General features: G+C 29.4%; 3 protein-coding genes and 1 long non-coding RNA gene across 6 annotated transcripts; 1 reads left to right on the top strand and 3 right to left on the bottom strand.

Moving 5' to 3' along the window:
• Positions 1 to 7,245: 7,245 nt before the first annotated feature.
• On the bottom strand, positions 7,246 to 9,521 carry LOC126661732 (uncharacterized). Of its 3 annotated transcripts, none has more exons than XM_050355598.2 (3): positions 9,298 to 9,521; positions 8,767 to 9,044; positions 7,246 to 7,498 (listed from the first exon to the last, which is right to left on the bottom strand). In XM_050355598.2, the coding sequence occupies exons 2-3, from the start codon at positions 8,944 to 8,946 to the stop codon at positions 7,325 to 7,327; spliced, it is 354 nt and encodes a 117-aa protein (XP_050211555.1). In that variant the 5' UTR covers positions 8,947 to 9,044; positions 9,298 to 9,521; the 3' UTR covers positions 7,246 to 7,324. The 3 variants fall into 3 exon arrangements, with proteins under 3 accessions (XP_050211555.1, XP_050211554.1, XP_050211553.1); XM_050355597.2 differs by having other exon boundaries at positions 8,767 to 9,065; XM_050355596.2 differs by having other exon boundaries at positions 8,767 to 9,037; positions 9,298 to 9,520.
• A 2,301-nt stretch (positions 9,522 to 11,822) lies between these two features.
• Positions 11,823 to 17,049, bottom strand: LOC126661731 (YTH domain-containing protein ECT3). The gene is made up of 10 exons (XM_050355595.2): positions 16,919 to 17,049; positions 16,458 to 16,507; positions 15,974 to 16,017; positions 15,472 to 15,646; positions 14,736 to 14,776; positions 14,262 to 14,606; positions 13,312 to 13,824; positions 12,973 to 13,185; positions 12,301 to 12,471; positions 11,823 to 12,106 (listed from the first exon to the last, which is right to left on the bottom strand). Exons 2-10 carry the CDS (start codon positions 16,483 to 16,485, stop codon positions 11,921 to 11,923), a joined length of 1,716 nt encoding a protein of 571 aa, XP_050211552.1. The 5' UTR covers positions 16,486 to 16,507; positions 16,919 to 17,049; the 3' UTR covers positions 11,823 to 11,920.
• A 7,467-nt stretch (positions 17,050 to 24,516) lies between these two features.
• LOC126661730 (leucine-rich repeat receptor-like serine/threonine-protein kinase BAM3) lies at positions 24,517 to 28,981 on the bottom strand. Its single transcript, XM_050355594.2, has 2 exons — positions 26,099 to 28,981; positions 24,517 to 25,231 (listed from the first exon to the last, which is right to left on the bottom strand). The coding sequence occupies exons 1-2, from the start codon at positions 28,662 to 28,664 to the stop codon at positions 24,807 to 24,809; spliced, it is 2,991 nt and encodes a 996-aa protein (XP_050211551.1). The 5' UTR covers positions 28,665 to 28,981; the 3' UTR covers positions 24,517 to 24,806.
• A 34,696-nt stretch (positions 28,982 to 63,677) lies between these two features.
• On the top strand, positions 63,678 to 64,423 carry LOC126661733 (uncharacterized). Its single transcript, XR_007635683.1, has 2 exons — positions 63,678 to 64,046; positions 64,251 to 64,423. It is a non-coding gene; the product is annotated as an uncharacterized LOC126661733 (long non-coding RNA).
• Positions 64,424 to 72,089: the final 7,666 nt, after the last annotated feature.

A 72,089-nucleotide genomic window follows, 5' to 3' on the forward strand; every position in this document is an offset into this window, starting at 1 on the left:
GCTATACAAGGGCGGTTTTTCTTTTCAAACTTTGTAAAAGGAATTTCTCGTATTCAGACATAGATTTCCATAGAAATCCATATTATATTCTTTTTTCTGGCATGTGACTTTGTTTTCTTCTCCCCTAGCATAAGCCTTTAGTATGCTTTTTTGTGAGCTACTTTTTATGCGATAGCTTGGGTTGAAGCATTTTAGCCGCTTTTGCGGTGTTTAATATACATATTATTTATAAAAAAACAATCATTGAAAATTTGAGGGCAACAACGTCTAAAAACCATTCTTTAAAACTTTTTCTTTTGTTATTTTTTAATTGTTTTAATTTTTTTTTACTATTGTTCTTCACTCTATATTCTCATGACAGTTAAAAATTGACTTAAAACACATGTAAATGATGTAGTTTTCAACCTTTTTATAATCTTCTACTCCCTCCATCCCATTTTAAAAGTCTCATTTACTTCTACATAAAAATTAAGATAACATTTATTATCTTTGTCCTTTTATGTTTTTACATGTTTTACATCTATTAATAATAGTAAAATTTTCCACAAACTTTCTTTAAATGACTAAAAGAAGGGTAAAAAGAGAAGTTAAAGGCAAAAATATTCTAAGAATAGAAATAGGACTTTGAAATGGGACATTTCAAAATGGCAAATGAAACTTTTAAAATGGGACGGAAAGAGAATTAATTACCGGACATATACTAACTTGGATTTACGTTTTTCTTATGTGTTTTAGTGTTTTTCGTATTTTTAGAAGTTTTGAACTACTGTCACCACGTTTCAGCCGTCATCAGATGACAGGTAGCATACATCGGAACTGTAACCGTTAACAGCATCATCATTAGGGTTGACAACAACACTGTTGTCCCTGCCGTAGACGACAGCAACTCCACTAATTAAGCCGTCGACGATGGCAGGCAGTCTTTCCTCAATCATGTCCTTGTTTTCGCCTCCTATTAGTCTGATTTCCTCTGCATGAACTCGTTTCGGGAGTTATCGACAATATTCATTATTATTTTTCTTGCATTGTATTTAATTTTTTTTCTTTATTATTATTATTTTTGTAAAGTGCAAGTATGTAACCGTGATATATAAAAAAATCGACGCGTGATTGTCATTTAAGATGATAAAATGTAAAATCAATTCTCACATACACGTACTTAGATTTAAATTAACAAAATGATATTAACACTTGTAAAATTAATCATAGGCATATGCCTAAATGTATAATTAGGGGAATTGTACTGCTTTACAATTGTATGTATAACATGATTCGCTACTTTTAAATCACAAACAATTAACTGGATTAATCTAGTAGATTAGGACAGTAGTAAAATACCAAAATTTATACACAAATTAAGGAATTTGAATGTCCGGTTGGTGCGTTTGCTAGAGTTCCATGATAAAATCTTGTTAATACCCGAATTTAGAAAAGATATCTCGATCCGCCAGGTGGAGACTCCTAATTTTCGTGCTAATTCTTGTGATTAGTAGTGTTGTCTCAAGTTTTAATTAACAATAATGTCCTAGTCGCTAAAATTTTAAGTGTGTGCTTCACCGCGTCACTCGCAATGAAGACTAAACTGGAGATGAAAGGTATTAATTATGGTGTATTAATAAAAACTCTTTAATTCATTAATCATAAAAATATACGACAAATTTCTCCACATTACATAATTTATAAACATTTTAAGAAAAACTTTTCAAATTTATTAATCTTCAAAATTTTAAAATCTATACCTATCATATTATATAAATTATAAATTTATATTATATAAATTATAAATTTATATTATATAAATTATAAATTTATATTATAATCCTGAATTTGAAAAGAACTTTCAACATAATGTTACCCAATGTCCTTATATATTACAACCACCAGTACAAATATTTCAAATCCACTTGAATTTTTATTTATTTAATGTAATTAATCTCTTTTAAACAAACACGCAAAATTTAAAGAGTTTAATATAGATTGTAAACTATGAAGTGTTTTGTTAAATTATTTATTTTTAAATATTATAACATAAAAATATATTTTTAAAAAAATTTAATTAATTAAAAATTGAAGAGTTCAATTAACAAAAGAATTAACACAATGTAGCCAAGTATTATTGTGAAAGATCTATATTTATATCTATACTTATATTATAGTGAGCTCCAAAAGAGCTATAAACACAATGTAGCCAAGTGTTATTTTATATTCTAACCACATGTACAAATATCCCAAACCACTTAAAATTTCTTTACTTGACGTAATTTATCTATGTCAAACACACAAAATTATCCCTCTTTCTCAAATAGAAAACCCTAGCCGTCAAAGGTTTCTTCTTTGTTTTTCACTTCGGCTGCCATCAATGGTTTATTTTTGCCGTTGGCGGTAGCCATTTCTTTTTTATTGCTTTAGAATAAAATAAATGACCGACTCCTTTTCATCTTGTTCATTTTGGTTGGTAAATCTATCGACGAGGCGCATCAATTTCAATAGATATACAAATAAAAAATCAGATATGGATCAAGTCCTTTCAAGATTGAAGATGAAATCGTTATAGGTTATATTAGTTTTTTTTTATAACTATTTTACAGCGATTGTCTTTCTTTTTTGAAAGTTTTGCTGATCTTTCTATATGAAAGATTTGTTGTTTTTTATGAAGAGTTTGTGAGTCTTCTGTTAGACAGAAAAGAATTGGATCTTATTATGTTAGAGCGGTTATGTAATTTTGATTTTGTTTTGTAAGGCGATCTGCGAATCAAGGTTTATATCTTGTTCCATGTCAGGTCATTAGAAACGGTTATACCTTTTCTGAAAACTTACACTTGTAACTGCTCTTTATTATTAATGAAAGATTATTCGATTGTCAAAAAAAAAACACACAAAATTATGGTTATAAAATATAAAGAATTTAATAGGCTTAATTACTTAAAAACCACCCACCTTGAACATTTTTTTCGTTTATACCCTGACCTAGGAAAAAGTTCATTTATACCCTGACGTATGTGTTTATGTTTCACCTCTACCCCAAGTCACTAAATTAACCTCTTTTTATTTAAAAAAAAAGCTTAAAATAGTCTTTCATTTAAAGAAAAATTTATTTTTAATTAAACTCTAATTAGCTTAGGTTAAAAATGAAGAACTATTTTAAATTTTTTTCTTAATGAAAAGAGGTTAATTTAGTGCCTCGGGGTAGAGGTGAAACGTAAATGTATACGTCAGGGTATAAATGAATTTTTTCCTAGGTCAGGGTATAAACGAAAAAAAAGTTCAAGGTGAGTGGTTTTTAAGTAATTATGCCAATTTAATATAGGTTATATAATTTTGAGAGTTCTTTTAAATTATTTATTTGTATAAACTATGATATAAAATTTACTTTGAAAAAGTTTTGATTAATTAAAAGTTGAACATTTTTTACTAATTTAAATTTCAAACAATCGAATTTAAAATATTATAATTATAAAATTTGAACCAATGAGTTATAGCTCAAACGGTACAAGCGCTGGACAGAAATCTGATAGGTCATGGGATCGATTCCTCCCACAAGCGCTCCTGTAATATCCCGTATTTTTTTAAAAATTTTCAGAGGGTTTTTCGGTATTTTTCCGGGCCTTTTTGATTTTCGTGGTTCGATTCGTTTTGGTTCGATTTGTTTTGGTTCGATTTTAAAAAAAAAATAGATTTCTTCTTGGTTTGTGGTTCAACCGTAGTGGTTGAACCACTTCTGGTTAACTCAGGTCTCAATCGAGACCTGAGAATTTAATTTTGGTTCTCGTTCGAGAATCCAAGGATTCTCGAACGAGAATCCATTAACAGGCCTGGTCTCGTTCGAGACCAGGCCCTTTCTCGAACGGGATCAGGCCAAAAAGGGCCATTCCCGTTCGAGAACAGCTTGTTCTTTTGGACCCCTTCGCCCAGCCCACTTCCAACCCGTTTTCGACCTAGTTCCTTTCGCTATTTAAACTCGATTTCTTCACGAAAAACCTAGATCACGCTGCAAACAAACCCTAGCCGTTTTCCTTTTATTCTTTCGCTGAGAGACGAAGCTGATATCGTCATCCGAAGTTGCTGTTCCGGTAAGCTTCCTTATTCTTCAAGTTTTCAGTTTTCGGTTATGAACGATATTCTGTAATTCTTATTGTTCTCCCTCGCTTGTTGATGAAAATCAGAACCGTTTGATCTCAGACGTTCTAGACTCAATTCCCTACGATTCCCTATCTCGTTTTCGTTGAACGGTACGTAATTTAAGCTCGTTTTAATCGCCGTACGGTTAACCGCTTTGAACGTTTATATAACCTGTTCTTGCTAAGATTGGTTACTGCCGATCCTTTGTTTCTTTTTCTTGGTTATGATTTTACCTTGTTTATGATTATAAATCTCTTGGGTTGTTGTTGTGTAAGATTTGAATGATTTTGGGATCCATCGTTGCTTGACGTTCTTGATTCCGTTTTGAAATTGCCGAATGGTTCATTAGTTACTGTTCTTCTTAATTTTGATTTCTATGAGATTGATTAATAACTAGATGATTGTTGTGTGGGTTGTGATTATGATTAGTTTGATGATTTTTAAAGTCGTTAAAGAGTTGTGAGATTGGTTTCGATTTTGGACGTAAATCACAGTAGCATGAGGAAGCCTTCAATGGCTTAGGCGGGCTGCTGTTTGATTAAACAAGGAAGATGATGGCTAAATAGCCACTTTAGCCACCAAGTTATTTTGCTTAAATAAAATCAATCCTTTAAGTTTAACTTTACCTAATAACTTGGATTTTATTTTGATTTTCAAATTAAATATTTAAAACGAAAGTTGTTTATAAATTTAAGTTGATATAATTACTCGGGTAATTTTATTTAACTTTGAATTTCGATTTGGTATAAATTGGCTAAATTACAATTTAGCCCCTGAACTTATTTCTATAACTTAATTAAGTGGATTTTTGATTTATAACTTTGTATTTTGTATTAATTGTAAATAAAAGTAATTAATTTGATTTCGGATATCAAATTGACTAAAGTACAATTTAGTCCCTAATTGGCAAAAGTACAATTTAGTCCCTAAACTTTTATTAACTTAAAATGATTAAGTTTTTGATTTGTAACTTGGGTTACTTAGAATTGAAGTTATTGAGTTCCGCTTTTAAAATGGATTATTATTTTGCTAATTTATTTTATAAATATAAACTTGGGTTTATATTTGATAATTGTTTTGAGTCGGGTTAGACTTGGGTCACCCGACCAGTGAGGTTAGCTTGGTAGTTATTGGTAACTCGGCTAACCCACTATTTGGAAAATTATTTATTATTTAAAGTTATTAAATAATATTTATAAATTGAATTTTAAGCGAGAACTCAATAGACTTATTTAAATTGGGCTTTATTTACCTAATGGGTATTATTTGTGTGTGCTTTGGATTGTTTATTCCGACGTGTTATTCGTGCTAGTTCTATGTGGTGTCTAGTACTATTTAGAGTTAGGGTCTGATTTTAATAATTATTTTATTTGTCTAGACTCGTCTACTGTTCGTTCTTCAGAGGCGAACCAGAGTTAGTTGCTTGCCGGTATTTCACGTGGATTAGCAAGCAGTGAGTTTATATTTACTATTTACCGCTTTATTAAGTAAATTGTTATTTTAATATTAAATATATATACTGTACGTATATTTCGAACTGTTTTTATATTATGGCTCTTAGTTGGAACATGCTACCTAATGGGCATCATTAGGACTGCGTGCGCACCGGTATTGATCTGGGTAAGGTATATATGGAAATGTGGTAACTCGGTGTGAGCATATATAGCTCTCGGGACCAGGTAGAGTAACTCGGTGTAGCTCAGCTCTCGGGACCAGACCTATTGGATTATGATTATTATTTAGAATTGTGGATTAGGGTTCCAACTATTATCTATAATATCGTTATTAAATGTTTTAAATGTTTTAAAGGTTTTCCACTTAATAAATGTAAATAGTGGTATGAACTCATCTCAGTATATCTGACCCCGTTGTTTTCCTAATTTTTCCCAGGGTTATGATCTGAGAGAGTCTGGTGATCTCCGCATTTACTTTTCCTCGGAGGTTCCATTTATTTTGATAAACTGTCAAACTATTTTATTCTTAGACCGCAGTAGTTGACTAGACGTCTTTATTATTATTACAGTTGTTTGTCGGATTGGTCTGACTAGTTATATTGCTCTGGCATGTTATGTAGTTATTTCGGATTATTTATGTTATGCTTATTTTTAGACTCAGAATTGGATAAGCATGTTATATTATCTGTTAAATATTATATCTGCTAGATTTAGGCTGAAGTCTCAGTTGCCCCCGAGCATTGGTTTTCTGCAGGTTTATGTGTTTATGTGTTAAATGATAGGCTAGCTACGGGTTTCGGTACTACATTACCCATACCCTAGCGCCGGTCGCGATTCATGAAAATGGGTCGTGACAGCTCCCCATCCCCTAATTATATAAAAAGAAATTATAAAATTTGAAGAGATTTAATATATTAAAAATGTTTTGTACATTATTGAATACAAGATGAGAAATTCTTATGTAGACTGAGTCTACCACGTCATCTGTGAACTAAGCCAATCATATCATAACATTTCATTAGAATGAGGGTATTTTTGTAATATCATTATTCAAAAGTGTATGCAAATAACAAACAAAATTACAAAAATACCCTCATTTTAATGAGGTGTTATAATATGATTGGCTTAGTCCACGGATGACGTCCACGGATGACGTGGTGGACTGAGTCTACCTAAAGAAATTTCTGAATATGATTGTTTTTGGAAATTAATACAAACAACTGCTTTTCTTTTTGGATGCTTTCGGTGAAGCATGAAGTTTTTGAGAGAGATTGGAAAGCCAAGAGCCTTGTATCAACAGCAACCGCCACAACAACAGCAGCCATTGCCGAACTAACAGCAGGGACCTTGAATCTCTTAATTGAAGCGTAATAAGGATGCCAATTCTGTCCGTGATCCTGTGACAGCCTTACTGCCTACTTAGATATATGATTTAACTGTAGTCCCTTCTCGAAAAATTATGTTCTCGAAAAATTTTGTTTAATGTTCAATTCAAGCGATTCTAATTCAGGAAATCAAGCTTCGTTCACTTGGCTACTGGGAAATCAAGCTTCGTTCTACTTTCTCTTGTGTTTTCGCATGCAATTGTAACCCAAATTGCAGGAAGCAATAAGTTGTTCAATTGCAGCAATTTATATGAGCGCTAAAGTTCATAATGCCTTTGCAATTCCTATTCATTCAATTGAAAGTTTATATAAAAGCTTGAATAGTCAGATTACATTGCAATTAAACTATGGAAATAAAGTATGAGTTTATTTCTTTGCCTTGGCAAACCTGAGGCATCGATACTTTTCACCACTTACAGTGATTTCGAGAGCTCCGTCTTGATTATCCTGATTTGATGCAGTTCCCATTAGAACACTTTTCTCTTTCTCAAGATTTTCTTTTTCCATCTTCAACCGTGCTTCCTGACGAGCAATCTCTGCCTGAAAGAAAGAGGAAAAAGAGAGAATAAATAAACTAGGACAAATGAAGCTAATTGAGCGTTTTCCTTACAGACAAGCCACTATAAGGAGCAACATCACACGAGAAGAAGCACACTGCGAGCCATACTCATTAATTGTGGAACCAACAAATATATTCATAATTTCAGATTATGCAGTTTTCTTTTCTGAGTCAATCAGAGAACGAATACATGAGAAGAATCAATATTCTTTCTCAGTTCATAAAAACAAAAGTATTCTTTCTCTAAGATATTGTCAAATAAGAAATCATGAGTCTACTTTCAAATGACTTGATGTGACACGTCCATTACTGCAGCAAAAACAAAATCAGCAGGCAGCATGCATCATGAAAAATATAACAGCTGGAGATGCTACACAGTGTTGAAGCTATTTCAATTAAAAAAACAAGTTAAAAAGCTTTCCCTTGTATTTAAAACATGAGTTTGAAGCAACATCAATATAAAATTTGTCCTAATAACCATACTTACTGAATTAGAGTATCAATGACATTAATACCAAATAAACTAACTAAAAGGAAGCTTTTTATAATAAATTAAGATTCGGAAATTCTTCAACAGCTCGAAAATATTACTACTATAAGAGATTGAGACTAGACATTTTCTAGAAAAACAAGAGTTGACTATAAGTATCAGTTTAAGCAAAAAGCCAAGGAAAGTACCATAAGACCTTTCACAATACAAAAGAATCGAGTAACATGATGAAGAAAGGAAGTAGAGAAAAACTTCGAATCTTAAATGCAAACAAAGTAATAAGCCCACAAGACCATATATATCAAGTAACTGTATCAATCATTTCGTGTTAATCTGCCAGAATTTCTAAAAAAAAGAACATATATAAGAGAACAAGTTGTCTTCTTAAGAGTAAACTACTTGCACCTACAATTACGACTTACGAATGCTTGCAAAGTGTAAATGCTTTATATACTGAAGTAGCAGATGCTAGTATGAGCACCGCAATAATTTATAGTGTATGTACCACAATTATAGAGACATAACTTACTGAAAAGGAAGACGGAACCGCAGTTTCCACTTTCCAGTCGTTTTGTATGTTTTAGTATCAGTCTTTCCTAAGAAATAATGGTGTCTTCTGTGGTATTTTAGCTTAATAATACTCCATAGGATCTCCTATAATCCAATCCTCAAATGCATAGCATTTTGCAGAGGCTAGAAAATTCTCTCTCTCGGAAAAGCATATGAATGAAAAAGTGATAGCGGTAATGAAGAGTATACCTCGCGACGAGAGAGCTCAGCCTTCCAAGCAGCTTCACGCTCAGCGACTTCGCGTTCACGCTCCTCAATAAAACTCTGCATCTCTCTCTCCTTCATCAGCCGGTCTTGAATGTCCGCATCTAACGCTTCTTTTAGCTCTTCCACGAACTTATCTACGACTGCTTTTATCCGAAGCGACATCAATTCGAACTACAATTCGATTGATTATCAGTTCAAATTCTCTTCTTTTTCCCCCAAAACCAAAGCTTATGCCCAATTCTCCAATAATTGACTGCCACCTCAACCAAACACAATCAAACCTAACAAACCATTTATTAGTAATGAACTTCAAGCTTAACAAAATGCGCAGCAGAGTGTTGTTAATTAGCTATCAAATTCCATCATCATCAAATAACTAAACCTAGTTTACAAACTGAGACATACAAAATTAAGTTTTATTATCAATTTCATCATCAATTCTTCCAACTTACAAAAAATTAAAAAAATTATTCATAAATTTTAGTTTCCAAATTAATCCAGAAATGCTCATACCTCTTGTCTCAGTGAATCACTGATCCGTCTTACTTGAGCTACTGCCGCCGGAAAATCGAAGGTGTACCGCCGGAGGCACGGTGAAGTTGGAGCAACAGCAGCTTTTTGTTCAGGAATTTAGCCCTGGCTGTGCTCTATTTATTTATTTTTTGGAAAGAAGGCTGTGCTGTGTATTTGAACGAACAAGAAGGCAATTCTTCTACATTTTATTTAGTTTTTTTTTTATTTATCGACAAAATTCAATATCAGAGTCTAAAATTCTTTTATTTAAATTTGAGTAAAGGATCAATTTACCCCCTGTACTTACCACGAAGTATCAAATAAGTCCAACCTCGCAATACCGGATCAAAGTGCCCCATAACTAAGCAAAACCACATCGGTTTCACCCTTTTGACCAAAAAAAGAGAGTGGAATAGCCTAATTTTAAAATTTAACACTTAATTAAATCTAATTAGTCTTAATTAAAACACTAATAAATCCTTTTTAATTTAAAATCTAATTAACACAAATTGAAGGCTTTTTCTATATTTTTTCCTAATTAAATTTAATTACTTTCATAATTAATTAAATTTTTCTAATTAACAACTAACCCTAATTAATTAATCATAATCCATCTTTTTCTTTTACAATAACTTGACGGCTACCCCACCACCGCCGACCCAACCACCGCCGCCCGAAAACTCCGCCTACCCACCACCGCCGGACCCGGACCCAGACCCAGTGGGTCTCATCCATCCCCCCACGTAGACCCATCTGGGTCTGCCGTTCTCTTCCACGGCAGGCCCAGATGGGTCTGCCGAGGTGGCCGGCGGAGTAGTGGCGGCGGCGGGAGACAGGCGAGTAGCGGCCTGTTGGAGAAGAACGTAATTTTGTGAATTTAAAAAAGCAGAAAAAGATCCTTCGGTTTTTATTTTTAAGTTAATTTAATTTTTAAAGTATTAAAATATAGTGGTTATAAAAATATATCAAATGTCAATTTTGTGAATGAAATAAATACTAGAGACTATTTTAAGCTTTTAACCATCTAAAACCACTTAAAGTCATCTAAAACTGGAGAGTGCGTTCACTCTCTAAGGTGAGACTATTTGATACGTTTTTGCATAGTTGTGGGGTGATTTGGTCCACTTTTGCGAGGTTGGGCGTATTTGATCTTTCGTGTCAAATTCAGGGGAATTTTTGAACCTTCACTCATTTAAATTTATCTTCAATTTTCTAATTTAATTGAAAAAGGTGGCTAGGTCGAATGAGTATGGCGGTAGAATTTTTTTTCTAATATTATAATATTTAGATAAATATCAAATGAAAATTATTTTAAATTTATAGAAAAGAAATTTTTTATCAAATTATAACTTCAAAGTCTATTTAAAATATATGTTAAAATATGAAAAAATAATTTAAATTTTCGATGGATAAAAATCAATTTAATAATTAAGGATGCAATTGAAATCTAAAGATGTGAATATGGACAAAATTGGCAATTTTACAATGTCGAAGTTAAATTGAAAATGGGCTTAAAAAGGAGGATAGTTTTTTGATCATTAAGCTTTTAATTTATTACATTCATATAATTTTTTATCACTTAACTTAATAATTTATTATTAATAAAAAAAGGGTATTCGTATCGCTGTTTAAAATTGAACCTGACCAGCCAGTTGAACTGATTAAACCGGAAACCAGCATTAGTTCGGTCTAAAACTGTTAAATTCGGATTTTTAATTAGACCGAGTCGAACCGGAACAACCGGATTAAACCGACAATCAAAATCGGTGGTTAAACGAACGAACACGAGTTGAATACGAAACGAACATGAACACCATAAAATCTAAATGAAACGAACATGGATACTCCATTTAAAAACTCGAATGAACATGAAACGAACATGAATATCCCATTTAAAAGCTCGAATGAATATGAACCCAACATGTTCACTAAATGATACAGACATGAACACTTTAAAATTCGGATCGGTTCATTTATACCCCTATATATATTAGATGTCTTCTTAGGCTTTTTTTTTTCCTCGGTAGAGCATTATTATAATTTAGCTTAATCACTTAAAATTTCCATTTTTTCAAATTTTTTATTTATAGCATATCTTTCAAAACCTTCAATTTTAATCTATTTTTTATTTTTTACTTTCAATTATAACCATTTGTTTAAATTGGAGCAGAAAAAAATGTAAATATATCTTTTATGTTATTTCATTTTTAAAATTTTATTACTAAAATAATATAAGTAACATATATGAACTATTTTCCACTGTAATTTTGTCAAATGACTACAGTTAAAAAGTGAAAATTGAAAAATTTATTAAAATTGAAAATCTTAAAAGATATAGCCGTAAACAAAAAAAATTGAAAAATGAAGTATTTTTAAGTGATTCAGTCTATAATTTAACACATAATTTGAAGCTGAAAAAAAACACCACCCAACTCGAGTTAACCTATAAGAACCATTGCAAATATTATAATAACTCCCTAATCTAATGACCTTTTCAACAAAATGGAAAAGAAAAAACAAAAGGATAAAATAAAACATAAAAGATGAGATAAATAAGAGGAAAACCTCTATGAAAATCTAACAATGGAAAGAGGCAAACAAAAGGAAAAAGCTATAAAATGGCCTACGGTGCAGCAACAGCTGGAGCTGGAATTGAATTTTCGATTGGCTTCTTAATAGAATTAGTCTTAGGACTGTAGCCATTGAGTGAGAGATTTTTTGTTAGATTGACAAGAGATGAAGGATCAGCAGTAGCTTTCTTGGTCCACACTTCATCTTCCGGTTTCCTTTCGCCTGCTTTTTCATGTTTCTGCACAAAGAAAATAGAAAATTTACTACCTAAACATTCAATCATTTTCCGTCAAGTATTGTCAACGAACTCGAATAATGTGAACAGGAAATCGAGAAAACAAAGTTAAATGAGGTAATGCAATCTAAGATTGCGTCTTAGCAATCTCAAAAAGCTAGTAAACTAACAGAAGTAAAAAAGAAGACCCATCTTACCGGAAGTTCACCCATTTTGCGTAGTTCCGTTCGTAGAGATGCAGGTTTATCGCCCTTTTTAACAAGAGACTTCTCCCGATTTTCATAGAAATCAAAGTCATCTAACAATGACGCTTTTGCTGAGTACTTCTTGAAAATTTTCAACATTTCCAAACCTTGCTTGAGTCCAATCTGCATATTATTATAGCAAAATATTTTCAAATCTACCATGAAAAAAACTAACGGACGTTGGAAGGCATTTCCTTTGTGCCACCAAATAAAAAACCAAAAAGATAGATATATGCACACACTCAGCTGAGGACAGATTTCCACATATAGATGCAGTTGCACAATAAAAATAAGTTTTTTTCATTGAAATAAACAACTATCAATTAAAAGCTAAGCCACATGAGCTCTCGTGTGGGGTGGGCATTGGATCGTATATTTAAGACTCAGCTGCTCTCACTTTTCACTAATGAAACCAGCTTTGTCAAAAGCAGCCAAAATACATCGTAAAGCACACTACCAAGAAAGAATTTCATTATATGCAACAAACATTATCTCGTTCCATCTATATGCGGTTTCATAATACACCAAGATAAAAGAAATGTAAGCTTTTCAAAGGCCAGATTTTCAGGATTGAAAAATTAAAAATACTATTAAGGTAAACGTCGTTGAAAGGCCAGGATATACCTCTTGAGTGTCCCTGCTAAAAGTTACAGGCTTGCATTCATTATTTTCAAGAATGATATGTCGTAGCTGATTGTTAGGAATGTCCTTTACGACATGCCACTTCACTGGGAAGAAACCGTTCCACTTGTCAAGCTGCCAAAAGTCCATGTCCTTATCAAAATCTACCTGCCCAAGCATTTCAGCTATCCCAACAAACTGTCCACTTGCATTAACCTGAAGTAATGATCGAGAAAAGCACCAGGAGGAATATTAAAACTTCATATACATGACTAGAATTTGTAAATTGAGAAACATACTCAAGGCATCTAGAGTACAAGTAAAAGAGCATGTTTAACTAACCGAGAAAAAAAGAAAAATTGGACAGTTTGTGCCAGATTGACTAGACTGCTGTTCTGCTTCACGAAATGCTGCATTTAACTTTTTATTTCCATTTGGAGTGCTAGCCCATACATTATATTTAATGCTCTTATGAATGTCATCTTCGTTGTATGATTTGATGATATAAAACTTGGCATTTGTATACTCGGTTTCAAAATCTGGCTGGTTATATTGATCTCTACATACTGTGATTCCCAAATCTTCCTTGACAGAGGAATCCAAAGAATCAATCTTGTTAGAGGCCCTAGGACCACAAGTTAATTCAGTCGACGTTTCAAAATCACTGGTTTTATAGAAATTGTCTCTTGATTTACTTCTATCATTTCCATTCCATAGCCTTCCATTTTGTCTGTAGTTCGCAGCACCATTCTGAGAGAATGGACCTTGTTTATGAGCAGAAAACGAAGAATAATTCCCTACCGAATGGTATCCATTGAAGAGGCTAGTAGAGAAATCAGAACCCGATGGAGACACCTGAAAAAAAATTAAAACATTGCATCAGAATATAATCCAGAAGGAACATACCTATTCTTTATGGAATAGGTGCAGCTAAACATAGAGAAATTGCTCAACTTAAAAACCAAAAAAATTGATAGTTGTCAGAGAACATCGTGGCAGATTGATGTTTACACAAAACTAGCTCTTCAGACAGAGAAAAAAAGAGAGCAAGGGGAAGCATTGCAATGAAACCTAAAGTAAATGTTTGATAGAAACTTGCTCTATAGCTTATCCAGTTCGGTCACATATAATATGATAGAAAACAATAAATAAATGCAAACTGACAATTTATCATCACTTCTCAGTAATTTGTATAAATAAACAAAATGTGCAGCAAATGACTTGAAGTGAGTGATATTATTTTTAGGAGTAAGCTGAAAACATATAGGTAAATTTGCTATAAACGTGCCTACCTTGTTTAAAGGTCTAACTGGTCGTGTAAATGTTGACTTAGAAGATTTTCCAGCAAAATTGCCATTAGATTTTGTAGTGTTCGAACCATACGACTTAACAGAACCATAATTTCCATTTAGAGACCCGGCGTTTCCATTTGAAACATCACCTCCGTATGTTGAATCCCATGAATAATAAGGCACAGCTTCTGATCCATAGGAAACAGGATGATGAGCATATCCAGAGGGCGGATAATATGGCTGTTGACTAACAATTTGTCCATCAGCCCCAACAACTGTCCCGGATGCATAAGGATTATAGCCCGGTAAATAATAGACTATAGATCCATTGTCTGATTGCATTCCCTAGAATAAAAAAAATTACAAGTCATCAACAAAATATGTATGACTACTTACACATCAAAAGACATTGAATAATGTAAAATTTGTCAAATTATGCAAGCAAATCTTTAAGTTAATGTTGGAAGAGCATACCATAGGAGAGCCATCTGCCTGAAAATAACCATGATCATGTCCTGCAAAAAAGAGTTTGCACTTTTTAAAAAACAAATAACCATATACATATGTAACCTTCAACATAAATTTAGAGTTGAAAACCAGACTACAGAAAAGAGTTCATGGAGTGCAATATTATTTCACACAATGCATCTTCATGAATCAGCATAAATTTAGTGTTGAAAACCATACTACAGAAAAAATAGTTCATGGAGTGCAATATTATTTCACACAATGCATCTTCATGAATACGCCTCACATAAAGTATAGAGGTTTCAGGTTATCTTTAGAATCTCAGTCATTTCATTCATGGCTGGAGCTATAAATTCCCCCTTTATACACGTAATCATGTTTCAAATTTGAGAATGAAGCCTTTTAAAATTATAAAGGCACGCTATTATTCTGTCCAATAACTGCACATCAGCACAGAAGCCCTATCTGACCATATAGCAATCATGAATTCAGTTTTTTATCACAAGAAATTAGAGATTTCAGATGTTGTCTTACCCTAAGATACCACACTGGGTAATATACCTATCGTTTGTGTACTAGTTCTAAACTAGTTGGGGCCAACTATAATGATCATTTTCCTTCCTTCACCCCAGTTCAGGGTTTGTGTACAAATAGATATATCCATAAATGGGAACTGAACTGTATGAGCCTCAACTCCTAAAGGTCATATATCAATAAGCAGTTAACTGTCTCAATATCTCACCTGGATAATAATAATTGTAACTACTAGCAGGCGGATTGTAAACTCCGTGCTTTTCTACTGACTCTTTAAGTGCCTCTCCTTTCATGCTCAAAATACCATCTCCTTCACCTTTATTATTAGATTTCACATCTCCTGGATAGGGAATGGATGCAGTTATTCCATCTTTTCCAGAAGCCTGAAAACAAAAGTATTCCAGGGAAACTAATAAGAAGACAAAAGAGCAATCAAGTATGTAGCCCAAGCATTACGATAATCTATCATAGCCTTAACCATCCTATCCATCATGTGCCAACAACAAAAAGGTGATCCAGATAATCTTTGCTCAACTTCGGCGCTGAATATTATGTTAAAAAAGAACAATTTTTTAAAAAAAATTTAAAGGTTAATTTTATGCTTTCAAGGTCCCTTACGAACCCGCAAAATGAATACTCTAGCAATATAAAGATACTAATGAACAAACGCAACCAAGCTTAAAAGCTCAATCTAGTAAAGTATGGCATACCGCATCATGTCCGGCCAATTGACTGACATTGTCCGACTTCAATCCTGAAAAAAAAAATCAGCTACTTCATTTAAGTCCGGACAGAGTCAATATTCTCAAGATGATCAAACATAATTCACATAAAGCTACATCACAACCATGCCAATGCTCTTAACAAACTCTTAATTCAAATCATGTAAAAACTTGCAAGAACTGAAATTTATCTCGTTACCACGAAAGCCAAACTATTTGATTCAGCCAAAACACAATATAAGAGAGCAACTAACATGAAAAAAAAACTATAATATAACAACAAATAAGTGAATAATCACTAAAACAAAAGACCGTTTTATTATACAAAGTTATTCCCTTTATCATTCAATTAAACCCTTTAAAAACCCCTCTTCAACAAAAAAATTACCCCATTCCCTAAAAAGCATCAGAACAAGAACAACCCAACTCTGAAATTAAATTCGAAAAGCAAATCAAACCAAAAAGGCAATACCTTTATCAAGTTCGGTTCGAGTCGCCATTGCTGATACAATTAATCAAACCCTATAACACAGAAACCCAATCTTGTTTCTTAATATATAGTAATAATATATTCTAATCCAAATCAAAAACTTAAGCCTTAAGAATGTCTCCTTTGAATATTAAAATTCTCAACAAACAAATATTTAAATAATCAAATTACTTAATAATTTATCAAAAAAAGACGCGGGATAGACTAATAATAAATACACAAAAATTCTGATTCCAAATTGGCAAAAAAAAAAGATTCTGGTTTTTTATATCCTTTTTTTGATAGTGATTCCTTTGTCTTTTCAAATAATAAAAAAATTTAAAGAAATTAAACAAAATTTATACGCCATAAATATCGAGGAGATTTACGAAATTGAGATATTTTTGAGCAAAAATCGGAATTTTTTTTATGAATACGCGTAAATTAAAAGGGAAACAACAGACCTAGAGGAGAAGAATGGGGCGACCCGGAACCGAGGGATCCGATTTGATGGACCGGGGAAACCGGGTTTTTTTTTGGGAGAACAGTGGTAGGTAAAGGGAGTGAGATGTAGAAGAGAGTGTGAGGAAAAGGAAGAGGAAGGGGTTTGTAGGTTAATTTGATTGGAGGATTTGGAGGGTTGGGATTAGTTGATGATTTTGAATGGAGGAATTTTGAGCGTTGGATTTTAAAAGGGGTGGTGTTTGTTTTATATTGGGTGAATTTTTCTTGCCTTTGTTAGGACTAGGAGGTGCATATATTATTTTTTGGGAATTTCTAGGTCATGGCTAATTTATTGACCTTTAGATCAAATGATAAAGAATAATATTTGTTTTTTAGGTACTTGAATAGTAATTTCCGTTAAAAAAGGTAAAAAAAATATAAAAAAATCCTCGTGGTTTTTATAAAAATATAGAGTAGTTTTTTAAATTTTTTGGACAATTAAACCTTTTTTATTTTCAAATAGAACAAATAACCCCTTTCGTCAAATATCATTGGAAACACTTGTTAATAATTGACATGTCTCTCATAATTATATAGAAATAATTTAGAAATAATTTTAATATTTAAAATATTTACCGAAAATTTTGAGAAGGTAACTTTTTAAAATAAGTTAAAAAAATTTATTCGTACGATTTTAAAATAATAAGAGTTTATTTGTTTAATTCTAAAAGTAAAATGGATATGAAAAATCGTGATGTCTCACATCTCATGCACAACAATTTTATTTGCCATATAGAATGAGTATTTATATAAAAAAAGGCTTAATTCCGTAAAAAAACTCACCTTGTATTTTTTTTCGTTTATACCATGACCTTGTAAAAACACCATTTGTACCCAATTTTGGGTTTTTATGTTTCATCTCTACCCAAAAGCATTAAATTGTACTATTTTTATTTGGAAAAGAGTTTAAAACATACTTTTTCTATTTTAAAAATTACAAATAAATCCTTAAACTTAAAAAAAATCAAATACATCCAAATAATTAATTCATTTTTTTAATTTTATAAAATAAAAAAATTAAAAAAAATTATTATTATTTTTAATTTTTTTGTCGGAAATATTTTAAAAAGAAAATAAAAAAATTTAAAAAAATCGGAAATATTTTTGAAAAAAATTAAAAAAAATTATTATTATTTTTAATTTTTTGAAGAAGATGGTATTTTTGTACTATTAATAACATTAATATATAATTAGTATATAAGTTAAAAATGAAGGATTGTTTTAAATTCTTTTTCAAATGAAAAGAGTATAATTTAATATTTTTGGGTAGAGATGATACATAAAAACTCAAAATTGAGTACAAATAGTGTTTTTACAAGGTCAGGGTATAAACGAAAAAAAAAATACAAGTTGGAGGTTTTTTAAGGAATTAATCCTATAAAAAAAAAACTGAAAAGTGGCCAATGAGAATAACAACTATGCACAGGAGCACAAGTTGTACCATGGCTTGGCAACGCCACTAGTGTCCTTTTGACCACCACGTCCATGAGGGAGGGAACCAGAGGGATCGATGATAGGTGGTTGCCCCTCCCTCCAATGACAATAAGCACTATAATAGTTGCTCAATATCTTAATTACAATTAATCTCATCATTAGCGGTGTACATCGGTTGTTTTAGTTATCGATCCGACCATAAAATTTAAAATCCAATGGTTTTGTAGACTTAAAAATCCAAACTAAAAATAAAAAAAATATGGTTCGATTCAGTCGGTGACTGACATATACAAGATAATATAAAAACTGGGATTGAATTGTCATTGATTGAGTGAAAATGCGCACAACCTCTTTGTCTTAGGGCGTGGAAGAAACTCAATTTTTCTAAAGTTGTTTTTTGCATGAGGTTGCAACCTTGGTTTTTAGACTTCCTAAGGTGAAAATTTTCCATACTGACTGTTTTAAAATATAGTGATATAAGTAACAAATTTTATGCATAATATAACTTCGTTTTCAATTAGGTTTGGTGTTGGGTCTAGCAATAGCTCAAAAGGGGAGGGCTGAGAGTTAAAAACTTTTCTCTCAAAAATACTATAAACTATTTAATTAGCTCAAGCTCATAAGATAGATTCTTGACAAGCTGGATAAATACAAATAGATTTATCAGCTATGTAAGATCAATTTAAAAACTGTTTTACAAGTATTCAAGTTTATTGGTTTGAAAGCACACGAGTTTGAAAAATGCCTTTTTAAAACTAATTAATCAAAAGCTAAATAAAGTATATAAAGGCACACAATATTATATAGTGGTTTGACAATCCTGCCTACATGCACTCCTTAAAGAACTCCATCCTTAAGTATTCCACTCATCCATCTCTATTATGGGTTAGAGAAAAAATATTAAGAATATAAATCTAATTCTACCCCAAAAATAGTATGTAACTTATAAGCTAATTTTGTTAGCTTCAGCAAATTATTTCTCTTTGAGAATATAAACCTAATTCCACCCAAAAGGTAATTTATAATTCCCAATTTTTTTTTGATAATTTATAACTCACAGGTTGTTTACAGATTTTGATGGCAAGTTTCTCTCACTCAAAACTAATCTTAATTCTTTTGAGATTGATGATCAAGTATGAAGCATAAAGTTAATGGTTGATTGATTCTCTCACTTCATGTTCCACACTCTTACAAATAGTTGAAAAAGAGGTGTTTATAGATCCTAAAAATCTTTTGGAAATTAGGACTGAGTCATTCTTCAATTGCCTTCTATTCTTATCCTCAATGTAAGGTGTACAATAGGATAAATGGAGGAGCCTATCAAACGCTGAGCTGGCAAGACAGATTAAGCATATTCTGTTTGCTAGTGACAGAACCTGACACATAGTACATTGACAGTCTGCTTTTTATGGTACGGGATACACTCACTCTGATTTTGTCTGCTGAGTTGGAATTGGCCAAGTTATTCTCAACATACCCTCCATTTATTTTGCCCGTATTTCAAAATAGAACAATCATGAACTTTTAGAATATGTGCCTTGCAACACTTAGATAAATATATTAGTGGCCTTATGTTGTAAAAAAAAACTAAGCATTATGGATAAAGACCTTTATCCAACATTAGTTACATGAAAATTAAATTGACCCAAGTACAAATAAAAATCAAACCAAACTATTTCTTCGATTTTGTTTAAAAAATTAGCTGCATCGGTTCTTAGTAGGATTTTTATAAAAATACATATTTCAGATAAAAATTTGTAAAGATACGCTTTTTTTGGTATATTATTGGTAAATTAATGGTAGATGGTGTATTTTTGCATAAAAAAATATTTATAACAACAAAAAATTAGAGCGTATTTTTACAAAAATTCAAAATAAAAATAAAAATACAGAGCGTAATTTCCTCTTTTTTTTATAATTAATTTTCTCTTGTTATATGACCAAGTTTTGACTTAAATGGTAATTTATCCTTTTAACATATAAATTAATTTTGTTGTCAAATCAGTACACAAACTTGGTGATTATGGACAATTAGCCCATTTTGACAAATTAATTTACAAGTCAAGGGGACAAATTACCAATTTAAGAGATAATTAACTTATAAATTAAGGGGGTAAATTATCTGTAATACCCCGTAAAATTAAAGGATTAAATTATTCCACGTAAGGAATAATTTATAGGACCGGGAGAACGTAAATTAAATTTAAGGATAAATTTAATTTATAGTATCTCCGGAAATATAAAATAGTTATAGAAGTTAAAATATAAAATTTGGATATTTATATTTTAACTAACGGGAATTAAGAATTGCTTATAAATTAAAATAAGATAATTTATAAGTCCCGTGTGAATATTTTTGGAGTCAATATTCACAAAATATTTTTAGAAAGTTACCCCTAAAATTTTATAGAATTTGGAGATAGAAATTTTATTAAGTGGGTCTAATTTAGCCCTAATAAATCTTTAATGATTTATTAAAGATAAAATATAAGTCCCGTGAGAATAAAAATTACGTTTTTATTCTAATTACGAATTATGGAATTTGTGGTTAAAATTTCATAAAATTTGGAGTTCGTTGTCCGTTTTAGTTACGGACGAATATTTAAAAATTTGGGTTAAAGTAACGCGTGAATACCTAGGGACTAGTTTGACATTTTGCCAAACTATATATATCTATTTGAATTCAAAAGAATTCATTGCAACAGAAACCTAAAACTTAGGTTATTAGCTTCAGAGCTTCGGCGATTGCGACGGCGACGGTAGGTTCGACGGTTTCGATCCAATTTCTCGTTTCTAACTCAAATTTCTTCGGTAATCCATTAATAATCAAAGTTATAACCGTTATTTTGAATTTGGATATATAGAAAATGGATTATATTCGAATATATAACAGTTACCGTATCGAATCGAACGTATACGTAATGATTTTACGTTCCGATAGCGGAAATGGATAGATTGGTGTTTGTATATGTGTTTAGGATCGAAAAGTGGTGTTTTAGCACGTCGGAAAGTCCGGAAAATCGAGTTTCCCGGGGCTGTGCACCAGCCATGGTGCACGAACGTGCACCAGCCATGGTGCACGAACGTGTACCAAGTACACAATCGTGCACTAGCCTGGGTGCACGAACGTGCACCCAAGGTGCACGAACGTGTACCAGGCAGCACGACTGTGCACAGGGTTGCACGGTCGTGCTGTCATGGCTCGAAGGGGGGAGTGTTTTGGGGATTTTTGCCCTAACTTTCGACGCAAGTAATCGTCGAACTATGGATGATTTAAATGGACTTTAAACCTTAAACATGGACGTTCAACGGATTAAAAGAACTTGGATAATTAAGGGAGTTCGATTAATTAAAACATAAAGATGTTTTAATTAGGTCCTCTATTAATCAAAGTGATTAATAGTTAGAGGACTATGAGTTGAGATCAAGAATGAGTATAGAATAGATATGTTATATGTTTAGTAATGTCAATAGAGAGTCTCCTCTTTAGAGTTAGAATTCTTGTTTCAATTGTGTTTAACAATTATTTTCTAACTAGATCCGACGAGCAAGCAAGCTACCGGACCAGGAGAGTAGAGGGTGACCGAGAACTGTTTTGTGGATAACGGTTTTGTGAGTTCGCATATTTACTTTTGAATATTGATGTCAAAACATTTATAACTAAAAATGTGTTTGAAATTGCATTGCATAGAGTCGAATTGAAACCAATAAATAGATCCACTGAAACGTGCTATCTATTGGGCAACAATAGAACTGTGTGATCACCGGTATTAATAAAACATTGCATTGCATACTAGTTGGGTTCTTTGGCCAGATGCTTGCAAAGCGGCCTGAACCTAACAGGTTATCCTGGGGAGCCAGTAATTCAATTTACGGCCCAGCAAACCTTACACAGAGATAAGATGATTGTGATAACATGAGTTCACATTTCATCCTGTGTTAAATAATAAGAGAGCACGAACTGTGACATTAATCACAGTTAACCAAATGGGATTTCTCTTAGGGTTTCATTTGGATCGGTTATTTGGTTGCACAAAGTGCGTTTACATGCGATTTCTGCTTTTATTAATATGCTTGAGTAACTATGTGAATTCACTCATATTTGACCCCCGTTGATTTCCCTTTTCACAGGTAAATGATATTTTGACGTGACAAGACTTTCAATTCTTTCTCTGGAAGTTGTAACTAAATAAAGGTCACTCTAGAGCTGCAGAGTAGTTCTAGCTCCGAACAGTAGTTCAATTGTAAATGCTTAAACTCTGATACGGAACTACTGTCAGTATCATTTTGGGACAAAAGCATGTTTCATACAAAAAGGGCTTTTGCCAGTTGTTTATATGAAACCTGGTTTTGATAAAAGTTTTGTGATTAATTATTTGGCATGCTTAAACCGGTTATCTAATAAGATTACTGGTTTGCACCGCTGGCATTGTTTTCGGACAGGGTTGTGTCAAGATGTGTGCAGTGTACACGTATTACCCTGAGTACAGAAATGCAATTGCATGGTTTTGATTACACGTTTATTTGAAGGTTTTCAAATACTGGAGAAAAGAGATTGAGACCTTTTATGTTTTCAAAACGTGAAAAGTTTTTACTGTTTTTCCTAGGTTTGCTACGGGTTTCGGAACAACCATTCCCATTTCCTAGCGCCGGTCTCGGCACGAGTTTCTAGACGGAAATCGGATCGTGACATTATCAAAACAGGACAAATTATCTATAATCATCAAATTTATGTACTGATTTACGTACAAAGCTAATTTATATGTTAATTGACCATTGTTTATAAATTTATGGGCATATATTGCCACTTAAGGGTTCATGTTTTGGTCCATTCCTTTGTAAAATATTTGAGCCACATTTTATGTATTTGGATTTTCATTATTATAGGGTAAGGTTTGGAGACCACTTTTCATTTTCTATTATTATTTCTGGGCTGTCTGAGAATTCAACCCAAACTTTAACACTTTGAAATTTTAATTTTAATTTCCTTTTTGTTTGGGATTAACTTTATATTATAGTAATTTAAAATATTAATGAAGAAATGTTAAAGTTCATAATACTAAAACACTACTTGAATATAATATTATCTTTTAAAGTCCTTTATTTCTTGAATTAATATATTTTAAAGATAAATTATGAATTATATTCTTACAATTTGCTTCTATTAAATAAATATTTTTACTTTACATATTTTTTATTTTTATTATAAAATTTCATATTTACACTATTTATCATGAACATTTTTTATATCAATTAGTAGTTTTCTTTATGATTCATGAATATTCTTTATTCTTTGATACTTCAAATTTAGTATAACTAATTGTTTTTGTGTTTTATGTAATTGAATTTACAAATTATGTAAATAAATTGTAAAACTTATTGATGTAATTGGTATATTTTTTAAATGATTTAAAGGGTTAAAAAATTTATAAAAAAAATTCGGTACAAAAGTTGAATTTATTTTTTTATTTACTCAAAAATTTGGCCAAATAAATTCTCACCCCCTTAAATTATTTTTTTGGTTTCACTACTGACAGAAGCAACTCTTTTCTCAACATTAATCTGAAATAATCTTAAGAGGTTATAGAAGTTCAAGTTCAAACTCCTATAATTATAGGATGTAATGGTTGCGCCACGTTATTCGTGTAACAAACCAATGAGGCGCTAGTTATATGCAAATATTTAATGATAAAAAAAAGTAATAATTAAAAATTTTCTATCGCAAATGCTCATTGGCTTGTTGTAAAAATAACGTGGCACAATTTTTGCATGGGATAAATGCTCCTCATATACCCTCATTTGCTTCGACTACAATTTGTTATATATACATTTCCATTTCAAGTTAATATATTACTCTTTTTTATTTACTCGATCCTCATGAAAAAAGATGCTGATAAATTAAAAGAAAAATTAAAGATTGGTGCTTCTAATGATGCTTATACATCTGTTGGGGTCACTCTTTTATGGGACACATATACATAGGATATAATGTTGTCTTCGAATAGTCATAAACCCTAATCATGGCATGAGGGAACAGAAATCAAAGGTGGAGGAGGTTTGATGATATTATTATTATTATTATTATTATTATTATTATTAATTTAAGTAACATTTAAGTAACATGTAAAGCAATCAAATATAGCATTGTATTTCATTGAAAAGAAAAGTATAATACAAAGAGCAAGCATGACTCTTATCAATAAAAGATTTGCAAGCTCTCCACCTAACAAAAAGAAAAAACACTTCTTCAAAAGAAGTGCAACCCACAAATTATTCCTAATTCTATTTTGTAGCCAGCTCCCCTATTCCTAAATTTAAGCCCAAAAATTTTTAAAAAAAAAGTAAATTTTAATTTTCACATAAAAAAGAAAAAAAAACTATAGCTAGACCAACCCAATTTTCCAAAAAATAAAACTATGCAACCTCTTTTAAATCCGATTTGAATTTAACATATTTTTTGTCTTTCTCGATATTTTTTAATTGTTGAGAGTCAATAGAAGACGACGAGGAACGACAATCCGGAAAATTACGACGAAATTCCGAGAGCATTTGAACTACTTCTCTCATTGTAGGACGCTCAATGCTATTTTCTTGACTACAAAGCAATGCAATAAAAAACAAATGCATTGCTTCATCTTTAGGCACCATTGTTAATCTCGAGTCAATAATGTTCAAAACGTCTTCTTTGCGATTATTCGTCACTATTCTGCTCCATTGAACGATATCTACGCCTTCTCCATAGTCACCCACCGGACGACGACCGGTGAGAAGCTCCAAAAGAACAACTCCAAAGCTATACACATCACTCTTTTCATCCACCCTTAACGTGTATGCATATTCTGAAATTACACAAAATAAACGAACATTAGTGTAAATTTCACAAATTGGATAAATATCGAAATTAGTCCCTGAAATTTCTTAAAATAACAAAGACAAAAAGAGATGTCAACTTGCATTAAAAAGCACAAAAGCAGCCAAAAAAGATTTGTGGGTGGGAAGGGGAAATACTCTTTACACGTAAGACCAAAAATAATGTGCATGTCGGTTAGCTTTCACCAATCTCAACGTGCTGTTACGTTAGAATCATGGTCAGACTGTATCAGATTGACCTCTCAGATTGCGAGATCAGAAGTGAAGTGTTATTTCATATTTTGGGCCCACAAATTAGAATTGTGATTTGTTAGTCTTCTTTGTCTATATTTGTCTGTCACTGTAGCACAAATCACGGATTGTTTTTCTGCTGTCACTTTAGCACAGACAGATTTATTAGGAGATGAAAACAACAGTTCAATGTGATCAATTGTTGATGGAATTTTGTGATTCTACTAGGAATCAAAAATGTCACACTTAAACTTGGAAATGTGTGAAACTAATTGTTAATTTTTTTTAAAAATTAAATGAAAAATAATAATCGAATTTTTAAATATTTCAAACCGAGTATATATAGTCGGTTGAATTGATTCTTGTATTTGTTCGATTCAATTTTTCAGTTCAGGTTGCAGCAAAAGTAGTTTGAATTTTCTTTTATATGTAATCGAAATACCGGAATATATATATATATATATATTTAAACCGAGTCAAATTTAATTCGGTTTGGTTTTTTCATACCCTTATAACAAAAAAACAAGCAAGTTTCATAACCAAAAAGTTAATTAGCAATAAAAAAAAAAAAGCAAGGTAAAAATATGATGAAATAATGTACTTACCAGGTGCTATGTAGCCGTAAGAGCCTGCAATTGCTGACATACATTCTGAAGCTCCACCTTCAATGAGAAATTTAGCTAATCCGAAATCAGCAACGTGTGCTTCGAAGCTCGAGTTGAGAAGAATATTGTTCGATTTCACGTCTCGATGAACGATTAATGGTGAACAATCATGATGAAGGTAGCATAATCCTTTAGCAGCTTCAATAGCAATTTTATACCTTAAATTCCAAGTCAAGAATGAACCTTTTTTCCCATGTAATGCCTCTCCCAAGCTTCCGTTTCTCATGTACTCATAAACCAGCAAATTGGTTTCTTTGTTCGAGCAGAACGCGAGCAATCTAACGATGTTTCGATGCCTAATGTTGCCTAGGGTTTGAATCTCAGCTCGGAAACCATGATCATGGCTCTGTGTGCCAAATCCGAGTAGTTTTTTGACTGCAATTTCGATCCCATTTGGCATTTTCCCATGATAAACAACTCCGGCTCCTCCTCTGCCGATGATATTCCCATCTTTTACGCATTCAAGAATGTCGGTGACTGTGAAATCGATCTTTTGAAAAGCTGTCAGCTTCCAAGAATGAGAGTTGTTTTTCTTGAAGGACCTGGCCTTGATTATAGCAGCAGTTGCAAATATCAAAGAGCATATCAATAGGCCTAAAGCAAAGATTAGCTTGAAATCATTTGGTGCTTTTTCTGGCGTATTGGTAACAGAACTGAAATTACAGGGATTGTTCAGGATATTTCCGCAGAGTTGAGGATTACCCGCGAAAGACGAAGCATTGAAAACCGAGAATTGCCCTGATTCAGGCAATTTTCCTGAGAAATCATTGAAAGAAAAGTCAGCAATAGTGAGACTTTTCATGGTAGCAATGGATTTAGGTATGGTTTCATTCAAGTGATTTCGCGAGAGGTTCAAGTAATTCAAGATTCGAATGTTGGATATTTCCGGCGGGACTAAACCCGAAAGATTGTTCTGACTCACATCAAGAAAAGTAAGATGGAAACAGTTTCCAATTTCAGGAGGAATGGGACCAGAAAGTGAGTTTCTACTAACGTCGAGTTTTAGTACTTGACTCAGTTCACCTACAGAACCTGGAATTGAACCTGAGAACTGGTTTCCACTGAGAAGAAGGATTTGAAGAGAAGAGAAATTCGAAAGCGAAAACGGTAAAAAACCTGAAAGAAGATTGTTTGACAGGTTGAGTTGGCCTAATTTAACAGGTTTTGAAGAACTATTTCTGTTTTCTGATAAAATTCCTGAAAGAACATTATTCTGCAACTCTACTAAATTCAACTCAGGCAAGTAAAGAAACCCATCAGGAATGCTTCCATTCAAGTAATTTTGCCCTAATCTCACTCTAGTAAGACTGTAACATCTCCCTAGCCCATCAGGAATCGGCCCGAAAAGAAAATTCTTCAGCAGAATCAGAATCTTTAGCTGATTAGAAAAACATAAATCTTGTGGGATAGTACCTGTAAGCTTATTAGAAGACAAATCAAGAATCTGAAGCTTACTATTTCTGCCAAGTTTCCGAGGAATCTCGCCGGTGAAATTATTCATCCATAGCCCCAATGTTTCCAAACCAGGCCAATCTGCAACAAAATCCGGTATGGAACCATGCAATTTATTCATGAAAAGATTGAAAAGCTTCAGCTTCTTAAGATTTACAAACTCGAAAGGAATTTCGCCTACGAGTTCATTAGCCGAAAGATCAAGATTCACCAAATTGGTCAAATTGGCCAACTCTCTTGGTATAGAACCTGACAGAGAATTGAAAAACAAATACAAAGTATCAAGCTTTTCCAAGTTTCCGAGCTCGGGCGGAATCGAACCGTCTAATTCGCAGTTCGATAAATCCATATGAACTAAACTCAACAGATTTCCGAATTCTGCAGGAATCCCACCTTGGAAAACATTGTAATGCCCCAAGTAAATCTCTTTCAAATTAGTCAGATTGCCAAGCTCCCCCGGAATTCTTCCCTGAAGATCATTTCCGGCGAGAGAAAGGTACTTCAACTCCACTAAACCGCCATAACTCGCCGGAATTTTCCCGTAGAAAAAATTCCCACCAAGATCCAAGTACTGAAGTTTCTTCAAACTCAACACCCCAACCGGAAGAAAGCCAGTGAAATTATTATTATACGCATCAAACACTTCTAAACTCTTGAGTTCCGAATAATCCCAACTCAAATCGCCATTGAACTGGTTATTCGAAAAGTTCAGAAACCGAAGACTACTCAACCCAACAAGCTCAAACTCTCCAGTGAAATTATTCCCAGCAAGTGACAAGTTCACGAGCCGGTCAAGCTTCGAAATTTGAGGAGAAACAAACCCGTAAAGATTGAAATCCGTCAAGTCTAACGAGACAACCCGGGTTCTTGAACAAGAAACGCCGGTCCAAGAACAAACTGAGCTCGGGTTTGAAGAGTTACTCCATGTGGTTAGATGATCGGAGAATTGAAAACCTTGTTTGAGTGAGAGTAAGACATGAAAATCATTAACTAAAGAAGCGAAACAAGAGGCTGGTAGAAGAGAAAAAAGAACGAGAATGAAGAATGGGACCATTTTTGAAGGTTCTTTTTAGGGAATTTGAGGGATTGAAGGGTTTGATTTAAGAAGAAGGGTGGTGATATATTTTGTAGAAAAGAATGGAAAAGTGAGTGAAGAAAGGAATCTGAGGAATTTTAAGTGTGCATGGGTTTAAAGAATCTAACATTTTTCAAGAGAGGATGAAGAAGATGAAGAAGGCTTGAAATACAAGGAAGAAGCTAAGCCTCTCCTTTTCTTGGTTTCTCTTTTGTGTTCATCTTTTGCTTTTCTTTTTCTCTTTAAGAACAAAAAGAGAAGTGGAGAAGAGAGTAATTGATAATTTTTCTTGGAATGAAAGTTGTAAATGTTATGAGTTAAAGATGAAAAAGATGAAACCTAAGGGGCAGGTGAGTTGGTAAACCGTTCTTCTGACTTAAGTGAGGTCGCATGTTCGAACTGGAATCTACCTCCCGCAAGAGACTTACAAGACTCCTCAAATGTAGATTAGTCTGAATGTGAAATATTTAAAGGTGTTATCTCATAATTGAAATTCGTTCAGAAAAGTTCATGAATATGTAAAAAAAAAGATGAAAAAGATGGGCTTATTGTAAGAATAATTATTCAGATAGTGCATTATGTGTAATATTTTTTCCAATTGATAATGCCAATGAGAATGATACAATTGATTGATCAAAAGAAAAATTCATCATTACTATAGTATAGTTTAGTATTTTTTTCGGATGTTGAAGTGTATACTTTTTACACTTCCATTATAATAGTTTCATTTTTTACGTTTTGATAATTAAATGTTCATTTTATTCAAAATAGAAGGCTATTGTCGTAATTACAGCTCATAAATATTGATGTATCAATAAAAAAATTAGGTGCTATATTATTTTTTATCGGCCATTAAGTAATAATGCATCTAAATTCTCTAAGTAACTCCTTGTTATTGTTGAGAAAATAAAAGTTTGATTGTCAAATATAAAAAATAAAACGTTAGAAATCAAAGTGTAATAAAATCTATAATCCAATAACCGAAAAATAAAATTAATCCTATATATTTTATGCATTTCTTGAATGCACATCAATTTATTTATTATTAATGAAAAATTCTAATAATTATTGTCAAAGCAAATTATACTCTAAAATATTATCCTACTTGTAATTAAGGAAGAGAAAAAATAATAAAGCCGTTGGATAACAGAAATTTAAAGTTAGGATTAAGGGGGAGAAAAAGCTAAAGTTACGGTGGTGATATTGCTTTATATTTTTTTGATATGACAAGAATGCCCTTTAACTTTAATCAAAGAGATGATGATATGGATGCTTTTCTTATTTGCTTTTTTTTTTTTTTTAGGTCTTTATTGAAATTGAATGAGAGGGATGTTGGAATTGCACTTTCAAATTCAATGATTTAAAATGGCTGCATTGTCCTGTTGCTTTTCGCTGTGACAACTATGTATGTCTAGCATTTAACAAAGGTTTATTTTGAGCCTTCAATTTAAAACAAATTTCGTGACTTTGAAAAACAATTTTAATTTGTTAATTTTGGGTCGATTACACTATTTAACCATCAAGAATGACGTTGGCATAGCATCGAATTTGGGTCTGATTGATCCAATATTGATAATTGTTAGGTCGTGGGTTGAAATGGTATAAGCGTTTGACAGGAAATTGTTAGGTCGTGGGTTAAATCCTCCCACAAGCGCTTTCTCCTCTTCAATTATCAAAAAGAAAAAAATTAATTATAAAAAATAGTTTTATTTATTGAAAAGGGTTAAAATAGAAAAAAGATCAAGTAAGAAATATATTGAAAGAATTGAAAAAGGCAAGAGGTGATTGTTTTGTGAACACAAGAGATGATTGTTGTTGATCATAAAAATGAAGTGCAACTCAAGAAAAGTAGTAATAGAAGCAGCATGAGGTACATTTTGGCAGTAGATAATAAAGTAAAAGAAAATTAAGGATAACTTTACAACTATTTGCATAACTTTGAGATATATATCTCAGTCAGAATTCTTATTGTACATAGATATTCCATTATTGCCAATAGTACCAATAGTTAGGGTTGCAAAAATCGAACCAAATTGGAAAAGCGAACCGAACATAAATTGCAATTACGGCTAGGTCATTTAGTGAATACGATTACATGCATATTCGGTTTGTATTTGTATAAAAACTTAATGTTCGGTTTTTAGTTTCTATTTGCTATAAACATGTAAAGATTTCTGTTTTTTTATCTGATCATGAGGCGTCCTGAACGGGCTCCAACTATAAAATGACACCTTTAAACCTTTCACATTCAGACTAATCCTCCACCAGAACCGGATAGGTCCCTTGCGGGAGGCAAAGCTCTGCCCCCAAATTTTAAACGGCTGCATACATGAGTACGGTTCGAACCTGCGACCTCACTTAAGCTAGAAGAGCGTCTTACCAACTCATCTATGTCTTGGGGTTATTTCTGTTTTTTCACCAAATCAAATTTTTTGGTTTGCTTTAAAACCGATTGTAAACCGAACTAAATAAATTGATGCATAGCCCTATAATACCATGTGATATCTATTTTTAAGTTTACATTCGCTTCAAACTGAACTGTAATTTTTAGTTTTCAAATTGAACCTGGTGAGTTTATAAATTTTTCTTTTAAACTGAATCGAATTCAACCACTTAGTTCAGCTAGTTTTTGATTCGATTTGTTTTTTGGGTAATGTTTGTAGGAAAGTTAAACTGAAATGTTTTCTTCAAAACCGCATAGAACCAAAATTTATAAATATAAATTAAATCAAACCAAATTTATTGATTTAGTTGAGGTAATCCATTTCATATATAGATTTTACACTCCTAGCATGGCGGACCCATAAAAAAGCAGCATATAAATGAGAATCACACTTGTACTCATACTACTACAAAATATAGGTTGGACCAAAAATAGATAGACTTGATGTCACTACCATTGTGTATTTTGATGCATATAGGTGATTTTTTATAACCTAAATAAATAGAGTTAAATTTTTTTAAAATTAAAATAAACATTTATCTTTGAGTTGGAAACATGTGCCTGCAGAAAACAGAAGATTGTAAGAAGTAAAAAAGATGATGATTATTAATATATGATTACTATGTTTGGTAAAATGATCAATTTATAATTGCATGGAAAATGGAACCATATTGTAAGCTTTATTTATCTTTATTAAATTTGATTATTAACTTTATTCCTTCTTCTTCTTCCTTTGCCTTACAAGGTTGGGACCAAGAATTTCTCTATGTTTTAGTGTGCATTAGAGCTTTATTAGAAGACGATGGAATAGTCTTAAAGAGAGGGCTGAAAAAGAAAAAGTTGGCTATTTATATAGTAAGATGAATTATATATTTGTGTGTATATATCTCTTTGCTTTTGATCTTCCACTTCAAAAGAAAAGAAAAATCTATTTTAGTACTATTGCCTTCTTTTTTACATGGAAAAGAGTGCTATTGTAATATAGCTTTAATAATATATTTAAACCTGGATCGAATTGATTCTTAGCATAAATCTAGTCGAAAAAGAGAGAAAAACCAATTCGGACCGATAATTTTTCATCGGCTTTATCTGTTGGACATGAGATTATCCTACATTGGTTATATGTGTAAGTGGGTATATGTTTATGTGTCGGTTGAGTCTCACCTCTTAATGCCAATTGATTTTAATATGAAATCTAACATTATCTTGTTTGGCCGAAATTTGGACATATTAATTATTTAAAAAATCAAATTCTCAATAAAAATTGAAATACTAAAAGTTTTTGTAACAAAAAATTCTTAGTCAAGTCAAATTTACCACAAACAATTATAAATTATGTTTTGCAAATATGACATTTGGCGTGGTAATTTATAACTACACATTAATTAAAAGTTCATCATTTTTAAATAAAAAAAATACAAATTTAATTATTAATTAATATAACTATATTGATATATAATTATAAATAATCATCTCATGGGTCATATTTTAATAGATTATAATACAATTTTGGTGAATTTAATTTTTCTAAATTGTTTTCTCCTTTTTATTACAAAGAATACTGTTATAGTAAGTCGACTATTATTTTTAAAAGCCGATCAAGTTTCAATCTTGTTTGAAGGAGAAAACAATTAATAAATTCAATCATATTAGTTTTGGATCGGTTTCATTGGATTTCACTAAAATTAAGATATGTCCAATCAAATCAGCATAAATATCAAAATTTTAATTAGAAAAAAAAACGTGAACATATCAATCTAACCAGACGGTTAAACCAGTTGAACTGATTGAAAATTAAATGGAACAACCTATTTTCATGTTCCTGAACTATATTTGTTTTGTTTGTTTGGTCCTTAAACTATTTTTTGTCCTATGATCCTTCAACTAAGCGAAAACATATTTTTAAGTTCCTGAATGATAAAAACAACGTTGTTTCGTTATTTTTGAAAATGCAAATTGATACCCTAAACGACGTCGTTTTTTGCAGTTAAGGATTGGAGAATGGTTTTCCGCTAAATTGAAGGATCAGATAAGAACAAAAAATAGTTTAAGTACCAGATAAACAAAACATATATAATTTAAGGATCTCAAAATGAATTTTTTCAAATTAAATTAGTAGTCTCCAATTTGATTTTTTAAATTATGAACCTAAATTGCTAAAAAAAAAAAATAAACCTAAACCTAAACACAATGAAGAACTATTCCCTATGTCTCTCCCTTTCACTTGGCTCTCAAAAGAAAAAGAAAAAGAAAAAGAAAAATGAATGGCCCCCTCAAACATGGAAAAGAGTGCTCTTGTAATAACATGAAAACCTCTCTTTCATGTGGGTTTTGTCATAAAATAGAATTGGACTTGGCTCCACTCTCTCCATTTTAGGGCACTAAATAAGGGAGTGTGCCCTTTTGAGGTGTCCTTATCTGTCTTGTTGAAGGGCAGGTCTGCCCTTCTTTGAACAGTCATTATCTTCTGCCCTTCCCCTCTTTCTTATGGGCCAGAACCCTTATATGTGGTCACCCAAAAATAGCTTATTTGGGAACATTTACGAATTTTTTAGTGAAGGTACTTAAACTGATTTAATTAGGTCATTCCATTTCATAAAAATATTGTTTATATTTATATTTATATTTAAAACAGGTTTCATAATTGAATTGGAATTCAATTTTACTAAATTATGAGAAATATTAAATAAAATGGTAGAATTAAAATATTGGCAAAATTCATACGGAGGCCCCTCTACTTTATAATTTTTATTCAGGTAGCCCCTGTACTTTTTTTTATTCGTAAAGTCCCTCTACTTGCCTTATTTATTTTTCCAGTCTTTCAAATTATAAATTATAATCTTTTAAGTCATTTTTTGTGTACCAAAAAAATCACAAATTGTAAGTAGAGGGACTGAAAAAAACACAAAAAGAAATATCAAAATGTGATTCTGCAAAGTATAAGGACCCGGACGTGACGAACTTTGGTGTAGAAACTTCTCGAATAAAAATAATAAAGTTGAGGGGCCTCCATATGGGTTTTGCCTTAAATATTAAGAAAAATAAAATCCAAAAATAACACCATTTAGTCCTTAAACTAGAGAAATACAAGTTGAATTTTAATATATATTATAGGTTTTAGTGCAATATGCTATTTATATAATTAAGCCTTGAAATATTCTAATGTCTATTTCTCATTAGATCAAACTACTTGAATGACTTTTTATTCAAGATATATAATCAGTCAACTTTATCATAGTTTTTGATATATAAAATCATTTTATATTTTCATGACGATTTTTTTATTATTTTTTGATGAAGAGAGAATCTAGTCGGAATCCTATCATTTGAGTAAATTTTCGAAGAGACTACTCTCGACATTTCACTGTCCATATGCCATTTAATATGGATTTTAACAATTCTTCCAAATAATTTCAACAAGTCTCATGTGAGATATGAGATTCGAACTAGTGACCTAACCTTTACTCCATATGATATATGAAATTCGAACTAATAATTTGGCTTTTGTCTCATATCTATTGTTCATATTTAGAACCAACCGAGTCAACCCGTAATAGTAACGGGGCCAGAATTTCAATATAAAAAGGGCCAAATTATAGTATGTAATATATAGAGTAGCCAATTTTAAAAACTTGGGCGGATTAAATTGTAAAATATTAAAAGATGGGTGCTAATTTTAACAGCTGACTTTGTGAAATATAGTGGAGCTGCTATGCACAGAAAGAAGAAGAATCAGGTTCCTTATCTTTCTTAAGAAAGGAATTAGTATTACAATTAAAAGCAGCTTTATACATCACAGCTTGCAACATTCCTTCTTAGGCAATTGTATTATTCAATCAAAAAAATGAAAATTTAAATGAAAATATTATTTTCAGTTGGACAACATGAAACATGAAGAAATTAAAGATATTTTCTCCAATTTTGGTGCAGAAACTTATGTATAAAATTCTGTGTAAAGACAGGATTTGTAGGGGTTAAATGTTTTTACGGTTATTGAAACAATAATTTTTATCAAATGGATATCAAATTATAAAATGGTTACCGGATTATAGCGTTGACCCATGTAAAACAATTATCAAGTTACAAAATTAGGGTTATATTATTTTTGAGGTTACCGTTTTGTTAAAAAATATAGTTTAGGGTTATATTATTTTTGAGGTTACCGTTTTGTAAAAAAATATAGTTTAGGATTATTATTATTTTAGAATATTGACAAAACAAATCCTAATATTTCACTTTCAGCGATTTAAACCTAACATTTAAAACATTATGAAACAAATTTTAACCATTTTTAGCGATTTAAACCTAATCATGCCATAAGCACGTCATATGAGGTACATTGTACATGCATGTCACGTGAATTAAACGCTCCAATTATATAGGTAAGCTTCCGGAACGGACAAACAAGCGTAGACCTTCACTGGTATTTACAAACACAAAGCAGTACTTTATCTCCGGCCTCTGCCAACCAGCAATTTATCCTCGGCACTATTTTTTCACCTAAGTAGAATCGATAAATTTAATTTCATTCTGACTAAATTTTAAAAGTAGAAAAAACTAAATATTTAGTTTAATTTTGAACATTAAAAAACAATTAATTGTTGTCATAAACTGAATAAGATTTAATATGCCACCATGCGAGACTCGAGATGCCTCTGGGGCACATCATACGACGCCCTGAGAGGTGACCCGCGGCCTTCAGGCTACAACGATTTCAAGTTTGTACACTCATTTTCCTTCATTAGGATGCATATTAAGTTCAATTATGCCATAGTTGATGTGAGCTTATTAGATTAGAGCTAAATTGTTCAAAATAAGCCTATGCTTCAACTTTTTATCTGACCACCTTAGCTCTAAAAGAATCTAAAGAACTCGTGCAAGTTCATTTATTGGACTTAACAATGAGTCAAAAATGTATACTAGATGCCAATTCAAAAATGTACACTACAAAGGATAAAAGAAAAGGCAAAAGGGAACGGAAACTAGAAATAAAATGGTCCAATATTAAATAAAATTAGAGCACATAAAAAGGGAAGGGCACCAAGGTACATAGCTGCCCTATTTTTTTGTTGAGTACTAATAAATGATATAAATATTAAAATTTCCACGCTCGAATTCTAAATATGCATCAACATTAAAAAAAATTACCGAGGATTTTGACCCCTATGAGGTCCTCCTCGGTTCATTCTAATCGATCGGTAAGTGAGCTGCATTATTCATGTTCTCATTTATAAAAAAATTATAGAGGTTTCGATTTCGAATTTTCACACCGCCAATTTATATTGTAGATAATATAATTAGAGTATAACTTAAGAAATGAATTATAATGACATCTAAAGTGCATTATTGTCCTATTTGACTAGAAGAGTCTTTCATTTATGAAAAAAAAAAAGCATGAGCATATAAACACATATATACATTTGCTTTGTTTTCAGGCTTAAAATCCTTTGAACACCTTTGGCAAATGTCCTAAAGAGCTTTATAAAAAGAAAAGTGATCAATTTAATGCCAATGGCTATGATCCTTTCCCTTATGCAACCGTTGGCAAGGGATAAAAGACAATAAAAGAGGAAAAATTAGGGTTTTAATTTAAAGAAAAAGGTAAAGAAAAAGAAAATAAAGGAAACAAAGTATATATATATATATATGCTTGCCCTAGTCTCCCTTTTCCTGCTTAGCAAATACCAAAAGTACTTGAAATTTTCTTGTTTGAGTGTTAATTTTTTTTTGTGATAATCTAATTATACTATTTTTACATAATAATTAATATTTAATTTATTTAATTTAATAATTTAATACTTGTTTTTCAAATAACATGATCCAATGTTTATGTTTTTTTTTTTAAAAGGAAGGTTACTAGATCAAAGTTAATTTTCTCTCACGTTGCAGTCCTTCTACCAAGTGATACATTAGCAATTTGTTGACCAAATAGGTACAATTTGGCTTGAATTGATCGGATGGCATTTCATTTTTGGAAAAAATATATTGAATAACTAAAATATAACAAAATAAATATCAATCCGTTATACAAAAGTAACAAAACAAAGACAATTGAATAACCATAAGAATATTTAACACCCTTTTTAATGGTTGAGTAACATTTATATGTTTTCTCACATTTAGGAATCAATCATATACTTCACTCTTGATTGATTACTAAATGCGAGGAAATATGAAAGACAATGTGGGGAAATTTAATAAAATTAATTCATACATGTCTGTTGAATTATATCAACAACTTTACACCTTTTTTTTGATTCGTGGAATTTTATTTCGAGTAAGAGATATCATTCTTTGTGGCAATCTATTTGTTTTTTTTTTTGTATTTGAAATTTATGAAAAGCTTGAAAAGAGAGAGTATCCAGACATCAATTGACGGATACAAGGATAATCATGTTGGTTTTACTTATTCCGCTGTTAATGTATTCAAAAATTTATATTTTTTCTGTAACTCTTTTTAGCTCCTTTGAGCTTTTTTGCTTTCTATTTTTGTGGTAGAGTTTATGTATCCATCATTTATCCAAAAAAGTAGTGATCGTGAAAAAAATTAAATTTTGTGTTTGGTTATAAGAATTTTTCAATCAATTATTCATTTTTAAAGTAATTTTCATTTGGTCTTAATATAGTTCGTCTTTTTTCTCTTTTTTTTTGTTTCTAATATTTTTCCCTTTTTAGTAAATCATAATTTTTAAAATTTATCATTTTACTGTCTTATTTAACGTTTAATATTCATTGCCATTATCCCAAAAAAATGAATTAATCATAGAGTTTAACAAAAATATAATAGGAAAGGAAAATTTATAAAAAATCTCAAATATAAATTGCGTTTTCTTAAATTATGACTAAAAAAGATTGAAGGTAAATTAAATTATGGAGATAAAATTTACTTTCGTTAATTAAATTTATGCTAAATCTTTTAAGGTATGAACAAAATTTATCAACAAAGCAACTAAATTATTGGAGTATTAGAGTACTGCCCAGAAAGAAAAGAAAAGGAGAGAGAACACATCCCTAGTAAGATAGGAGTGATTAGTACTAGCAGTTCTCAATAAAATCATCATAACATTCTCTTTTTTAAGTTAATTGTAAAATAAAGTATAAATTTTAATATAGTTTTTTTATAATCTTAAGAATTTAATATATATAAATAATTTTTAATAATTTGGCATAGTATATAACTTTTTATTTTGATGTTGATGCCATAGTATATTGGTCAAACATTTTTTTAAATCTAAACATTTGCCAATTACGATTAAATTTTCTAATTTTTACAATTATGTTCAGTATGAAAGTTTCTTTTTATAATTATATTTAAATTTTAAATTTTATTTTTCAAATTCAATCATATGTATCTTTTATCAGTTCCGACCTAATTTTCATAGTAACTCTTTTTAGAAGTTAGACAATATTTTTAAAATTTAGTCCTAATTTATATATAAAAAAAAGGTTCGGTTTTAAAAATAAAATTCCAAATTTTGGCTACAATTGCCAAAAAAAAAACTTTTTAAATTGGATATAATTATAAAAATTAAAAGATTTAATAATTGGGAATGAGTCGCAAATATTTGAAGTTTAAAAACGATTGTGCCTAATATATATTATTTCTATTCCAACATCCACATTATTAAACTCAATAAAAATTGATCGTTTATTTCTAAATTTTTAAGTTGGAGTTTTATGTTAAAATTAATTGTAAATACGCTAAAATTTAATTATTAATTTTACAATTATTTATATTTTTATAATAATAAAAAATTGAGCATGAGAGTATAAAAGCAAATATATCACCGTTACTAAGCTAAACACCCCGAGATATATAGTATATACACTATAATAACTATTCGCCCTTAAAGTCGTAACCTTCAATGTGCTTAAACTCTATGAATATTGGAGTTTTTGACACTTCTTATGACGTTTAATATATTTTTTATTCGTAAGCGCACGCACTATTTAGTATATTCCTTATTCTTATGACGTTTAATATATTCTTTATTCGTAAGCGCATGCACTATTTAATATATTCTTTATTCTTATAACGTTTAATATATTCTTTATTCCTATAATGAATCATCATCTTCTCCTATATATTTGTTTTCTTGTCTCTTCTTTTGATGAATTGTTATGGCACTTCTATGGCTAGTGCACCTTTGGAAGGTATATTTATCAGTTCAACTTCCGAAGATATTTCTGTTTGAAGGACAAAAGTAACACTTCAAATCTCAATGAATCTATCTTTTTACCTTGTGTATAATCTTTTGCTTTGCTTGGTTCTAAGGCACAATCATAGAATTCATAATTATTTGTGAACAATATATGTTCGGATAGCTCTATCATTACTAATGCCAACCGTTTATCGGAGCGTATATAATGGGATGTAAAGTTTGAAACGGCTAATAATCATTCATGATTCCTTTAGAGCAAACCTCCTAAGATGCATTTGTAGTTAATAAACCTCTCAGACCATGTTCGGTTTGTGGAATATAATAGTATAAAATAAAATAATAATACCATAAAATATAATGTAGCTATTCTTTATTTTTTTAAGAGAAAAGTTTATTATACAAAATCATAAAATAGCAATCACATAGAATATCTATTTTATGAACCAAAATAAATAATAGTCATTTTATAAAGAATAGCTATTTTATTCCGTTTATTTCATGAACCAAACATGGCTTTAAATTTTGGGGTTTTGCCTTGTAAATTATTGAGAAAAATTAACATATATCCTACATGTGTTAAAATATTCTAAATATTATTAGGAAGAAAATGAAAGTTGAAAAATAAAGTCTCCAACTTTATTTTTGCGCAAATAATATTTCAACTTTAAGAAATACGGTCAACAATAAATAAGGAAAGCAGCTGTTATAAAAATCAAATAATTAGATCTTTTCAAATAAGATCTTTCCAAATAATTAGATCTTTTCAAATAATTAGATCTTTTCAATTAAAACCTTTCCAAATGAAATCAATTAAAACCTTTTCAAAATAAAAGCAATTAAAATCTTTCGAAATCAAATTTAAACAAAATCAATGGTAATATTTTATAAATGTTTATTTGAAAATCACGTTTCACTTTTAAACTAAAATCACGGTTCACTTTTTTAAATCTCAAAAATATGATTTTGGTTAAACAACGGTATACTAATAGGTTACTAACGATATACTAAAAAATAATTTATGTTTTAAACGCACAATTTAAGTTTACTAAAAATTATTAAAAATTAGTTAACTATTAATTTATCAGCGGTTTACTCACGGTTCACTGACGGTATCCTAAAAATAAAATTATATTTTTAAAAAAGTAATTTTTGTCTAAAATATACAATTCGAACTTATCAACGGTTTACTAACGTTTCATTAACGACATATTCAAAATAAAATTTTTTACAAGTTTACCAACGGTTAACCCAACGTTTACTAACAGTGTACTAAAAATAAAATTATTGGTGGACCATTAGTAAATCACTAGTTAACCAACAAACTATTACAGATACAAAAAGTGAAAAAGAAATTACATTAGAAAATCAAGAGCATCATTGAAAAACAGCCAACGGTTTACTAAAGGTTAACCATTGGTTAACCATCACTCAAAATATTACAAATACACAAAGTGAAAAAAAAAATATGAAAAAAATCAAGTGGATCATTATAGAGCAATCGCCGCCTCCTTCGGAAAAGTAGAACAGCTGCCGCCTCCATTATAGAGCAGTGTCGCCGCCTCCATTACAGAACGGCGCTGCTGCCTTCATTACAGAACAACGTCGCCTTCTCGTTTAGAAAAGCAGATCTGGGATAATAAACAATATAAAAAAAAGCATAATTGGAATAATTATGGCGCCTCCTGCGTCCTCCGCGACCACCCGTCCTCCTTCTGCCATAATTGCTTCACCTTCTATGACCTAATTTTCCGTCTCCTTTCAAATGAATCTCATTCATACCTAATTTCAGCAAAATCGTTGCGAGTTACCGAAATTAAATTCTCATCATCGTTCAATCCATCATTTCTTTTCTTCGGATCGAACGCCAGCAATCTCTTCATTTTCTTCGGACGGCGGCAAATTTTTATTTCATAGAAGATTGATTTTTGAAAGACCTAGTTTTCTCTATATCAAATTTGTTTCAACCTAAATTCAAACTAAAATGGGAAAGATTTGGTTAATGAGATGATAGAGAGAAATTCGGCAAGAATCTTTGCAAAATCTAAGAGATATGGGAACATGCTAGAGGATTGTGGATGTTAACAAATAAAGATTTTGTATTAATTTTAAAAATATATTTGTGCAAAACAATAGTTTATAAATCAAACTTGAAATTTGGTAACCGTATTTTGTTAAATGGATTTTTGTCAAAATAATGTTGAGATTAATTAGACTAATTATCTCTAAACTATTTCCGTCTAAAAAATGACTAATGTTGTCAAAAATTGATAAGGTGGCACTTAAACAAAATTTACAAACCTCCACCTCATCAAACACCTCACTGAAAACCCTAAAAGATAAAAATATCCAAAATACCCTTGAATTTAATTAAATAAATAATAAAAATTTCTAAATTTAATTAAATATACAATAAAAAAATTTCAAATTTAATTAATTAATTAAATAAAAAATTAACTCCTACCATCTCGAAATATCCCACTACTCCGACCACCTTCACTTCCACTTCTTTGGCCACCACTGCCTTCACAGTTTTGGATACCTCACTGTGGAGGAAGATGAACTGGATTGTGGTCCTTAAAGGACGTCATTCGTCCCACTGAGGAGGCCGATGACATCAGTCTTCCGAAGAGAACGGCAGTGACTAGAAAGTAGTGGAGCTTTTTTAGCGGCAGTAGTGGCAGTAGATGGGAGCATAGGTGACCGAAGTAGTGGAGGGAGTAAGGTGGCTGAAAAGTATTTAATTAATTTAATTTTTTTTTATTAATTATTGAATTACATTTTAAGGATTTTAAGAATAATTTGGATATATTGTGAGTTTTTAGGTTTTTTTATTGAGGTGTCAGGTGATGTGGAGATGTGTGTGTATATATATATATATATATATATATATATATATATATATATATATATATATATATATATATATATATATATATATATATATATATATATATATATATATATATATATATATATATCAACTGACGCCTCAGCAATGGTTAGCGGCGTTGTGCATTTTTTAGATAGAATGGGTTTACAGGTTAAGATTCCAAAATTTAGGGAATTTACTGACCGAAAATAAAATTTATGAAGTTTGTTGTAAAGGGATCTTTTTTTTTTGGTTAATTACATATAAAATCACCACCTTTACACGAAATTGTAAAAATAACACAACCTTTAAAACATGGCAATTCAGGACACCATCTTTCATTTCTTTTCAAAAATAACATGAGCATATTTTTAGTGGCGTTTTTGCTGACGTGGCATGACACATGGCGCTCCTATTTGGTGTCCAAGTCAGCAAAATTTTGTCTAAAAACGTGCTCATGTTGTTTTTGAAAAAAAAATGAAAGGTGATGCCCTGAATTGACACGTTTTAAAGGTCGTGTTATTTTTGAAAAGCCGTGTAAAGGTGGTGATTTTATATGTAATTAATTTTTTTTTTGTGTGGGTGTGATTACTAACCTTTGAAACAGGGTTGGTTATGCCAAAAAAAGTTTTAATGAGTTCTTTTAAGTAATGATTAAATATATTAGAAACTTGGATTTTGAAAATCTTTCAACATACGAACATGAAAGAAATCCAATACCTCAAAAGGACAAACTACACAAAGATATGTTCAGAAACAAGACAAAAACTTAATTAGTTAAATTATGCCTATTTTATTTATAATGAAATCTTTACAATTTTGTCATTAAGCTTTGTCAAAGTGCTTGCTAGCAACAACAATTAATGCCTCATAATCCACAAATTATTTGTCCCATTATTAAGTTGATAATCTTTATTACCTTACTTTTGTTCCATCACATAAATTCCTAGCAGACCAATGTCACTTTAGAAGATCACATTTAGATACCATTTTTATGCAATTTTAAATCATTAGTTTATTAAATTTTATTGTTTTCCTGGTCTAGTATTTGCCATGGTGTTATGAAAATATATTTATTAATTAATTGTAGATTTATGCATGCATTTATTTTATGTACGTTGAGCATTATATATAACTAGCTTTAGTCCCGTGCGTTGCACGATTTTTTTAATTATTAACGCTTTAAAATATTACAATTAGAAGAGTTTTGTTTATATTTTTTATTTGGATATTCCTTTCTTTTTATCAGAATTTGGATATTTTTTTATTTATTTATAAGCTAACATATATTTATATATTTGTTTAATTTTAATAGGTCGTTATTTTTTATTTTGACAAATAAATGTCATTTTAATTATTTTGAAAAACATGAAAAATTATTTAAATTAAAAATTTCAATTTTTTTTAATTATTTTAAATGCCCCATTAAATTCATCAATTTTACCATATTAACTAAAAATAAATATAATTGTCAAGTTTTTTACCAAAATATTATAGCAATTTAAAGAAAAAAATCACCAAATTTGATTAGCAAATTAACAGTTAAATTTGACAATCTTAACATACAAACTGTAATTAGTTAATTTAATATTTCTATGTTTATTCTATAACTAAAAAGGTAAATATTAATTAGAAAAAAAAGATTAAAGAGCCTTAAATTATTATTTAATATCAAAATTAAAATCATTTATTTTATTATTTAATTTTTCTTCTTAATTTTACCATTCAATTAATATAATATAATTATGTTAACAAAACCAAATAAAACTATGGTAGTAATTTTACTTTTTTTAATTAGCCAGCTAATAAATGCATTAGATTTGACCAATGTTGTCACAGTAACAATTAAAAAAATGTTACCATATTAGACAAAAAAATTAATTAAAACTTTAAATTTTCCTTTTCAATTTTACCACTCAATTGATATAATGTAGTATGTTAACAAAATCAAATAAAAATATGGTCTTAATTTTTTAATTTTGATTAAGCAACCAATAAATACGCTAAATTTGGCATATTTTGCCATTGTAATAATTTTAAAAAGAAAATATTACCATATTAGAAAAGAATAATTAAAACTTTAAATTCGCCAATTTTACCATACCAATTAAAAAACATATATCAATTCTTTAATGTTACCAAAATGTTACAGCAATTTAAAGAAAAAAATATTAGAAAAATAATTTAACAAATCAATTAAATCTTATCATACTAATTTAAAAGCAACGTTATAAAAAATTTAAAAAAATAAATATGACAATGATCTATTCATTAGAAAAATGAACAGTATAGATCAAAAAATAGAATTTTAATCAAATTAATTTACACCGTTCATTTTACAATAAACGGTATAGATCGTGAATATGACCCCCTCAAATTTAAATGAACTTGAGAGAATTTCAATTTTTATGATTTGATGATTTTTCCATTTCTCAATTGTAATCACATTTTTCTTATCCTATACAAATAAAAGAAAATTTTGTATGTACCATAATTAGTCCATTTTTTTTTCTATATTCGCTCTATACCTAAAAGAGTTAATATCAATTAGAAAAAAGATTAGGAGTTTTAAATTATTATTTGTTATCAAATTTAAAAATATTTATTTTATCACTAAGTTTTCCTTTCCAATCCCACCACTTATTTTATATAATGTAATTATGTTAACAAAATCAAATAAGATAAAATTTAAAAAATTTATCAAATTAGATTAAAAACTAATGCATGCATTGAATTTGACCAATCTTATCATACCGAATAACAAAAATAATATAAAAATTAAAAAGAAACTAATATTATCAAATTATATTAAAAATTATATTTTAAATTCACCAATTTTGGCATTCCAATTAAAAAGAAATCGTTTAGTTTAAAGAAAACAATATTATAAAATTTGATTAGCAAATCAATTGATACATCATATTTCTCCAAGATTACCATATGAATTGGAAAGAAATATATAGCAATTTAAAAGAATAAATTATCAAATCAAACTAACAAATCAATTTAATCTTACCCTACTAATTTAAAACTAAAATTTAAAAGAAATATAAATAAAAATGATTGTGAGAATGTCAAGTATCAATTAAAAACAAAAAAAAGTAGATCTTGTCATATTAATCTATAAGAAACTATATAGAAATATCAAAGGAACAAATATGAGAATAATTATGAGAGCACCGTATGTGAATCAAACAAAATGAATGAGAATAAAATTAAAATTTTAAATAATAAAAAAAATGTGATAGAAAAACCTTATGTTGAGCAAGTTTTTCCAATATCTACATAAAAATTATTAGTTAGAACATGATATTGAAACTATAGAACAAAAAAAAAAGAAACAAGAACAACTCAGGAACTATAAAAAAAACTTTATAGTGAATAAGAAAAAGAAAAAAAGAACTACTGAGATTTTGTATCTCTCGCTTGAAGAAGAATAAAAATATGAGTATATATAATGGTGATTTATGGGTATATAAAGATTTTTTTTTTAATATTAATGGGTGTATTAAATTTTATAATTGGGTTATAGGTATTGAATGCATTTAATTTTATAATTGTGTGGTTACTAAAAGTTATTGTTGTAGACTTAAATTATGCAATAATTTAGCATAATGTGGAGAAATAGAGATAACCGTTACATTTAATGTGTTAGCAATAGTAATTTACAAATTAAATTAGCAAATAACTTAGAGAATTTTTGTTAAAGTGTACAAAACTGTTACCATTTTACCTAAGCTAATTAATAGAAAAAATCAACATTATTTATGTTATCAATTAACATTTAGAAGAGTTTAATCATTCATGCATAAAAGATGCATGGTTAGACCTATATTTGATTAAAATTAGAATGTTTGTAATTATTAAATATTCAATAATATTTAAACTATACAATATATATATTTTCTATTTCATGTAAAATTCTAATTTATAGTTTATTTGTATGTTATAAGAAGGTGATCAGACAATAATTAAATTTAAACCCGTAATTTGTGTTAAAGTTGATTTATTTATTTATTTTTGAAAATAAATTGTACCAAAATTAAAAAGAAGCATGAAAATTGCACAACATAACATAGTTTCATGTTTTAAGAGACTTTAAGAAAATATGAACATTGCTATATGCATGTCACCGTAGCCCATCCATATTAAGGAGTCAACTTTGCAATTAATTCTAATTTATTAGCTATTCGATAGTTTTGGCTATTATTTAATTAAATTACCACAAAAATATCTTTATAAATCTCTTTTTATTTGGTAACTGTTTTATTTTTTTAATAACCTAATTTCTTTGTTGTTACCTTATTCAACATCTAATTAGACATAAAATAAAATATAATCTTGTGTACAAAATATAAAAATGTGATGACGAAGGGAAAAATATTTTAATTTTAAATTATCTCTACATGTAATTTTATAAACTTATTAGATCTTAGGGTTCTAGATTATTTAAAATTCAAAGTTATTTAAATCTATTATTGGTAACATCAATTAAGATAAAGTAATATGAGAATAAAAAGTAAAAATTCATATAAAAAAGGTTAGTACAAATAAGGTTAGTACAATAATTATCTAATATTACCTATTTAATTTTTAATATTCTTGTAATTATTAAAAGAGAAAAGAATGAAAATTAATTAGAGAGTGAAATAATGTGAGAAAATTATGAGAATAATCATTAAAGTAGCTAAATTAATGTTTTTTTCTTTCTTCAAAATGAATGAGAGTATGCCAAGTGTCAAACCATGGGAGAAAATGTCTTGTTATATATATATACTAGCTTTAGTCCCGTGCGTTGCACGATTTTTTTAATTATTAATGTATTAAAATATTACAATTAGTAGATCTTTGTTTATATTTTTTATTTGGATACTCCCTTTTTTTTTATCAAAATTTGGATAATTTTTTGATTATTTATAAGCTAACATATATTGTATACATTTGTTTAATTTTAATAGGTCGTTATGTTTTATTTTGACAAATTAATGTTCATTTTAATTATTTTGAAAGATATATGAAAAATTATTTAAATTAAAAGTTTCAAGTTTTATATTAATAATTTTAATGCCGCATTTATAAAAATTAAATTTTTGTAACTCATAATCAATATAAAAGTCAAATTTTATTCATATTCATTAACCGATCAAGCCGAATTGTTTTTTATCAAGAAAACTACAATCCATTTTAACTTAATTCCCATCTTGACATTTAATTAATATAATATAATTGATCATATTAGCAAAATCAAATAAGGTAGTATAATAATTCAAAATATATACTATTAAATTAGAAAGTGCCAATTAATTGCAAAACTGATTTATTCTATTTAACATATCATTTGTATTAGTTAGATTGTTATTTGTTATCAAAATAAAAACATTCATTTTGTAGCAAATTTTTCTTTCCAATCCTATCACTCAATCAATATTGTTTAATTATAATAGCAAAATTAGATAAATAATTTTAGTAATTGATTTATTGTAATTAAGAAAAAAATGTTGTTAACAAATTTGATTAACAATCAATTAATGGATTAAATTTGCAAATCACAACATGTAAGCTAAAACAATATTATTCAAAAACATAAAAAGGTAATCAAATTAGTACTATTTTTACCATACCAATTAAAAATAAATACTATTGACTTACTGTAATTAAAAAAACGTTGTTACCAAATTTGATTAACAATCAATTAATATAAGCTAAACAAAAGTTATTCAAATTTAAAACTAAAAAGGTAATCAAATTACTTTTTTTACCATACCAATTAAAAATAAATATTATTATAAATAAAAAATATTGTTACCAAATTTGATAGCAATGAATTAATTAATAAAATTTGCATATCTCTACATATAAGCTAAAATAAATATTTTTCGGATTTAAATCTACAAAGATAACCAAATAACAAATTTAGAAAACAAATTAAATATTAGCATGTAAATCAAAAAACATTATAAAAATTTAAAATAAATGAATATGAGTGTGGTTGTGGTTGTGATTATAACTGTGAAAGTTAATGATTGCAATTTTCTTTAATTTTGTTAATTGGATGCCTTTTGTAATTATTTTTCTATTTTTAAATTTTAATCATATTTCTTTTAACATATATACAAAAAAAATTATTATGTAATATAATTGGTTAATTTAATATAATATTTATTATTAATTCTGTAACTAAACCATTTAGTATTAATTAGAGAAACTATTAAAGAGCTTTAAATTATTATTTATTACCAAATTTTAAATATTTATTTTGTTATTAATTCTACGTTTCCAATCTTATCTATTAATTAATATAATAATAATAATAATATTAATAAAACCAAAAAAATAAATAAAATAATGTTAGTAATTTTACCAATTAGATTAACAAACCAAGGAATTCATTATAAATTGACCAATGCAACAATTTTAAGATAAAATATTACCAAATTAACTCAAAAAACTAATTAAAACTGTAGTTCATTAATTTACCATACTAATTAAAATTATTGTAGCAATCTTGAAGGAAAAATTATAACCAAATTTGATTAGCAAAGCAACTAATACATTGAATTCATTAACCTTGATATTTAAATTAAAAAAAATGGTGTAGGCTTATAGCTATTTCTAAAAAAAAAGTGTTTCAAAAGTAGATTAAAAAATCAATTAAATCTTATCATATTGATTAAAAAAAATTAAAAAAAATATAAAAATAATTGTGAGAGTATTAAGTATCAACCAAAGAAAAAGAGATTAACAACCATTCAAATCTTATAATATTAATTTTAAAAATATTAAATTAAATATGAGAATGATTGTTATAGTGTAAGATGTGAATCAAAAAAAACAAATTAGAATACAAAAGAAAGATGATGATAAAACCTTATGATTTTTATTCTCTATCATGAGAAAAGTCTTCTCAACACCTACATAAAATTGTTAATTAACACAAAACATTTGAACAATAGAAAACACCAACAACTAAAGAACAAACTTTATAGTAAATAAGAGAAAAAATAACATATTTACCTGGGAAGTTAGTAGCTTTTGAGATTGAAGAAAAATAAAAATATGAGTATATATAATAGGAATTTATGAGCAAATCAAAAGATTTTTAACATTAATGTATATTCATTAGCAATTAGCAATTAGCATTTATATACAAAAACCGTTACTCATTAGCAATTAGCATTTAAAGGAGTAAATGATAATCAAATCAAATCAAATCAAATGAATTATTAATCATCATTAACTAAAATAGTGTAATATTACCAAAAATGATATGAGAATAATTTTTCTCATTAAAAGTTACCAAAAATGAGAAGTCATGTAACTAAAGTTTATAAAAAATAAAATATGATAATTTTTTTTATCTAATGTAATGAAAAGTGAAATGTCATACCAATAAAATTATTAAAAGTAGATCGGTAAAATAATTGGTATAAGGTAAAAAAATCACAATTACTTAACAATTAGCTAGTGTTATGTTAATAAAAGGAAAAACATAAAAATAATTTTCTTTATCAAATATAAATAAATAAAATTATAACTATAAATTATTAAGTATTTTAATATATTACTACTAAAAATTAGTAAATTTATTAAAAAACTTTTTGTAATTCAATTTGTCTCAGCAAATTATTTTTAGTAGGAGATAAAAAATCACAAATAAAAATATAATTAGTATTTTAGCATCTTTTATTGTGGTATTTTATAAATATAGATCAAAAAAAGAAAAGATCTTTCTGTTATATTTATTGTCAAATTTAAATTTTTACCTATAAAGAAATGAAAAAGGAAAGTCTATGAATTGTAATCAAAGCAATTAAAGTAAGATTTCTTTTAAGTAGATTATTGGTCAATTAATTTTGACAAATGAAAGAATTTTAAAGAAGAAAAAGGTGAGAACCAATCACATGTTGCCAAATGTCAATTTCTCAATCCATGGGAAAAAACATCCTGCTTTATATATATATAGTAGATAGTAGATAGAGTTAACTCCTAAAAAAATCACGAACTTTACATGAAATTTCATTTTAATCATGACTTTTAAAAGTTGTCATTTAAAGGCACGAACTTTCATATTGTTTTAAGGCTTAATTATTTAAAAACCACCCACCTTATAACTTTTTTTCATTTATACCATGACCTAGAAATTTTTTCAATTGTACCCTATTTTTAATTTTTATGTTTCATCTCTACCCTAATGAGTTGAATTGACCTATTTTCTTTTAAAAAAAAGTTTAAATTAATCCTTCATTTTTAACATATATTCTAATAAAACGTTAATGTTAATCATTTATGTATCTTGTTTTTAATATTTTCATCTTTAAATTAATTAAATTATCAAAAAAATTACTCTTGGGGTACAAACGAAACATAAAAATCGAAAATAGGGTACAATTGAAAATTTTCCTAGGTCGTGGTATAAATGAAAAAAAGTTACAAGGTGAGTGGTTTTTAAGTAATTAGGCCTTGTTTTAAATTCATTATTTCAGTGTATTTTTATTAACCAAATTCTTCACTAAATCATTAATAAAAGACCCAAGTTATTAATCAACATCAAATCTTATTATCTTTCAGTTAGAGTATCTAGAATTACGAATTTTTAGTCAGATAAAATACACCAAATTTTACTTTGGTGATAGATTTGAATAAAATAAAAGTTCGTGCCTTTTAATGACAACTTTTAAAGGTCATGATTAAAATAAAACTTCGTGTAAAGTTCATGATTTTTTTAGAAATTAACCCTATATAATATTATGTACTTTTATTATAATTGGTGTATAGGCATGCAAGATTTCATGCGAGAAATTAACTAAATTATTCACTGGTAAAGAGAAAAAACATTTTTGGTCCCTATAGTTTTATGAAATTTTGATTTTAAATCATGCATATTTTTTTATTAATTCTCTAAATTGTAATCTTACAGGAATATTTTAATTTTGATTTAAGTCAAATCCCCCATAAAGGAATATAATGATGATGTTAATTCAAAATAAAATATCTGATTTAATCTCTACAATTTACATTTATGATGACTTTAGTTTTAATCAATTATCCTAAATTTTATAAAACAAATTAAATTAGAAGCATAAAGATTGAGTTTTTAGCAATGAAAATTATTCAAGAAATTTTATAAAACAAATTAAATTAGAAGCATAAAGATTGAGTTTTTAGCAATGAAAATTATTCAAGAGCATGAATCGTATGTTATTTGAACAAAATGTATTGTCAATGAAAGAATCTTCTATGAAAATTTACACTTCCCAGGATTAGATAAGATGAAGCTCTAATATATATATATATATATATATATATATATATACTTTCTTGACATTGGTGAGAAACTAAAATACTTATTACTAAAAGTCTCACTAATTTTCTAAACAAAAATTTACCCAAAAAAAATTGTAAACAAAAACTACAGATTCTCAAAAAGAAAAACAAACTATGACACCTATTATTGAATAGCTCAATTAGTTTTTACAATATAAATAATCTAAATCAATGTATTATTAGAATTTTTTTTTAACAAATGATATCCAACTATTAATTATAGTGTATTATTAGAATTTAGAATAAATACTTTAAAGCTCCCCAGTTATACTATAATTAACAGTTTGATATCATTTGTTTTAAAATCTTACAACTTAATGGTCTTTCACTTTTAATCCCAATAATTATTAGACCCCTTTCTTAATGTTCGTCACTAATTTTCAAATGGTTTAGTATCCCACTTTCAATTTCATTCATAATTTGACCTTTTACTATTAATTTTATTAATAATTAATATCTCACTTTCAAACAATTGGTCTCATTTCCAGTTCCATTTTTGTATCCCAAAAAAAAAGGTCTAATAATTAATGGAATTGAAAGTGAAAGATCATTAAGTAAGATTTTCAGATAAGAGATATCAAAATGTTAGTTATGATATATGTCGGACTTTTATAATAATTTACTCTAAAATTTATTATAAAATATGGAACTCTATAGAATTTAAAACCGTAAGCGTAGATCTAGATGGCCTATGCTTAAAGCCGTGAAGAGAAAATTGAAGAAGAAATTTATACTAAATTAGAAATTATTATTCAAAAAAATTGATATAATTAGAATTCTTGGTAAGATAATATAAGTTTTTATCTTCTCTAAAATTATTTTTCTATTGGCTAGACATAAAAAATAGAGTTTCTTGCTAGAAAAGGAAGAGAATGTATAGGGTGGCTTGGCTATCATTTCTCTACTTGATAAATTTATATCATGGGAATGGATACCAGGATGTGTATAATATAATTTTTGATAAAAAAAAGGATATGTATAATTTAATTAACAACTTATTATGTCCCTACTTGATAATTTTATATGATCAATTATTATGTCTCCATTTTGACATTATGGAATTATTAATTTTGTGACTTAGACATTATGGGATTGACCTTTGCCTTGTGGGTTTTTCATCACCATGGCATTGGTGGCATTCCATGACATATTGTCCACTCTTTATTTTTTTTCATATCAAATTATCTATGGCACTGTCTTATCCTACTTTCTATTTTTTAAAAAATGTTTCCCCAAAAAGGTTAATTATTTTAAATCTTAAAAATAATTTATAGCAAAATAGGTAAAGATATATTGAAAAATTACAAAATCAAATAATTAATATAAAAAATTCATTTTTTTTAATTCCATATAACAGTTTCAAAAAAACTCTACACATGCATATGCACATTATTGAGGTATAAGAATTTAAATTTAAGGTAGTTGTTTTTGAATAGTTAAGTTTGATTTTTATTATAATAAAAAATCACACTTCTTGTGAATTTAATTCTAGGTAACTCTATTTTTTTTTTCAAAATCTAAAATACAAAAAAAAATGTTTGGAAATAAAATATAATTTTTTTAATTTCAACATTTTTATTTTTGTAAAACATAGACTGCATATATTGCAAGTTTAAAGGCTCCTTTAGTCCATTTGTCGTAATGCCATAAATCGGAATTCTCAAATGGGTACTTGAAGTTTTTCTTTCCGGAAAGATGAAAATTTTCATTTCCAGCGGGAGCATGCGTGTAGGAAGTCTAACCAATATATAAACTAAAACTAAAAAACTATGACTACAAGCTAAGCTGGAAGCGACTCGCTTTTATTCTCGACTACTAGAATCTCGAATTTAGTCACACCAATTGTCTTAAATGATTGTTACAAAAATTAGGAGCCGTCCAATTACAATTTCGTTTAATAAAACTAAAATTAGAGAATCCGAATTCATTACACATCAACCTACAATCTCGTAGAATTTAAAAGCCTGTTAGGGTTTGAGTCATCTTACAGAAGAAATATTTTGTAGTTTTTGAGTTGAATATATTTATATATAGACGAATCTACTAATTTTCTTCTTAAATCTCATCATAATAAGAATCTGAACACATGTTCTCATATCTAAACCTAATCATAGCATCAACAACACCATCGTTCAATTAATTAACTTTCTTTGGCAAAAAGATCATTAATTACTTTTAGATATGTGTAAAAAAGTTTGATAATATTGTCCGGCTAAATCCTTTTATTTCTAAGGTAAGATATTTAATTTTTTTAGGCAAAAGATTAAAAAAAACGAGGTTTTTTCAAAAATATTCAGTCCTTTTTTATTTTTCGGACACAACTAAACCCTTGTGGTTTTTTTATCAAACAAAAGAACCCTTTAATTTTTTTTATTGAACAAATAAACCCTTCCGTTAAAAATGGCAGTTAATGATGTCAAATGTCTTTAAGAAAAAGATTAAAAATTATCCTTAATATTTATAATATATTTCAATTTAATCCTTCAAATAATTTATATTGATAAAATAATAAAATTAGAGACCCGAATGATTTTTTTTCTTTTAATTTAAAAACTAAAAAAAACGACTTTCGGCCATTGGAGGTCGTGGCCTGTTCTCACCTGAGAACAGACCATATCTGTTCTCAGGCAAACGTTTGTTCTTAGGTGAGAACAGACTGTCTGCTCTCAAATCACCGTCTGTTCTCAAAACTAAGAACAAACATGTCTGTTCTCAAGTCTGAGAACAAACCGCGTGAGAACAGACCCGTACGAACGACATTTTCGAACCGACGATGGTTTTGGGACCGGCGATGGTTTCGGGACCTGTGGTTTGCTGCACCCACAGCAATTCATATTTCTTCAAGTGACTCTCAATTTCTTGAAAGTTGAACTTTCACCTTTGTTTCATGCCTTGGTGCTTGTCCTCTTCTTCTATTAATTATTTTTTTAATTTTCTAGACATTAGCACCATCTCATCTTCTTCATCCTCATCATACACATATTCTTCATTTTTAGTTTTTGCTTCACTAGCTTTTGAGGCTTTCAAGGAAATTTCTTGCATTTCTCCTCTTGTGTTCTCTTCATGTATGACATCCATGAAGTACTAATTTTTAAATATGCTCATCAGTTTTTAGAGTTTTAAAGTTGTGAGAATCCTCAATTTTTGTTACTTTGGGTTGCCATTCTAATAGCGTTAGAGAAAAAGAATCTTTCCATTAACATTTTCAAGACTACAATGCTTGTCAAACTTCTTGAGGTTGGTGACAATCAAAGGAGACGATTGGTAATGTCAGTATCATTCTCATTTGCCTTGTGTTTGAATGCCTCATATTCACATATGAGAAATTCCACCTTTTTGTCTTTAACTTGCACCATACCTTTATGATAGTTCTCTAATATTTTTCAAATCTCCATGACATTGGTACAATGTTGAACTCTTGTCATTTTTTTCTCTGCATAGTGAAGAGATAATGACACATATAGCATTGCAGTTGAGGAAATTTCTTTCTTTAGCTCCTTGGTACATTTAATTTTTGTCCATGGAATGAGTTGACTAGCTATCTACGAATTTAACCGGAGCCTCCCGACCTTAAAGCACTTGATTCCATATATTGTCACCATCTATGTCAAGATAGTTCTCCATATGGAACTTCCAATTTAAAAGATTTGTGCCATCAAAGAAGGGTTTAAGAGTGAGAGAAAAAATTGGCTGCCATTTTAATCGAAAAACTCACACTTAAACAAAATAAATGAGCAATTAAACTTTGATACATTTTGAAATCTCAAATTCAACTTAGGGGAGGGGGGGAGGTGGTTTAGAAAATTAAAAATTTATTTAAGAAAGATAATTAGAAAGTTAAGGTGCTGACAAAGTTTTTTTAGAGTAGTTCGAATTATAAACTAATAACACATCCATTATTCAACTCAAAATTGAAATTTTCACTAAAACAGACTTGATTACAAATTATACAAATGGTGTTTTAAAGTTCACAACTAATTTGAAGTTTTTCTCAAAGGTAAATTTCTAACTCGCAAACTAACTTTATTTTACAAAACTAATCTGTAATCCACTATGTGAAATTAATAAATGATTCACTTAACTAGAATAACAAGCTATCAATGAAGAACAAATTGATGCACAATTTACTAGAGAAATTTTGAGTAGTTGTCTTATAAATGCTTGTAATAAAGTGTTATAGTCTAACAAATTACTAACAAATATTGAATAATTAAAAAAAATAAAAATAATTAATCAAGTTATTATACGAACAAAAACTTGATATATTCACAGGTATATTTTTGAAAAAATTTAAGAGTCATCAAAACATCAAAATGTTTGTGTCTATTTTTTAAATGATATTTTGTTGTTATTGGCTATTTGTACCTGTTCGAGATTGATATACACCTTCATCAATTCTGGCATTTGGCTAACGCACCTAGCGACAATGTGTGGCATCTTCTACAGAACATCAATAAAAATTGAACAAATTATTTTAAGTTTCTTAATCCATTTTTTGTGTTAGTCGGTGTTAGTCAACCGAGTTAAAGGATTTAACTGGAAAATTATGACATATATAGGTGTCTCATAGTAATATACTCTATTAAAAGAAAATTACTCTTAGACCCCCATATATATAACGATTCACACTTTTGTCCCTTTTTTTAAAGTTCAAACGATATTATCTTTTACTTTTGTTTCCATCAATTGTTTGGTCCCTCAGTTCATTTTTGGTGCCAATGGACTAACTAGACGGAAGTACTAAATTGTTGACGGAAACAAAAATGAAGAGCCAAATCATTAAATTTCTAAATATAAAGGACGGAAGTGTGAATTGTGACATATATGGATGACTCATCATAATTTGCTCATAAATATTTTTTAAAATATTATTTTGTAGTTATTTTTAAAATATTATCTTCTAAATTAAATTAATTTGGTACTCTAATACTTTTTATTTGTAAAATCAGCTACTCTCTCCGTCTCATTAGAGTTGTCTATTTTCATTTTTTTTGTACAGTTTAAGAAAATATAATTATTGTTATTGATGTCTATAAATTTAAATAAACTTTCCTTAATATCACTTTTATTTAATGATTCATAACAATAACAAATAGTTAATGCGTAGGTTTTAAATATGGATAAAAAAATCATTTTAAAATTTGTTATTTATAAGAAATGGATAAAAAAATTTAGGACAAAAAAAATTGTAAAGACAACTCTATTAAGACAGAGGGAATATATGTTAATTTTAATTAATTATAATTGTTTTTATTAAAATCAAATTATTATAAATTGACTAGTTTCTAAGCCTGTCCTTAATACTTTTAAAATGGAGAAATTTACTTTCTATATGCTTTATTTATCGATTACAAATATATACTATTTTGTTTTATAAAAGTACAGATTTTTAATTTTTTTATTTATCAAAAAACTACTAAAACTAGTAAAATTACCGTAAATAAAAAATGTAAAAATTATATTTTAGTAAACAAAATTCAAAGGAGTATTTTTTTTTATAAATACTCTCATAAACTTATAGCTAGAAAACTAATTTCTTATATCAAGAGGTTTTGCCATAACAACAAACAAAAGAATAACCATTGCAAAGAATTATTAGAAAATCATTACTTTTCATATAATGGATAAATTAAACATAATAGTATATTTTAATACAAAAAAAATTAACCTTTCAAAAAAAATTCAAAACAAACTTTTTGTCTGGAGTAGTGTTAAATAAGCAAATGAAAAAAAAAACACTTATGTTAACCCTAAATTTATAATAATAAACTAAATGGTTAAATTTGTATTATTTTTCCAAATTAGTGGATTATTTTTATTTACAAATATGCTAAATTAAGAATTTAAAAAAACCATTATAATGTAAATTTTACTTTTTTTTTGAAAATAAGTAAATTTTACTTAATAATATTCAAAAAGGCCATATTAGTTTATTATTTTTATATATATAATCAATCTACATGGCAATTAAATTGTATTAATTTTTATCATCATTTTTGTTAATGCTATGTATTTTAAATTTCTCAAAATAATTCGATTTTTTTTTCATTGTTAATTACAACAATAACTGTATACATATTTCTTAACTTAATTTTTTTATGTATAGTTGATAAAATATATATATATGATTTATAACTGTTAATATTTGAGAATGGAAAAATATTACAAAAAATATAATTAAATTTTAAAGAATGTTTGGGGTGAAAAAAGTACAATGTTGCTTTATTGTTAAAAATACATATAATTAGTTTTTTTTTTTTAAATTATAAATTTATTATATTTGTAAATAAAAAATTATACTAGTTTATAAAAGTAGTAAAAAATGATTATTGAGTCTGCTTTTATAGATTTGGGTATCGAATTAATCCCTTTTTTAAAAACTTTTTAAAAGATTGTGATTTGTTTATTTGGTAGGAATTATATAAAGTCTTGGATATGTGTTTTATAAAAAAAAGACCCTTTAAAATAATGGGCTAATCTTCATGATTAATGAACAGCCCAATGATATAACTCCTAATTTATAGCCCAACTAAAAAATCATTTGGGTTTATGGCCCAACTAAAGCATCAAGCGTTAATGTGAATGGAAAATTACAAAAAAAGTTCCAAAAAGGGAAAAAATTATTAATATATGTATTTTCCAAAAAAAATTAATACCTAAAAAGTTTATTAAAATATAAAATAGGTTATCACTTTTTATGTACGGTATCAAAGATGTATCAGAGATGTATATCAGATATGCATTAAACATGTAACAAAAATGTATTTTTTTATTAAAAAAAAGTATGTGAATTACATAAAGTTTTTAAATTTTTAAGTAAAATTGAATTTTTTTTATTAAATATGTATTTTTATAAATTAAATGATTTTTTAAAATAGTTTTGTAGTTATCCTTGATGTAATATGAGTAGGTTAGAAATTAGGGTTTAAAAAAAAACAATTATTTGATATACTATATTTTTCATAATTTTTTTCTTCTTGAATCTCTTTATATTTTGCATTAATTTATTTTTTAGATCAAATGTTTTTTTAAAAAAAAACTATTCTTATGCTAACTTTCATGTTCCCACATTTCCTTTAGTTATTTTACTTATAATCTTTTTGAACTCACGATGTGCCAAACATGCAAATTTTTATTTTCCACGTACAATATAATACTTTTTTTTATCAATTATACATGTAAAAAATATATTGTTTATTGTATTTCAATTTGTTTAGTTTACAATTATAGATCAACCTAAGTTCAACTAAATGACATTGTATTAGTATTCGATCGTAATACAAACTTACAAAATCAACTAAATATCAACTGAACTAATACAAGATCAAAGCGTGTATTACAATGTAAAATTATAAAAATACATAAGTAACACAATTGAAAAATTTGGTTTACAGATACTATAAAAAATTTGGTTTACAAGCAATCTACAAGTTATGTTGCAAAATCAAAAAATACAACAAGACAACATAATATAATAAAAATACATAAGTAACAAAATATAACTCCAAAAATTCACAACCATTATAATAAAAAAATAGAATTACACAAAATCGTAATGTAATCTGAAAAAGCATTATAATATATTGGATTTCTTATACACGCTGATGGTGAAAAATCAATGTAAAGAAAACAAAAGAAAGACACAATAAATAAGAAACAAATGAAGAAGAAGATGAAGAAGGGAAAAAAAGAAGTAGAGAAGGGTGTTGACGGCAGCGGTAGTCACAAGCAAAAATAATTGAGATGATGATGACATAAGGCAGATTTCATATTTGAAAAAAAAACGGTGATGGAAATGGAGAAGAAAAAAGCAATGATAATAATGACGACCTATGAACGACGGTAATAACTTGTAGATTTTTAGAGATATGAAAAATAAGGAGAGAAAAAGAAGGAAACGAAGAAAAAAAGCAAAAGAATAAAGTCGGTTAGATACTAAAAGTTGACGCTAGTTATTTTTTTTTTTATAACTAATCAAAAGGTGAATTATGTTCAACCAAATACTTTAAATATCAGTTAGTTATGTAAATTTTTTTATTTATTTAAGCTGTGTTTTAAACAATTTAAGAAAACATTAATATTCTCTTACAATAATTCCATAATAAACAAAATTAATTTTGACTTTGAAGCTAAAGATTTAAGAAAATTTGGTTTACAACTGCTATGACAAATTTGGCTTCCAAATGTTATTGATTTATATTCTAAGTAATTTTTGAGAGGGTAGAACCACGAATAGGAGATCGAGAATTAAGAAATATTTTGACTTCTAAATACTATACAATTTTCACATGTAATATATTTATAGCTCTCCTATGCAGATAATTTTGCTCTCTATTTATTATAGTGTTTTTCCAAATGGATATTACATCTTCATGTTAGTCTATATCATTATCTGATGATGATGATATTGTTTGATGTGATAAAAACTTGATTATGTTGGAGGTTCTTGTGGGATTGGGTGATTACCACTAAGACGAGTTTGAAACAATCTCATTATGAGTCCAAATACATAACATGCTTCTGATGTGTTTGAACAGTGAAGCAAGTTTTTCCTTAGGGGCTTCGATTGGTGAAATTGGAAAAGTGGATCCTTGTTCTTCTGGGAATTGCTAGGGGAAGTATATCGTGTGCGTATAAAGTGAAGACCAACTAGTCTCTAAAGATGGGATCAAAAGTTAAGTTGGATAATGATAGGAAAATAGTTATGGCTATATTGAGGTATGAAAGACTGTCTGACTTATGTTATAAATGTGGATGATGAAGCATTGTATAAATACATTGACCTAATAAGGAATGACTCAATTCAATATAATAGTAACAGAGGGAAAAAAATGAGACATTCCGATGTAAAAGGTGGATAGTTAAGATATGATTATGTTGTTGGGGGGAGGGGGCATATGGTATCAACAATGAGGAAAGAAAATTCAAAAAAAAAAACAGGAACATGAGAAATGCGAGAGAGGGAAATGAAAATGGAAAATTAGATTTGGCTATAAGATTGAGGAACTTGAAAAAAATAAATGTTGTTATAATTAATGATCAAAATTTGAATGAAAATAATATGTTAGATGTTGATATAGTAGAGATATCATTGATAGTGATATTTATCAAAAAGGAACGGAAAATATGGCATAGATTATGTTTAAATTGAAAGAGGGGGGATAAATAAAGCTCGAGTTTAAAATAAGGGATAAAAAGAGAGGAGCTAAAAAGCCCATATCTATATTAAATTCATTTAAAAAGAACCATTTGCTAAAATTAGGAACAATGTTACTATCGTTTGATATATCAAACTTTGTTGGAAGTGAGATAAGAGATGTGTGGAATTAAAAAAGAAAAATAGATGATTTGTGAAGCTGGGAACCACTATCATTGATTAAAGACTGTGAATATGGTGAGCAAAATGTAATTGTTCCAATAGGGGGAACATGCTACACATGTCTGTTTATCCAAATGTTAGCTTTTTCTTGGAAGGTTCAACAGTTAGGCACCTCAAGGATGTTCAGAAATCTTTGTGATCGTGTTCACAAACTAAAGCCTACAATTGTTTTTTTTTTCATCTTTCTTTTTTACAAATAGCACAGGAGCTCCCTAAGGTAAAAAAAACTAGGTCTGATATAACCTTTATTAAGCAATTCTTGCAACTGTACTTTTAACTATTTTAATTCAGCTAGAGCGATTCTATATGGAGCTTGAGAAATGGGAGCAATGTCTGGCTGCATATCAATAGTAAACTTGATCTCTCAATCTAGAGGCAATCCAGAAATATCATCTTGAAAGATATCAATAAATTCATTGACAATAGATATATTGTCAATTTTCGTCCCTCATTATCAGTATCAATTGCATATGCTAAGAAGGCCTTGCACCCCTTTCTCAACATTCTTCATGCCGATAAGGCTAAAACTATATCATAGAGCTCTGAACCCTTCTCACCTCTAAATAAAACTTCCCCCCATTCTGGAATTAAAAACATAACCCTCTTTTTATAACAATTAATCGCAGCTTGATATTTGGTTAAAACATCCATACCCTAAATAATATCAAAGATCTGAAGTGGTAATAGTACCAAATTTTCCTTTAATGTTTGACCACCAAACTCTAATTTACAATCATGATAAACATATTGGCAAACTACTGACTCACTGATTGGAAAATCTACCACTAATCTCTGGTTCATTACAATCTTATCATGTGGTATGCATGATATGAGTGAAGATGCAATAAAAGAACGTGTTGCACCGGGATCAATCAAAGTACATGCGTTTTTGCTAAAAAAAACTAGTAAGCCTACCAAGGATGGCATCAAGAGATGAAGCTGCTTATTGTTGTGTCAATATAAGTACTCTCGGCTGTACTGGAGGTCTCACAGTCCGTGTACCTTGTGCAGGTTGTACAGATATAGAAGCACTAGTATCTCTAGCCATGCCATATCCTAATCCTCTACTAGATCCTCTACCAAAAATGCCTCTACCCATATTTACCACCATTCTGCCTCTACTGGAGTTATTATGCATACCCCTACAGATTGAACTTTGAAAACCTCAATCACTGCTGCTAGCAAAAGGTGTAGCACCGGGATAATTCTTCTTTATATGCTCAAATCCGCTGCACTCGAAGCACTGTATATGGCTTTTCCTATTGTCTATGCGTTCAGCACTAGATATAGGTTGTCTAACTGATCCCTGACTCTCCTGATGTTGTTGTCTTTGTGTCCATACCATATATAAGGTCCTCTACTACTCTGAAATCCTCCTTATCCTGACTCCTGTTGTTGATATGAACTAGTTTTCTTACGGAACACCTTTTGTTTTTCGGTCCATTTTGAAGATTTGCGCTTATTTTCTTCCTCTAATTCTCCCATCAGCTTCTCTTTTTCGATTGTTTTTTCTACCCAGTCTCTAAAATATTGTCCTTCATATAATAAAAACTCATTTGAACACGGTTTGCAAGCCCTCTTTGAATCGATAATACTTTAGAGCCTCGAAAGGAAATATATTTACAACAAACTTATACAGCTCTTCGAATCTTTCAATGTACTCTATAACTGACATAATACACTGCTTTAGAGCAATTTTACCTCTCAGATTTATAAGCTTTAGGAAAATACTCCCTGCAAAACTCTATCTTGAACTACTTATAGGTTAACAGATAACCATGTAGTAATCTCATCCTAGCAAACCATGAATCAGCAGTATCATGTAGCAAACCATAAACATTATTGACCTTTTGAGCTTATGTTAACTCTAACGTATTGAACGCCTTTTATGTAGCCTTAAGAAATTTATTTGCTTCCTTAGAATCAATTGTACCACGAAAGTCAAATGCTCCGCATTTCTTTGTATGCTCAATAATATCCCCAAGTTTTCTCCTTTGTCTTTAAGAATTCAAAAGTAGCAACGATGGTTTGTGCTAGAATAGCACGATCAAGTTGTAAGATCAAAACAAATAGGGTATATGAGGTACTGGTTGATTATCTACATGAACCCTAGCCTCAGACTCTACTTCCTAATCAATACTACCCCTAGACTCTGCCACATATCTACTCGTCGAAGTGCAATTCCACCTCTACTTTTCCCTCTTCGTGGTGGCATCCTATAATCAAAATATAAAATATACTTTATAAAACAATAAAAGTAGTAAAATAAAGTCTGTTGAATCGTTGCAAAGCTTTGATACCAAAATTGTCACACCTTACCTAACTGAGCATGAGATGGACTTTAGTAAATATTTATTGAAGATCATTTATATGGTCATTTGACTTATAGTAAATGGTAGAAATTAACAAACGATCGTATGAATTTTTGTACAAAAGTATGGGCCTGCAAACTCCCTTTTAACATCTTTAGAACACTCGTTTGACCTTACTTTAATTTCCACTAAATATGGTGCCTTTAATACTTGTTAACTTCTTCGGATGAGCTCAAAAATGAGGTGGCTCGCCTGAAGTAGGAGACCACCGACCAGGCTGTGGACATAGTCACTAGGATGATTGACTATGATGCTCTGAAGAAGGAGTTCGACATCACAGTTGCCGCTAGGGGTGTGCAAAAACCGACCGAAACCGAAAAACCGAACCGAACCGAACCGATTTTAGAAATTCGGTTCGGTTTTTCGGTTCGGTTTGTTAAATAAAATTTTCGGATTATTCGGTTCGGTTTGGATGAAAAACCGACCGATTTAACCGAATAACCGAAAAATTAAAACACAGTCGTTTTATCCCTTGAGGATCGTTCATTTAATCCACTCACTTCACTCACACACAGCCTAATCCAGAAAGCCCTAATTTCATTTTTTTCACTTTCTCTCAATGTTACCCTAATCCACCACAACTCATCTAGCCGCCTGACCCTTACACTAAAACCTTAAAGTCCTTCTCACTCACTTCGGCCGCCGTAGCTTTCTTCCATCTCACACTCACTCCGGCCACCTTAACCTGCTTCCATCTCAATTCTTTCCATCTCTCGCTCTCGGCTCGCCTGGATCTCACAAGTCACGCTGACCGCCTTAACACACAGTGCTTGACGGATCCAACACAGTACGAGAACGAAAGCAATTTTAAGGTACTCATTTTCAGATTTTCGCATCAACATTTAAAAACGTTTTCTAATTTTTCATTTAAGCATAGCATCAATTTTTATTTTTGAGTTTTATGATTTTCCTTTACTTTTATTTCTGAGTTTTACTTTTGTAAATATTGAATTGTAAAGTTTTGAGGTGTATATCTCTGTTTATGAGTTTTTGCATTTATGTTTCTTGAATTGCAGGTGATGGGTTTGGCTCTTGTTTATGGATTTGCTGTATTGACAAAAATGTGGAGCTAAAATTTCAAATTTTGATTTGTACTTTTGCAATTGAATTGAAGATACTTAATTTTCATTTTCTGCATTTAAAATATATGAACTGTGTTTATACATTTGAACTTTAAAAACTTTCTGAATTTGCATCTTTGATTTATACATTTGTCTCTCAGAATGTGAATATCATTATTAATAGGTCTGAATAAATATTTCATGAATAAAAAGTCTTGAACCTGTGAATAATAGAAGGGTAAAACCGAATTTTTTAAACCAAACCGAACCGAATTTTCATTACATTCGGTTCGGTTCAGTTTTTTTAAAAATAAATTCGGTTTGTTCGGTTTTGACATATTTCAAACCGAACCGAACCGAACCGACCTATGCACACCCCTAGTTGCCGCCTTAAACCAGAAGCTCACTACCGCCCAGACACAATTGTATATGAAACAGGGTAGGCTTCTTCGTGAGAAGGAGAGGCAAAAGAGGGCGACTCGCCATACATATCCTGTCGTTTGATATGTAAAATACTTGGAATCACAGGTTTCCATACATAAAAAATACAACTAAACTCACTCATGTCAAATTTATCATAAGTGCAAAATCAACAAAGGTCCATCTTCTATAATCTGAGATTGAAACAATGAAACTGAGAAAGAAAGAAAGAAGGGTGGCGACACAAACCTTAAAGCAAAGAAAGAAGGGTGGCTACACGAACCCTAAAGCAAGTAAGAAGAAAATTAGTCCGAGAGAATAACGCAAAGTTCTCAGATTTTAGGGCTTTAGCTATACCAATCCTTTGAACCCCACCTAGGTATTTCTAATTGGCTAGAAAATTTATGGACACAAATAGTCTTAAGAGGTAATAACGCAATCAAAGCTTTTGAAAGAAATATATGTGTAAAAATAATAGAAAGACCAAATGATTTTTTTTAAAAAAATAACATGTAATAACACTTTGATTAAAGTGTATGTCATTTACTATCATTTAATGATACTCCAAATGTCACGACCCATTTTCATGAATCGCGACCGGCGCTAGGGTATGGGTATGGTTGTACCGAAACCCGTAGCTAGCCTTGCGGATAACAAACATTTATCATTAACAACATTGTACCTAAACCACATGCTCGGGGGCAACCGAGACTCCAACCTAATCTAGCAGTTTATATGTACAACATATATATAATAAATGCTCGGTCAACTCCGAGTCTCTAACATGGCTTAAATATTAAAATAACCTAAGTTAATATAATAATGCCAATCAACAAATAATCCAATTGAATTAACCTGACAACAAGTACTATAACAAGTAAGACTTCTAATTACTACTGCGGTCTAAGAGTAAAATCATTTCAATAACTTTAATAAAATAAAGTAAGACCTCCGAGGAAATAAAGAATCAGAGACCAGTTGACTCGCTCAAATCATAACCCTGGAAAAATTGGGAAAGCAACGGGGTCAGATATACTGAGATGAGTTCATACAACTATTTACATTTATTAAGTGAAATCCTTTAAAAACCTTAAAACATTTGTAAAACAATTTATCATTATGGATAAGCATTGAAACCCTAAACCACAAATATCTAAATCCAATTGTCGTGCCGGTGAGACGTATCTCCATAACCGATCCCCGACTGTCACTCAAATAAACATGTGAGTCCCAGGAGACGTATCTTCCACCGGCGCCCTCACTATGGCGAGACGTATCTCAACCTACCTCAATACCATATGATCATATACCGGTGCACATGCAATCTCGATGATGCCCATCGAGTAGCCCGTTCCAATTCAGACCCATAATGTCGAAAACAGTTCGAAAGCTGTATATACAATATATCTATATATGCAAAAATACAATTTACTTAATAAAGCGGTAAATAGCGATATAAACTCACTGCTTGCTAATCCACGTGAAAACTCCTGGCAAGCAACCTAGACTCGATTCGCCTCAAAAACACGAACAGTCGACGAGTCCAAACAAATGTAAAATATTATTAAAATGGACCCTAACTCTAGAGAGTACTAGACACCACATAGGACTAGCACACACAACAACACGTCAACGTATAATCAAACACATAAGATTAAGACGTATTAAAACTATAACCCAAGTTATAGAAATCAAACCATATAAGTTATATATATTAAATTACAATTCAAGTAATTTATTAAACAATTTAATTTAACCCAAGTTAAAATTCATATCAGTGGGTCAGCCGAGTTATTAAAAACTACCAAGCTTCTTCCCACTAATCGGGCGACCACAGTCTAACCCAAACCAAAACTTTATTAAATTTATAAACCCGAGTTCATAAATTAAAATACTTGATAAAATAATTATCTATATTAAGATAGATTTTAATATCTCCAAATTCAAGTAACCCAAGTTACAACCAAAACTTAACCATTTTAAGTTTATAAAAGTTTAGGGACCAAACTGTAATTTAGCCAATTTGATTTTCGAAATCAAATTTAATTACTTATTTTCAATTTATTAAATTATAAATCAAATAAAAGTATAAAAGTTTATCCAATTGATAAAAACTTAACTCAAATAAGTTTTTAGAAACCTTAGGGGCTAAACTGCAAATTAGCCAAATTGACATTTCCATTACAATTAAATATAATTACCCGAGTAATTATATTAATTTAAGTTATAAAATATTTAACGTATTGAAATTGTCTATTTAAAATTGAAACGAATACAAACGTTATTATCGAAAACCAAAATTATAGTTAAACAACTTAAGGGATTCAAAGTATTTAAACAAACAAAAATGACAATCATACTAGCCATTTAACCATCTCCTGTAATTCATATTATAAAACCAAGCTCCTGCCATCTAAACCCAGTAACTATGCAAACTTGCCAATTCAAATTCAATTACAGCAACATGTAAAACTATTATCAAAGCCAATCGATAATCACAAGTTTAGATCATAAAGAGAATGGTGATAACGATATTAAGATAACACAACAACTAGAATAGAGATATGGCAGCAACATACATTCGGCAAAAAACTCAAGAACATAGCATCAATATAACATTCACAAGGCGGAATCGAAACGGAGATGAAACGACCTAATCCGTAACACGATTTACACATAAGAATGGCAGTAATAACCAATAGCATGAACAGCAGCAACAATCCAAAGAATGGCAGCAAGTTATATTAGAAACGACGAAACGGAACGGCAACGAACGGAGTAAACTTTACGTACCTTTATTGATTTCAATACGTGAGATTCGAAGAGATCGTTGAGTCGATGCGAACCGTCAAAGAACAATCAAATTAAAGCCTAACATTAAGATACGGAATCAAGAACCGTATTTGACAATATAATGAATATAACGAACGAAACCAATTTAGTACTCACCGAACTTGAATCGAAGAAATGAATGAAAGAGTTGATGATTGAAGATGGTAATGTTAAGAGAAGGTTTCTCTCTGAAAACGTTGGCTAGGGTTTTCACAAAACGAGTTAAAAGAGTGTTGGTCGAATAATGGGGTCTATTTATAGACCCTACGCCAAAATTCAGCAGCGGGACGCGATGGCAGGTGCGTCGCGAGGCGCGACGGGCCATCGCGCCCTGCTATAAATTTTTAAAGAGGGCGCGACGCGAGGCACGTTGGCGCTGCCGCGAGGCGCGTTGGCGCTGCCGCGCCTTCCGTCGCGCCCTGCAGGCAGAAATTATAAAACGGGCCCGAAACGGGCCCCGAGCCCGGCGACGAAGTGAATCAGATTCCGAACTTCAAAAATGGACTAATCGAGCCGAAACACGCGAGATACGGAAGGTGAAACGAACGAATAACTATCGGAAACATAAACGGAAAACACGGGGTATTACACCAAAATTCAGTGGAATAAGTGCACAATCAACAAATATAAAAGGGTGGTGACAAAAAACTCAAAGCAAGAAAGAAAGGTGGCGACACAAACCTTAAAGCAAGTAAGAATAAAATTAGTCCGAGAGGATAACGCAAAGTTGTCAGATTTTAGGGCTTTAACTATATCAATCATTTGGACCCTACCTAGGTATTTCTAATTGGCCAGAAAGTTTATGGACACAAATGGCCCTAAGAGGTAATTTTACGCAATTAAAGCTTTTGAAAGAAACTAGTTTCGCATTACGTGCTATGCACGTAACTCGTCAATGTACATATTAATAAATTTATTATAATTATATCAATTTTTTTATTTATAATTAATATTAAATTAGTTAAGAATTTTTGTAAAAATAAATATAATATATTCGGTTATTAAATTTTTTTCCATACTGAATTTATTCTTCTTTTGGTTTTATAATAACCATAATTAAATAATTAACTTAATTTTATTAATAATATCTTTGAAAATAATTAGATTGAAATTTAAATAAAAATATATTGACCAAATACAATGTTTTAATTTTATAGTTCAATCAAACTAAAAGATAAGTATTCCTATTAATTTGGAGACAATTTAGTTATTTTTTACATACTAAAAACTAAATTGGAGATAATTTAGCTATCTTATCTAATTATGATTTTAATTATAATAGTGATTAATTAAATAACTAATAAATTCTTTATTTAGTAATAAACTGAAAAGAATTATTCAGTAAATTTGTCTGTCCCCCCCCCCCCCCACATCCGTGCTTTTATATATAGTAGAGATATATGTGTAAAAATAATAGAATGTATTAATAACCAAATAAAATTTTCAAAAAAAATACATGTATTAACAATTTGATTAAAGTGTATGTCATTTACTATTCATTTAATGATACTCCAAAATTCAGTGGAATAAGTGCAAAATCAACAAATATAAAAGCTTTCTAATTTTTATAGTGCTAGAAAAAAACAATATATAAAAATAGGTAAATTTTTATTTATTCGAACAAATTATCATTTTAGAATAATTAAGTCAACCGAAACTAAATTGTGACTATACTTGTTAATTTCTTACGATTGTAACTAAATTACTCGTAACATAGTAACAGGTAATTATACAACTAAATAGCCATTGCAACTAAAGTACTATAAACAATCACAATCAGTTTTTTTGGCTCTTCATATACTCTTTGCCGGTAAACCTCTTCAAATTTTCTCTACACATTTTTTACTCTAAGAATATTTGCGCTTCATTGCTGTTTTTTTTATTCTTGATTAAGAAGCTACATTGCGTTTGATAAGTATTTCTTTTCAATTTTTTCAATTTTTTGTTTGTTTCTCGAGAAAATTAAATTTAATGGAAAACTATGCTGCATGTTTATGCCAAAAGCAAAATTGTATTTTTTTTACTTTGTCTGGAGTTGTTTTTCAAGTCATTTTTGTGCAAAACATCTTAGGGTTTAGGGTTTATGTTTTTTAATTGAATAGTATATGTAGCTAATCTATTTACTTGGTTTACATGTTTGCTCATTGTTTTATCGGTATACCCCAAGATAAAGTGAAACCTGTTTGGAAGAAACTTTTTGAAACCACTAATCATATGTTGAGGAAGAAATGTATAGAGCTTTAGCTAATGCCATCTTTGATGCTGATGATGACCAGTCCAAGATGAAATTGGGCTTTCGTTTCTTGTTTTTGTGATGTTTTGTTGCCTTTTTTATTTGGATTCTATCTGTTTTATATTATTTGTCCCAAATTTTTAAAAAGAAAACCATTCAATTTCTTTAAGATTAAATTGATCGGTTGTATCATTTTTTTCTATTTGTGTACCTGCTTTTTTTATTACAACTTATATATATATATTATTGAGTCATATTTATAAGAAATGCATTTCAGCTAACCTTATATAAAACAAGTTGCTTTGTGGTAAAGGATTGTTCGCAAATTGATTTATAAATTTTTCATATTTCAAATGCTCTAATCATATAGAAAATTTTAGTTTTACATGCTTTAAAAGCAAAAAATCGTTGAGTGAGATTATAGTTTCACATGCTTTAAAAGCAAAAAATAATAATTACCGCCATTAAACCGTTTAGTTTATATTAGACATCTTATTGGACTTTAACACTCAGAATGGGTGTGTGAGTCTAATAAGAGAACAATAAAGATTAATTACATAAATCTCCAAAAAAGGGTGTTTGCTATCATTTATACCTCAAAAATTTATTTTTAGCAGTAATCACTCAAAAATCAAAAACAAATTGCACAAATCTTTCATAACAAAAAATAAGATGATTTTACTATAAAATAGGACAAATTTGTCCTTTAATTGGGTATGTTAACTTTTAATGCTAAAATTATTTCAGGTCTCCATCTATTGATTGAGAAAACGTTTGGTGGAGGTCAGCCGGTTACTGGCGGAGGTCCGGTCGTTTAGATATGTTAGCTTTATCGCAAATATATATGAAAAAATCACAGTTCTCCAAACGACGAAGCTGCACCTTTACGAATAGCTACGATTACCTATATTTTTATAGAGCTTTGTTATCTGCAGCTTCAGAAATAGTAATGAACATTTCTGATTTGGGTCAGTTAATATGATGAGGTTTTGAAGAATTCTTTCAAATGGTGAAAAAGATTATTAATTGTGATTTTTTTTCCCATCAAATCAATTTAATTAGGTGTATATTGTGATTTAAGAGAGAAAATTGTCAATTTAGTGCTAGATGATTTGATTTCTTTTGTTAAATCTTATATTTAAAATTGCTTCTGGTTTAATAAATGAAATTGAACTTTCTTATTCATATATCTGCTTTTATATTTAATTGTTCGGCTCTTTATTTTTTTACTCCTTTGCTTCTTCATGTTTATGTTCATTTCTTTCAAATTCATTTGTTATTTGTTATTTGTTATTAACAAGTTAATGGGTACATTTTCTTTTGATTGGAATTAATCATAGGCTCAGCAGTACAGTTTTAAGTTTAGATCTGGATTTTTTTCTCTGTAGGATGTATTTGGTCATGTTGCTCTTCAAATGATTCCATTTGCATGTACTTTCTTTTTATTCAAAAGCTTTTATTGATCATTAACCTATATACATTGGTGTCCACAGAAGTTTTCCACCATTTGTTCATGATTTAAAAATGCATTTTTCAAATTCAGCCATAAAATTTTCATGTTGTTTAATTATTTGAGTCAAGTTTTCAAGTACCTTACCAAGATACTAGACAAAAAGAAACAATGATGAGCATTAGGAATATATCTAAGGCCTAATCACTCAAAAACCCCTCACCTTTAAACTTTTTTCAATTCCACTCCGACGTTGAAAATTTGTCAATTTTACCCACTTTTAAATTTTCCGTTTTCAATTGTACCGCAATATTTTAATTTTTGTTAATTTTTTAACTTAAATGATGAAATCATTCAATTAATTAAGTATAAACATGAAATTAAATTCTTTTTTATTCAAAAAAGTACAAATAAGTCCTTTATTTTTAAAAACTAACTAAAAACCATAATCAAATTAACACTAATTTAAATTCTTAATTAATTTAACTAAATTTAAATAAATTTTAAAAATATACAATCAATATATGCGAGACATGGAGAATGTTTTAAACAATTTTCCAAACGCAAAAGACGTTAATTTAATTTTTCAGGGTACAATTGAAACACAAAAATGCAAAATAGGGTAAAATTGACAAATTTTCAATATCAGGGTATGATTGAAAAGGGGCTAAAAAGTCGGTGTTTTTTAAGACATTAGGCCTATATCTAATATAACAAATTTTAAAGCTTGAAATATATACATATAGTGGATGCAAATTTATCTTTTAAGTGAAATGTATTTGATAATTTATAAAACCAAAAATCAACCTGATGTTAACCTATATAAACTGAACTATTTTAATTCATTTTTTTATAAAAT

This window comes from Mercurialis annua, linkage group LG8 (assembly GCF_937616625.2).
Source record: "Mercurialis annua linkage group LG8, ddMerAnnu1.2, whole genome shotgun sequence".
Classification (NCBI taxonomy): Eukaryota; Viridiplantae; Streptophyta; class Magnoliopsida; order Malpighiales; family Euphorbiaceae; genus Mercurialis; species Mercurialis annua.

Coding starts and splice junctions, on each gene's coding strand:
- LOC126661732 (XM_050355598.2), bottom strand. CDS start 8,946: ATGTCGCTTCGGATAAAAGCAGTCGTAGATAAGTTCGTGGAAGAGCTA. Junction 7,499..8,766: donor CTGAGCTCTCTCGTCGCGAG/GTATACTCTTCA, acceptor TCTTTCTTTCAG/GCAGAGATTGCTCGTCAGGA.
- LOC126661731 (XM_050355595.2), bottom strand. CDS start 16,485: ATGGCGACTCGAACCGAACTTGATAAAG. Junction 14,777..15,471: donor TTACAATTATTATTATCCAG/GTGAGATATTGA, acceptor TCTTTTTTGCAG/GACATGATCATGGTTATTTT. Junction 12,107..12,300: donor GCAAAATGGGTGAACTTCCG/GTAAGATGGGTC, acceptor TTCTTTGTGCAG/AAACATGAAAAAGCAGGCGA.
- LOC126661730 (XM_050355594.2), bottom strand. CDS start 28,664: ATGGTCCCATTCTTCATTCTCGTTCTTTTTTCTCTTCTACCAGCCTCT. Junction 25,232..26,098: donor TTACGGCTACATAGCACCTG/GTAAGTACATTA, acceptor GTGTAATTTCAG/AATATGCATACACGTTAAGG.